The sequence below is a fragment of the Harpia harpyja genome, chromosome 3, assembly GCF_026419915.1.
Source record: "Harpia harpyja isolate bHarHar1 chromosome 3, bHarHar1 primary haplotype, whole genome shotgun sequence".
NCBI classification, from domain to species: domain Eukaryota; kingdom Metazoa; phylum Chordata; class Aves; order Accipitriformes; family Accipitridae; genus Harpia; species Harpia harpyja.
In genome coordinates, this window is record NC_068942.1 from 67,518,106 (window position 1) to 67,590,194 (window position 72,089).

Genomic DNA, 72,089 nt, shown 5'->3' on the forward strand with positions numbered 1-72,089 from the left:
TTAATTATTGGCTCATTTAAGCCCTCAATGGTTGGATCTCTGCTTCTGTGTATAGATACTTATCTCTTCCTATTTCAAATACTAAAGTATTGTTTTGCAGTCACAAGACTCTAGAGTTCACAAAAGTGGGGTGATCTGGGATAAATTAACTCAAACTATTATGACAAGAATTTGCAGGGTGTCAAAGACTGAGATCTGATGTTAACCACTGCATGTAGAAAAGCATGTGTGTGCAAAGGGGTGAGTTAAGGGCAGATGCACAGCCTAAACACTGTTTTCTTTCTTTCTTTTTTCCCCATCCCTCTTCTCTATTAAATCAGTGTCGAGAGACCACTTCTGTCTGACCTTAAATGATGAGAAATGTTCATCACCTTCATTTCTGTTTGCAATAATTACTAAACAGATGTTTATTGCTTTTTTTTGTAGTCACTAATATATATCTCATATAAGGAAAAAGACTGGAGAAATGTATTAACAAGTCCATGTAGTAGTTTGTTTCAGCCTGTGCCACTGGATGGCTCAATGTGTCATAAAAGAAATCTCTGTTAGCAGTATAAGTTAAATTCAGTTTGTGAGGAAACTGTTCCTCAAGGAGGATTTGAACATATTCTGCTATCAGTATGAGGATCAGAGCAGCCACGGTGGTCGTGTTACTGAGAACTGTGAAGTTTTCTCTGGCTACAATTCTGTAACACCACTTTCAAAGCCTCCTGTAAAAGGTGGAAGTAAATTCTTCTCTGTGGAGTGCAGAAATGGCTTTGGGCAGCTGAGTTTGCTTCTTGATACTAAGGAATCAAGAACAGTAGAGAAACACTAACTTTGTCATTGCCAACTCAAAATTTGCATGCTCATGGACTCGTTAAGAAACAGTTACATGTTGTTGTGGCTGCACCTTACCATTGGCTTAAACAGACCAGAACCAAGGTAGGTGTATGCTGGAGCATGTGCCGGTGTATGAAATTAAACCAGAAAGTAGGTAGATGCTTCAGAATAGTTCCCTGCTTAGAAAAGATCTAACCCTTTGCTGCTATTCAGTCTGCAATGATGATGCCAAAACTGACAGGGCTGTTGTCCGTACCCTGTTTTTCTGTAGGAATTGTACTGAGACAACAAAACTATTTGCAGTGGCTTACTTAAGTTGGCAACCATTGGTTTCTCACCAGTCTTGATAGCACTGGGTCAATAGTTCAAATTCAACCTATGATTAAAAAGGAAAACTATCCATGCTTCAGGTCCCTGAGCTGTCCAGTCCTATGTGCTTTGGACAGTAATGACGACAGTAAAAAGAAACCAAGCTTCACCCTCTCCTGCCCTCCCCCATGGACCCTGAAAAACATGATGCAGCTTGTTAATAATGCAACCCTTTATTTAAGATGTAGTTATGTATACCAGCCTGAAATTTCTACCTGCTCATTGAATGGTGATGTATCAAATAATCTGCATTATAAATATGCTTTGCTCTGTTTTGTGTTGATTACTGTGTTGGATTCTGAGTCATAAAGGTTACAAAACAGATACAATAGACTGTATTCTGCCACAGAGGTGGCATAGTTCAGCATGACTGAGTCACTGCTCTGAAGAGAGGTGGCACTGAAATTTTATACAGGGTATTGCAAGTCAAGCCTGAAGTGCATTGGCAGAGCTGCACAGTAGCAGGCAAAAAGCTGCTCTTCAGGACATACCTCATTTTACTCGTACAATTCACTTTTTTCCAGATACACATCTTCATCATATAACCTCCTAAACTACATATTGGGTGCAAGTGTCCCAGGATCATTTCATGCAGTGAAAAGGGAACAAGTAAAATTCTGAACCATTGCAAATGGTCAACTTGGCTGGTGCCAAGTGTAGCATGTGTGGCCATGCTAAACAAATTTGGCTGGGAACTTGAAGCTGGCAAGTGTCTTCTACCTGCTGTCTTGTCTGCTTCAGTTTCCCTCCTTCCTCAGCTGGAAAATGCTTACTTACCAGAGTGGTGGAAGACCTTTGGGCCAGATATGTCTTCCTTTTCCTCCTCCTCCTCCCCCTGCTTGTCCTTTCCTTTTCTAATCAGTGCTGATTTGAAAAGGCTTTCCAGTTGGCCAAGTCTTCTCTCCGGTAACTCCAGCTCAGTTCTCCTTGCCCTGTTCTGTCTGGACTCTGCCCTCTGTCTGCTTTACCTGCTTCCCAACAACTTTTGTGCCCAGAAACACCAGGTGCAATTCTTTTCTTCCTGCCACCAGACCAAACCCCTCAGCTGCCCACTCCTACCTGCTGTCATCTCTGTCACTCATCTGTTAAATCCCCAGGCTTCCTTTATTCCTAGGCAAATGTCCCTTCTGGTTCTTTCTTGGAACGTCTTCTATGGCTTTTGTGAGTGCTTCTGTCTGTATATTTTTCATGATGGTTTTGATTTTTTTTGGTGTTATTTCCTCTGTTAGTATACAGTAGGAAGCAAGACTATTTTAACGTTCTGACTATTGTGTTTATTAGTATCGTGAAGGTTTTTGCAGCTTCTTATTGATGTGAGATAGAAATTTGCAATGAATCAAAGTCGAATAAAACACTATTAGATCACATCTTTAATGATTCATATTCACTCCAGGCTCATGTTGCCTTGGTAAAAATGACCACATTACGGCAGACAGGTTGATTTTTATTATGCCATGTTGTTAATTTGAAAACAACTTCATCTAAAAATGGTGTTTTGCAAGGAACTTTTCAGATGCTTTATAATAACCTGCATCCCTTATCTTATGCTTGGCTTTCCATTGGGGGAAAAATAAACCAACAACCTTGAGGCTGTGAGTTAAATATGTCATTTTACTAAGAAGATTCTCCATACATCCTTGCTGTCTTTTATGCTTTCCATCTTTTGAGGTTTTGGTAACTAAAGATTATTATACCTAATAAATTAGGGTCTTGATAACTAATAAAAATTTAAATATTTCTACCCAAGTATAGCCTACCTGTCAGGTGAATTAATTGTTCACAACTTCTGGCTTGTTTGAAAGACCAGGTACAAATGTTCAGGATATCCCTGGGAAGGTACACACCTATACATACAAACTTCTTCCTTCCATGCACTTTTATCATTCTAGGATGATATAATAGATTTAATATTTCCAACAGAAGCTCTGGCAATCTAGAGATGTGACAAACATTTGCAGGAAAAGGTTATGTATCTTATTTGACCAATTGCATACAGAAATGACAAACTTCCATGCATCTGAATTCCTCTTTCGATTCTTTTTATAAGAGAAAATTTTCTTTCACCTCATTCTGAGCATTCCCAAACATAGCCTTTCCCTCTTTCATATGACACATAACGTGGTCACTAAACAATTGCATTTTGAGCTTAATCCATACTACAGCACAAAGATATCAGTACTGAAGTGGAGAAAAGTGTATCTTTAGCTGGTAATATAGGATGTATTTTCATTTTAGTTTTTTTTGCTTTCTGGAACAGGTGTGTGTGTGTTTGTTTTTTGGGGCCTGGGGTGTGTGTGCTGGTCCTCTGTGCTGAATACCATGCCATGGTGCCTTGATTAAGAATTAGAGGCAATGTAGCATCTGTGTTGAATAGGCACGCAGTGATGGCTGACTACAGGGAAGGAGCTTTATGTCCCACAACAAATGCTTGAATAACAGTCTATACGAGCAGGAGAGAAAGATGGTGTGTGCACTTTGAGCTAGTTCTGCTCTCTCTGCATGTGGGGTTGAGCAAACAGGACCGATGATTTCATGCATGAGCCAGGCAGACCTGTCCCTCTGCGTAGAAGGCTGTCTCATGCAAACAATATAAATCCAAGTAAACAGCAAACACTTAGGAAACATTTTCTACTTTAAAGAAATAACTTAATAAAAAGTGTAAAACACCTGATCAGGAAATCTAATCCTTTTTAAAAGTAGTTGTACCCTCTCGAGTTTTCTGAACTAGAAATGCAGGCAAAGCAGGCTTTATTTTGGGGCTCTGCAGATAAATTATGTATTAAAAATATGCTATTACTTTAATGATCATTCTCAAAAGACTCTTTGAAAATGAAGGAAAAGCAAAGTTTACATTGGTCAAGGAGATGGGACACAATTCTAACAAATATTCAAGAATAAGTTATACAAAATTCATGAAACTGGAAGATTTACACTTTTACCCATCAATTTTGGCCCAGCAGCCCAGCTCAGTTACTTTCATCAGGAGAGATGGAATGCTTTGTACTTATAGCCTTTCCAGCAGTCAATATAGTATTGACTGTATTCCAGCCAATGTAGCCAGTGTGGTGATGAGATACTGTAGTTTTCACAAGCTTTCATTAGGTTTGCTGTGAAATGCCATATTCTCATATTAGTCATCCTCCCTGCTTTATATCTTAGAAGATGCATTTCAAACTGTTTTTAAAGTACATTATTATTCAGCTGTTCACCAAAATAGACCAATATACATTATAATATGTTTACAAGGTGGCAGCCTTACAATTCAACAATTTAAAACTTACATTCCATTTGAGATAGCTACAAAATTGTTTCAAATGGCTGTGCTTACTTTTTGGAGCAAGTAGTTCTAAATGAAAAGGTTGATGGCTGCAATTTGATTATTAGCAGGTAAAAGAACACAGATAGAAATATTGCAGTCAGTATGTTGATATTCCATGGAGAATGAAAAATGTTTAGTGGACAGTTTAGAATATTGTCAGTATATGGTGTCATAAAAACTGCTGAACTTGCTTCTTTATTTATATCATTGAGGTAGGTTTAATACCATTTAAATATCTTCAAAGCCATGTCTTTACTGAAAAAATTAGCAGTTTCAACAATATATGGTAAATGCTAGCATGTTTAAATTGAATATGAGCTATAGGCAATTGGGGAGGGACAAGGCTTGGCATCTCCTGTCAAAAAGCAGCCAGCCTGCAGGGAATGCGGAACTCTTCGCCTCCACCATGAGATATGCCAGGTCACCTTTCATATGTGTGGATGGAGTTCAAGTCTGGGAAGGTAAGTAGGAGGTGGCGGCATGAAAGGAAAAGGAAGAAATTTAACCTATTCCCCAAGAACAAATCATAAAACAGAGAGTCCATCAGATTCTATACATCTCCTCTCAGTGCCCTGGTAAGTTCACTGTGGCAGAGGACAAAGCTGATTAATCATGTTTTCTTAGTTGCTACTACTACATTAATTAATTCAATGCTTTCAACAGATGTCTGCATGAAAATACAGCAACTCAACTAGAAAAAACAGATCTTATAAACAGAGGTCTTAGGAGCTGAGATAATACTCAAGTAAAACAGTATTTCTCTGAATAACAGGGCCACTACCAGCTATATGGAAAATAAGCAAATGAGACCCTGAGGACAGAATGAAGTTGGAGAGAAGGAGCACAGTTATAGTGCGTCTCCTCAGGTCAGGGGTGGAAAAGTGCTGGGATTGTGTGTGAAGTTACATGTGTGTTTCTGCAATTTCTTAAAAACCTTGCATATCTCTCCAGTGAAAAATGTGTTTGCAGTTTTCCTCACCTGCCATTGGATAGGAGGAAATGAATTATTAATTTGGTATTGGACAAGAGATTGTCTTAAGTTATCCAAACACATTTAGATCAAGTTATTCTAGTGGAATACCTGTCTAGAAATATCCAAACAAGTGGCTTTTAAAGCAAAGAGCACTGGTCACAGAAAAGATGCCTGAATTAATGACATTGCACACTGAAAATTCAGCACTGTCGGTGGTATCGCAAACATCCCCATCTTCACCTGCCTCCTCGTAGCAAGGAGGACACTCTCCTGCCTTCCGTCCATTCATCCTGAGCCCGTGCTGCTGCCACCACATGTGACAACTATTGCCAACTGTGACAGTTGTTTTTGTGAAGGGGGACATCTGTCTACATAAAATCAGGCTGGGGTCTGCAAACTCATTCACAGAGGCCATTAAATACTCATCAGATGGTAAAAATTACCTTCTCAGTTAAAAGACAAACAAGGGTCCCAAAAATGAGAGCCCATATCTGACTAACACTTACCTGAGCCAGGCTGAAGTTTGTATTGTATGTGTTCTGAGGAACCCCTGTAGTTGCTGACAGATGGGTCTACATCTGAAGAGCCTTCCACTTCTACATGCATCTTGAATGTTTGGAAGTGTTAACATAAAAAATACGCTCCCCACCATACACCAAAAAGCAGGAACGTGAAATTTTTGAAAAAGACACCAATATGTACTATGGATGTCTCATCATGAGCTGTTTGCAAACACTAATCAAACAGCCTACTAGTTTTGTGGCTTTCCATAGATGGGATTGTGTCAGAGGAGTTTCAACATGAGCCCAACTCTCTCCTTGGCATCCCATTTCTCTGCTGATTGTTTCTCTGAATCTTTTGCTGTAAGCCTAAAAGCAAAAAAGTTCTCCATACAGTTGGTTCCAATTAAGCAAATTAAAGCTATAGATTTTTAAACAAAAATAAAAATGGACATGGACAACATTTAAGCATTTAAAGCACGACAAGAATAAGTATATTATTCAGTGAATGGGCAGGCAGTTATATTAACTCTTGACATTCTACCTGATGTAACATATTTGCAGGGTAAATGCATTAGCAGTTCAGTGTTTCTTTAATTTTTGCACAGAAGCATCAATTTTTTTTTGTCAGATCACATTTTTTAACACAATATGAATCTTGCCATATCCATGTTCTAGACGGGCTGTAGGGATTCTGCTGTAATTATGTCAAAAAATGAAATATTTCAAAATCTGATTGACAGCTTGATTACAATAATGCATGTGATTAAATTCAGGGTGTGCTGGTGTAACGAAGGAGGGAATGTCAGTGGTAATTAACTGTATTTTTCTAAAATTTTGTTGAACATTTCTTGCTCTTAGGTTGGAGTATATTGAAACCAATGAGACACCTAGTGGTAGCATTTTTTTAGTGTCATTTGGGACTTGGAGAAAAACAGTTCTTATGCAAATCATATATTTTGTTACATGTCATGTAAATTTTATGTAGATTAGCATGGTAACACCAAAACTATGCAGTAGAGCAGCATGACGGGAAGGATTCCATGCTATGCCTGAGTACAGAAGAGCAGCAGTAAGTATTTTTTCTTCTCCAGACTGCTAGTTCTGGATAATAAAGCTTACCAGAAGACAGAAAAGTGTGGATTATAATGAAATGCAGTGGTTTATTTTTAATTTTCATTGTATGATAACTTCTCCCAAGGAAACAGTCAATGACTTCTGCCCCTTCTACTTCCTCAAAGAAAGTTCGTATGAGACAATTAATCCACCAAATACCTATTTATATGAACATGGATTAACCTTTGTTATGAAAAAGGATGCAATGTGTGTCGCTTTTCATTAGTTTTTTTTTTTCCTCTGAACAATAAGCTCCTCGGATAAAAACTGCTGTGTCCAATCTTATAAAAGATCTTAGGTATTTTAGGGTGTTGCTTGGAAATAAAAGAAAAATGTTACCTATATGATAAATTTTTAGTGTTCTTTCTCTCTGCAGTTCTGCTCCTTCTCCTCCAAGCGTTAGTCAAACTGCTGGATAAAATCAGAGATGGGAATCTGTTATTTCCTAGATTCAAATAATTCAACGTGCTTTGCCACACAATATAATAGACTCAAAACCCTGTTCCTTCACTGGTCTGCCAATATCTGCTAACCTTGATATTCTGCCTGCCCATCTCTTCCACATGTTTTACTGTCCTCTCAGATGTCTCCCTTATAACTAGAACAACCATTCCAGGCCAATACTCTTCCCCTGACCCAGATTTTATTCCCTTTTAAAAGCCCGTAACTGCTGACTTGTCAAAAACCAGGCTACCTGTATTCGTTCTATTTTTGGGAGTGAGGGGACAGGGTAGAACAACTAACAGAAAGCTTTGGAATTTATTTGGTATTTCCTGACTGTAATATCTTTCAACAAATATTATGTTTTTCTCTGTATCTGGGTAACACTCAGTAAACTTTGCTTGCTAGCAAGATAGAGATGGTAACAATACATAAATAAAATGCAATGTAATATAATAAAATGAAATTTAAATATATAAAGCTGACATCCTCATTTATTTTCTGTGAAAGGAAACCTCAAAGAGATTGCTAGAGAAAGTAACAAATACATGGTGATTCTTTATTTTTCCCACCACATAAATACAGTTTCAAAAAGTGGGAGAAAAGATGCTTTTTTTGCTATCTACAAGCCACAGAGTTAATGCTGCATTGTTTAAAAATCCACTCTGTAAAACCTACAACAGCCTGGTGACGTGTTTTAGCAGTGGGAAATATGAAACTGTAGATAGGGAGTAACTATATAAAGTCTTGCAAAGCATGGACCTCCGCCTGTTTGTATCAAAAAGGGGGGTTAAAAATATATGACCTCATTCTTCCTTGCATTTTGATAGAGCCTAATCACCTTAAGAAACCACTATTTGATCACTAGGTCTATTGCTAAGGGTAAGGTCATCTCATTCAAGAGATCTGCATCCTCTGAGGTACAAAGGATAGTAAATAAGTTTATAGATTCCTGGTTTCTTATTTAAATAGCGTGTAGTGAGAACACCACTACTATTTACCAGAGAAGTATTTGGAGGTATGCTAATGACCACAAGAAAACTTCAAACCTTCATAATGTGCTTTAATCACCAGCTGGAGATCAAAAGCCACCATGTGATTTTATACAGCATGGGCAGCTTCCAGAACTGCCTTACATGGAAAGAGATCAATGGTAAAATTGGTAGATACAGCAAAGCTTTTGCAATAAAAGCATTTTATGTATCTTGTTCAAAGCATTTAAGTGCCTTTTAGATCACTGATTGAACCATAGACATTATAAAGTGGAACCTTTTAATACCAAAATAAATTTGCAGAGTAAAATTCCATTATAGGAAAAAGCATTGTACTGCAACAGGACAGATAATAATTCTTTCACATGTAATGGGATATATGAAATGTTTGATGATAAACAGAAGTTCTTTGTATCGTTATAGTCAGATTCCATGTACTGTTGTTTGTGTGCGTGTGAATGTATCTACAGTGTAGGCTATACAGTGCTTCCCAGATAAAATGTATGCATACCTACAAATATAGCTTCTAACTAGGATGGGTGAAGACACTTCACATCCAAGACAGTCCAGTCATTTATTTTTAAGTAGAAAAAACTGCCTATGCATATGAGTTTGGACCTTGACCAAAGAAAACATACAAACCCTTTAGAAACTCATGAAAGTCCTTTAATTTGGATTAATTTAATGCACTTCAAACAAACTCTAGTCTTAGAAGCTTCAAGCTATTTAAAATGATTCCCTTTAACAGCTTCAAATCACATGTCTGTTAGCATCACAAAACTTCCAGAAAAAGTGAAACTTCCAATGGATCTGACTCTAGCTTTTCTTCCACAGCATTATCATTAATTCTCCTAATACTCCATCCCCTTTCCATTAAATTATTGGGTACTCTGCAGAGTTTGGACCTCTTCTTCCCCATATTCCGTTCCTTCATCTATTTAACTGCTTAACTTCGGGAATGAATACAGAGGATATTTTCAAAGAGCTGCAAGATCTACAAAGACCTTTCCTGCCTCAGCATCTAAATTTGCATTTAGTGTTTTGAACAGTACAATTAATAATGGTTTTGTAATTTATAATATAGAAAAAGGAGTCAAGAAATCCAGGTCTTTGACATTTATTACAAATTTCCTTCATCATGCCAAGCTAAACAAACTTCACTCATCATCTCTGTGTCTGATTCTTCATTTGTAAAAAGGGGAAAATATTTATTTGCTGAAGTGATTTTTTATTAAGTACTTTAAGAACTTGATCCTATTATGAAACAATATTGCACTTTCCTTTGGTGAAGAGAACTTAGGTGACAGCTTTATCTTGTGTAATTTTCTAGATAGAGGTGTAATAACCTTATTGAGCAAAAAAATTGTCTCATCAAATGGATTGAATATTCAAAATAACAGTTGATTCTCTCTGGTTTCTTATTCACCGCATTCTGAAGGAATTAATAAACAAAAATTCAAATTCCTATCTAATCAAATACAAAAATTAGTCTAACTTGTAAAGACACCTGGAAAGATCTTAAACATGTGGCAAAACCAATTTTGTTCCTAGCTACCCTTTAACAGCACTCAGACACAACATGATGTTGTACTGGTCTCCTGAAATACACACAAACTCTGAGGTTACTAGGCAGATCATCTTAAATAGTTTTAGAATGTATATTAATGGATGAACAACAACAACGCCAGAGTGCCATACTGCTATTTTTAGAGAATAGCGATTACCCTTTTAAAGTTTAATAAAAGTGCATTAGAGGAAAAACCCCACACCCTTCATTTAATGTATACACATCTTTCCACTGAGGAAAATAGTGTGAAATGTGAATGAGAGGAAAAAAAGAAAGTTTGTGGTAACCACATTTTTTCCCTAGTGTCAGTATACTCACACTGCAGGATAATACATAGATATGATGGGAAGCATAGTTCTTTGTACACTACAGTAGGTACACTGAGGGCGGTTGTTAGCACAAGGCTACTGAGCCAAGAACGCCTTCTTGGAACATGATCATACCACCGTTCCTTTTCAAACTGTTTTCGGCCTCCGACCACAAAGTTTTTAGCAAAACTTTTTTGGTCTAGCACCTCAAGAGGAGTGTAATTTGAGGCAAATGCCATGGTGATTTTTAGGACGAGTAATCTCTAGTCTCTACTCCCATCTGTGGTCCTCAAACCCCAGTCAGGACAGCCAAGTGCAGTGCATATGTACTCTTTTATCAAGCATTTGTGGTGACACAGTCGCCCTGTTCATTTTGGAATTTTCTGATGATTTTTTTTTTTAAACTTTTTTTTTTTTAATTTTTGCTTTTTTAAAGTGTGTAGTATGGCAAGGTGTTTGTGAAGTGTATAAGGACTTTTCTCATTTTGCAAAGTAGAAAAATAAAAAGACTGCAGGAAGGGAATACATACTGGAGTTCTGAGCCATTTAATTCTATAATTTTTGGAAATGTAGAAATGTGAAGAATACCACGTTCTTCAAAAATACCACTGCGTCATTTAAATCCAAACTTTTTAAATCTAAAGGTCACTTAATCTTTTTATAAAGAAATAAACAACAATCTTGTGAGGTTTTATGGCTATAATTTTCAAGAACAGAACTTAAGGGAAATGTTGTATTAAGTTTACATTTCTAGATTGTTGCTTGCTTACTTGCATCTGTATGTGGAAAAGCGTGTGTACATCTTTTGCTCCAATATTCCCTTCTGATATCTTGCAGACCTTTAGTCCATGAATCAAAGCCTGAAAAACACTATGCTAAAGCAGAAATGAGCCTAACTGAAGTATAACACACTATCTCACCACCTGAAGACATCTGGCATTTTCTTATTTGGTATTTTTACTGGAACTCTCATATTCATGCATTCCTGTGTTGCATTCTACCCAGCCTTGTGAGAAAGCACTGAACCCACTTAGGAGATTTGGGCTACATTTCTGACCTTGCCTAATACTCCCTGAAGACCTTAAGCAAATATTTTAATGAATCTATGCCTCAGTTTTCTTACTGTAGAATGAAACTGTGAGGCTAAATAATTTGGAACATTTCACTTTTTTCTTTTTTTCTTTCTTTTTTTTTTTTTTTGCTGAGGTAGGAGGATTCAAATGTTCTTTATGCTATTTTGAGTCTTTTGAGGAACATTCTTAATATTCTCCTAGTAATGAGGATGTAACTTGCATGCCTTCTGGAGCTGATGACTACACATAGCTCTCCCAAAAGAAGAGCCATTTGTGAAATGGCTATTCTCCATTTACTCTGGAGATTCACCAGTCTTCTGAAAGTTTTCAAGGTTAATCTAGGTTATTTTATGAGATGCTGGTTTAGAAGAATTCATACTGTAGTTTGATCACTATCTCTTCAGGCATACTTGTCAAGCTACATTCAAAATGTCATACTTCTTATCCCCATTGCTAAATTGAAAGCATGTAACTGTTTATATACTACAGTACAGTATATATTGCATATTTACTACTATTTAAAAGTAGCATTTGAACTCTTCTTAACAGCTGTATCTGTAGCGCACACAGAGATTGGATTGCCCATTTCATTTAAGATTAGAAATCTTTTAAGGAAAAGTTATAAAGTCCTTTCTCTGGAGACGAATCAAACACAATTATCAAATCTAAAATAATTCTTCAAGCATATTTGAAAGTTGTAGTCAGCACATTCCAGGAATGCTCTTACAGTGAAGGATGATAATGCGAAACCCATCCTATGCTTTTGATTGTTTGGTCAATACTTGCTTTTCTGAGATCTAGTCAAACAATTGACAGTATATAGGGAACATCTGAGAAAAGTTGTGGCCACTTTGGATTTGGTTAATACTTGAAGAATCTCCAGCGGTAGCGGTATTAAAGCAAATGCATCCAGACAGGCTAAACAAAAACCCAGCCCCTTACTGTATGGGAACATAATATATGAAAATCTCTGCTCTGATACTTTATAGGCAGAACCTTATGTTTTTGTTAATAAGAAGTAGGACAGGTATATTGAAACTGTACCTTTTGCTTAAAACACAACTAATTATTCTGGCTCAACAGATTAAAATCAGAGGCAGAATGAGGTCTGGGTTTCTCTCGTCATGCAAGAAAGATTTTTTGGCCAAAGTTTTAGATGGGATAGCAGAATTTACTTTATATCTCTATGGTCTCATTGTTAAGACTGGTTTCAGACTGACAGCCTGAAGATCAGCTTTTCACTAAAGGAACGAATGCAATATCTATTAAATTTTTCATTTGACTTTCTGTATCAGCATCTTAAAATGTTTTCATGATCCCAGTAATCCGATATTAAAGACGATGGTACTTCAAGTGAAATGCTATCATGTGTGGTAGTGTGCTCCACTTCTTTCAAATAATCCTTTGGTCTTTCCTGTGAGCAGTAATACCCTAGAACATTCAGAACAGTTCAGATTCTTGAACATCTGTAGGAGTACCTAGGATTTCTAGTATACATATCTATTATTCCTAAAGTAGCCCAAGTTTCCAAGCAAACCTTCTAAATAAGTACTGTCATGATGACCATACTATGGAATGATAGGTCTTTGTTTTAAGCTATTTAGTACCTCTAAAATTGCACCATGTGAAGATGGTGGCCATGACAACAAAATGCTTTTTTTAAAGGTTTGAAGCCTCCAGAAAATTAACAACACAAAACCATTGTCCTTTTTTTTTCCTGCCTCATCCCCCTAAATCTCCTGTTCTGGCATGTCTTTAATCTTCCATGCCTGTCTCCCACTTCACAGCTCCGCAGAAACAAGTGTGGGTGTGCCTGCATTTGTACCCGATGACAAAAAGATGTAGTGATACCGGATGACAAATGGATCAGACCTGCTAGGTGAACCAACGCTGTATAATTTGACTCGGACCTGAAAAAAAGGAGATTGGGATGGGGAGGAAAGACAATCAGAAGAGGAAAGAGTCAGAATCTATGCTGGCCCTTCAAAGGCACGGGTTCTCTTTCATAAAACTTTGCAATTTATTATTATTAACTTTGCAAAACATTCTTGTGCACTCAAAACAATTTAAGTATCACAGAACCTGTTAAAAAAAATTGGTCAGGACTAAATAAACACAGGCTTTGTCAAAGTGTAGATAAAAAGCTTCTTTGGAGTAGGGAGAAGGTCCATTGCACAGCTATGCAAGACTGTGGCAGGTAAAATCAGAAAGGGTCTGGCAGGTAAGTAGGAAAGTAGGTAAAATCATGAGGTATGTAATGGTACGTAATGAGGTAATGTGCAAGTGCAGGCCCTGGCGCTGGGGTGGCTGGAGGGGTCGGTTTTGGCCTGCGCATCAGTCATACATGGTGGAGAACTGCTGCATTACCTTGTCCCCCGGACACCTGGTGGCCTGTGTCTCGCCCTGTTTCCCAGACAGGGGTTATCGCCACACGGCATCAGCCTGATAAAGGCCTTTCCAAACTTACTTTGGCTTAAAACGCCGAGATTTCGTACAGCTGCCCTGTCACATACTTCAGCCCTTCGCCCACCGCGGGCGCGGTGCCTGCTGGGAAGTGTGGTCCGTGACCTCCGCGGGCGGCCGCCCGCGGAGGTCACGGACTACACTTCCCAGCAGGCACCGCGCCCCGAGGAGGGGCGAGGGCGGGCGGCCGTGGCGCGGCGGCCCAATGGGCGGGGGCGATAGTGGGAGGTGGGCGCCGGGGCGGGCGGGCCGCCTCAGGGCCCTTCGCAGTGCGGGAATTTTGGACGGGGCAGAAGGAGCGGCGGTCGGGCCTGGGCACGGAGGAGGTATTTGAAGCCAGCGTCTGCTTTTAGGGTGTAGTTTTTTTTTTTTTAGGAGGCGAGTTTTGGGGCGCTGTTTCCCTTTCCCTTCTGGCGGGTTGCGACCGGGTTTTCCCGCTTCCCTCGCTAAGGAGGCTGGTGGTACCGCCGGGGCCCGCTCGGGCCCTGTTCCTCCCTCTTGTCTGCTACCGGGGGTAGGGAAGGCACCTTCCCTGCGCCCCCCCAGCCCGTCCTAGCCCGCGGCGCCGGAGGGATCTCCGTGGGCCGGCAGGGATGGAGAGAATGGGGGCAGGTGGGTAAGAACTCCTTCAGTGTCACCTCTGGGGTCTGCTGCACACACCTCCCCCCCCTTCCCCCGCCTTCGTGGGCTGTTGGCTCTAAAGCTGCCTTTGGTGGCAGCGGCCTAAGTTGCTTTCCTTCGTGGTTATTTTTTTTAGCGCTAAGGCGGTGGAGGTGGAGGAAAAGCTATAGTTGGTGCCACTTGAGGTTTGTCACCTTTAGGAACATCCCAGTGTGGCTGACAAACAAGATACCATCTAGGCTGGGAGGCGTTCCTGAGTTTTGCTTTAAAGTAAATGCAATTTTTTTTTTTAAATATAAACCTACAAATCGCAATTAAAAGTCTGCAATTTTAGGATCAGAACGGGCCTGTTGTGTAAGAACTGGGCTAAGCTGGTTTCTTTCTGTCAGAGGTTGTGGTTTTTCTTCCTGTTTCTCGCCATTTGCCTTCCTTGTTTAGGAATTGAGTTGCAGGCAGGGTGAACCCTCTTTTCTTTGGTTTTCAATTTGTGCTTAAGGCTTTTATTAATTCATAGGGAATCCACGGGCCCTTTTTATCATTAGCAAAAATATAAAAGCTGTTGTGAAGCTTCCTGTAGCTATTATTGTGTCAAAAGACTTGTGCCTTCCTCTGTAGGAATAAGCTGTCCACTTAATTCTTGGGGATAATCCCCAAATGAGGTAGGATTCCTAATGAATTTCAGAGCTTTTGATTTTTATACAGTATGCCAAACTATCAGAAAGCCTTTAAGTTAAGTGTCTCACTGACATGCATAGGTACTTGTTGTTGGTTTGGTGGTGAGATGATTTGAGTGACAGATGATTTAGTACCTTATAAAGTTTACTGTATTCTTTATTGCAATAACTATCCGAATGATGCTCAGGATTTTCCGAAGAACCTTAAATACTGCTCATAAGAAGAAAATATATTCTTGAGAAGGCAATTTAAAATTAGTTAGCAACACAGTAATTTCTCTTGTAAATGACTGTTTCCTGGTTTTGAACAAGATGCATTCTGAAATTTTAAAAGGTGATCTTGGTGTGTGTTTAAAAAAAAAAAAGTGTTCAGTTTGCCGGGTATTGTGCTATTGCGATGAAATGCTTGTCATTAATTGTGGTCCACCAGTGTACGTTTATTCATTTTGTCTAAAAAGACGTTTTCGTATTTCTTGGGGAAAGAACCCTAGTGCCTCTTCTTCCATAAGTACCATTATTTGTCAGATGTCTTAATCACCAGGAAAGGAGACTATAGTGGTACTGAAAAATGTAACACAATGATAGACCAGATAAACCAGAATGTCCAACTTATGCAAGAAAGTCTTTGTTCACTATCTACCTTGCTTGGTATTATAAGTTACTGATACTTCAGGTACTTTTTTTTTTTTTTTTTCTTTTATGGTCCCTCCTATGAAAACGGTTGTACAGTATTCAGAAGTCTGAAGTGTCCTTTCCTTCCCACTCCTTGAGCGAAAACTTGGTTTTGTTTTTTGCTTGTCTTTATTTCCTTTTTTGCAGGCAGACTTAGATGTCTTGCTAGGACTGATGAATGGTATTAATGATGCGTAGATTTCAGGTCTTGCTGGGACTACCTATTCATGAAGAGGAGCACAGGTCACCAGCAAGCCTTCTCTGTGTTGAGAATGAAAATAGGTCCTACTGAGATAAACAACCATAAAAATAATAATTTCCAGGGAATAAAAGAGGAGGATCAGGAAGAAAACCATCTGACTTGCCACACAGCAGAAATACTTCCTTCAAAATAAATGTGATTTATATTAATTTTGGAGTTTTATTGAGAATGGATGCCAACAAAAATTGAGAAGTGGCTATTCATATTTATTCTAAGAGTTCAAGTATCGCTAGAGTAGCAACCATGGCAGACAACATTTCTAAAGATAACACCACTAATAGCACTATTGATGCAAAATTGTCTGCATATCTCAAGTACAGTGTATTCAGTTTCTTCCAAGATGTTTTATTAGGGAGAAGCAGGAGAAATAGCCTTTGTAGCACTAAGAGGCTTTTGGAGAGAGTTTAGACAAATAGACTTCTGTTATTCATGCTTGTTAGTAGCAAAATCTTTGTTTTGAGCATATTGTAGCCACATAAAATGCTGCTGTTTACAATCATGCACCTTGAAAATTGTTCTTGTCAGATACCTTATCTAAGTAGGGTCAGGTCTGTTTGATACTTGAATGATAGTACAGTACTTGACATCTGTGGCACTCTGTTTCCAAGGACTTCAGCATGGTTGCAGGCACTAATGAATTAAGCTTCACAATACCTGTGGGACAGAAAATATTTCCATTTACTGATGGGGAGAGGTAATTGAGATGCAGGAAAGTTAAAGGTGTGGGTTGTTTTTTTTTTTTGTGTGTGTGTGTGTGACTTTTTAAAGGTGATTTTAGGGAGAAGTAGATGACTTTATTCCAGTTGTGCAATGTACAGTAGGCAGCTCTACATCATGTTTGCTGGTTCATAAGTTTCCTGCCAAACTCCTCGTATTTGCTGTATCATGAGTTGAAAAGCACATAGAATGATAGAATTTGCACTAAAATGTCATTATTTCCCCCTGCCCTGCCCCCAGTTCTATATTTTCATGTAGAAAATTTTGCAGTCTCCAGGTGTTTTTGGTTTCAATCAATAGATGATCTGTGAATGGATTTATCCAAATAAATGTGAAAGCATGTGCAGCCATTGCTTAAATATTTCCATGGATAACAGCTTTTTTGCAAAAGAGTGAGTGCTTAGTATTGTGCATGCTGCCCATTGAAAGCGATCAGTGTTTGGCACCTATGGCCTACTGATAGTTTGACCAACTTGTAAGTAGGCACAGTGCCATCTTAACAGATGGATATGAATATAGACAGCCAAGAAACCATGTATGTGTATCTAGTGTATTTGTTAAGGGCAGGGTTCCCAGCTGGGGATGTTCAAACTTATGTCCATTTTGAATTTTTGCTTTTATGGATAAAAGGAAGTTGTCATTAATTTTTTTTTTTTAACTAAATACCTTCAGGCATACAATTATTGACCATGTTAAACAAAAAAAGGAAAAAAAAAATAAAAGGGAAACATCAGCTCCTTTAGTACTCTTGAGGAGCTATTTTAAGTAAACTTAATTCCCTTTTAAGTGAGGTTACTATCAAGAGACTCACTGCAAATGTCAAAAATGTGAAGCGTATCAATAGTTTTATTTCACTGGCTTGCTAGCTTTATTGAAAAAGAGGCTGCAAATTTTTCTTTTACTGGACAGCAGTCTGTCCAGCATTCAAGCACCTAAGTCCATCTGTTCAAGTCTTGCTGGAATTACTTGTAGTAACTCAGAGGTCAAGGGATGCAGTCCTTCAAGCCCTCTTCATGTCTCTCATATTGCTCTTAGCTTGAGGACAGTATGCTCATTTTGTATACATTTTTGTACCCTTTAGATGACAGTGAGCGTGATCTTCTCCCACATCTGAGTCATTAGGCAACGGTGCCGAATTTTGTGCTTTCTTTTTCTCCTTATCTGAGTTAGTCTTGGGGATCCAGACTTCTGGTTTATTTTCCTGTTACCACTTCTAATGGTTTCAGTCTGTCCTTTGCTTTAATCCTTTTCCTGATCTGGGTGTCCTGAGAAGCTGCTTAAAGGTCTGCTGTGATCTTTTTGGCCTGCTCTTGTAAGCAATATCAACATGTAGCCATTCCTACCACTCTCTGTTCCTTCTGGCGCTTTGACATGATTACGTTCCCATTGGTATGGTCTCAGCTGAGCTAGCTGGAATTGCATTTGGTGCTTGGAAGTCTCATTTTTCTCCTGTAGAAAATCTGGAGGAATAACCTTCCTCTAAGACAGTACAGTATGTATCACCTTGAATATTAAAAAAAAAAAAAAAAAAAAAGAAGAGGTGTAGAGTGAGGAGTTTCTTGAAGACAGGGTATGGATAACGCTGGAGGTAAAGTTGGTCTTAAAATTTAAGTGTAAAATGTCAAAGCTGTATCTTGATTACAAGGAAGAATGTTACTGTGTAGAAGTGGAAATATGGGAAAGTAATGCAAAATTAAAACATCCTGTTTTGTGATAATGAGGAAGCTTGTGCAATGTAGGTATTGATAAATACCAATCTCTTCCTGTGATATGGGTATTTCATAATACAGTTTTGTTGAAGTTATTTGTTTAACCACAGTAGGTATTCAGATGTGGTTCTATGACACAGAGATACTTCTCAGTTTAATAGGGACCCTGAAAAAGCAGAACTTTTCTTTGGCATGGAATCATACACCTTCTCTTCTGCGTTTATTCCTATATTGAATGACTGTAGTGTCTGCAGACTGCTTGCTGCCAGAGTCCAGGTTCTTTTAGAACTTCCACATATGGAGGGCATAATATTTAACATCAAATTTACTTATTTGAAGGTAGTTGATGCTATACGGGATTTCTGATTTAGGAGAGTGGTACAAAATATACTGAAAACAACACAAATGTAAGTTACACTTGGCAAAATACAGCAATTGCAAGATACAGGTCAGTCACAATACTGATGTGATTCCCACTACCAATCTCTATAATATACTCTCTGTCACAATGCTGGCATCCCCAGCCACCAGGAAGGAATACCTGGATTGAAACCAGCTCAAGCCCATTGCTATTGCTCTCTTCAAAATTCTTTTGCCAGTTGTTTAGTTTGTATACCCTTATGGTGGGCTGAGCCTCGTATTCACTCCCCCCACGCTGGCCTGGCTAACCTGGGGAGATGTTTATGCCACCATTTGATCCGCTCAATGGATTTTGAGCTCTACACAACTGTTGTTTAGCTGTTTATCTAAAACAAAGGCCACCCACCGGTCCCCTTTGTGTTGAGCTAAAGTTAGGTCCTTTGCATTATCGCCAGAGCTCTTTGGGCACTTCGCCATTGCCCACCTTCACGGAGTCTTCCATCCATTGTCGAGCTTTAGTCAGTCATGTTCCACCTCTAGGGGTTTGGTCAGTCAGAGCTGTAGATTTGAGTATTAGTGATCAGAATAACATTTTCGGGAAACTTGACACTTATTCTTGCATTTAGTAAGTAGAGAAATGGGTATGGGCTGCTCTCTTCAGATGTTAGTTGGGTGACAAGACATTATTTGGGGAAGAAAATTTTCTGAAGATACTACCCAGTCAGAAAAGAGGCTTGTAGAGGGGGAGTGTTGTTGGAACAGCTGTCGCAGTTATGCGGTTTTCTATTTGGGAAATTAAAAGAAGTCCTAGAGGAACATTAGAATTAAAAGAGGAAAACTGATGTTAAGTAACTGCATTTGGCTTAGGTTTGTTGTATTGAGTAGCTAGACTAATGGGAAAAAGATATTTTGCTATCCAGAAACTTCCTGAATTGTGTATTAATATTCCTTTCTGCTTCCCAAAGCAAAATAAAATAATAATAATAAAATCCCAACAGTCAGAACAGTATCTTTTAGAAAATAACTGTGGCTCTGTTTGTATGACTTTTATCTTCTTAAGTTAGAGGGAAGGATCGGTTCTTTGTAAAACAAATCATGAAGGCCTTTCATGTAAAGAGATCTAGTGCACTCTTTGCCATATTACGGCTGCATATTCAGTAAGTTCTTTTACTGAATCAAAATCTGGCTCTGCTAAAAACTCAAAACATTTGTTTGCTCAAAATGAGGCCTATTCTGCAGAAAGATGCATGTGTTTGGTTCCAGTGGGCCATTATGTTATTTCTGGAAATACTGCTTATCTGAGACCTGAGGTTGGGAAGAGGCAACAGTAATATTTCTACATTTATGATCTCAAAATAGGTAGTTATGTTCTAGTTTGTTGATGATCTACTAAATGCTGCCCTGTGAACAATAAGCAGGCTTTCATTTTTGTTGCTTGCAGTTATATAGGAGAAAAAATAATTAACTGTTTGAATGGCTTAATTTTTTTTGGTATGTTTTACTGCTAGGAGGAATGCCTCATATTATTACTGAAGACTTGGACTGTATGACACTTCTTCAATACGCAAGTTTCATTCCAGGAAAACTGATGAGCTTCATTTCATTAGTTTACTTTTTTTCTAAGTTTAGACCTACGATTGGTTGTGATTGATTAAGTACGATAGATTCTGAGATTTTTCTAGCGTGTATTCTACAAGGTCTTCTAATAGGTTTCTCTTGTGAAGATTTGTGCTGTCAAATTTTCTTGTGATGCCTGGAAAAATTAGTTGTTTTTCACTTAGAATTCATGCCAATGTAACTACTTACTGTATATCTTTTAAAGTATCTTTGGAGTAACAAATTAAAACTTAAACAATCCATACTTTTTCATGCTACTAACAGATTTCTACATAAAATAAGTCTGATCAGCATGTAACCTGTGCTTTTTATTTATTTTTCCTTCCCTCCTCTCCCTCCAGGGACGATGCCATATAAGAAGACAACTGCTGGAAAAAGAGCCCCTGCAAAAAGGAAACTTGCTGAAGTGTTTGCTCTGGGGGAGGTTCTAGCAGATACATCAAGAAAAGAATGGAAATTAGGTGTCCCTGTAGGGCAAGGAGGCTTTGGACGTCTATACCTTGGTAAGCATAGTTATCTTTGATAATGCTTTAAAATGAAAAATTGACACAAAGTTAGAAACACAGAGTGTCTTCAAGTGATCTTTTTTCACTAGAACCTTAGCTTGGTTCATGGTGTTGGAAAAAACTGACAAGAGTGGACAAATGGTCATTATAAGCACTGTGTTTGTATGAGATTCCAGTGGTAGTTCATTCATTTTTTTTTAAACCAAAATCTTTACTACTTTTTAACAGTGAAAGGATAGTTTAGTATTTATTTAAATTTGAATTTTGGTCTGGCTGAAAGAAGGGATTTTTGCATGAGCGTCCTTATATCACAAATTCTGAACTGAAACTGTCAAAGCATATTCTATGGAGGCTACTGATCACCCAGTATTTTGTCTGGCTTTGAATTTGGTGCTGCTTTTGACTTTTTCATTGCCTTGCGAACTTCTGACATAAGTCCTATGCTTTTTTTTTTTGTAACCAATGCTTAAAACATTGAAATCTTGGACTTTAAAGCATTAGCACAGATCTTGTTTTGCAATGCTGTTTATTGAATTAAAGGAAAACTTCTTTTAGTGGATATTGTTCCATACTTAGCATTTCTGTTATCTGAACAGGTAAGAGAGGTCTTTTTCCAAACAATTTTGAAGGGATGAAAGTTAATGTGATCATGACAATAAGGTTTTCTTTTGCGATGCATTTGTGGTCTTCCTCCTCTTGGTGAAAAAGTTGCACTGAATTCATACTGAGTTGAAAAAAGTATTAATAATGTGTCCTGCTTTCAAAATGAACAGACTGCAGCATAAGTGGATTAGGAAGAAAAACAGGACCAGTGGGTGGCTTCTTGCCAAAGCAGCTCTCTACTACTTACTCAGCCTTGCTCAATGAGCTACTAAATTTACTGAGACTGGAGTTTGAGCTCACTCAAATTGTGTAGTTCTTCGTGATAAGAATTCCTACATTCTTCAAGCCAAAGCTTGCTCTCTGTTTGCTTCCCCCTTGTTTGCACAAAGCTGTGTCCCTGACTCTTCCTGTACTTCGTGCTCGCCTAACTTGATGTCCTTCATACCTGTATCTCCTGTCACAAATACCAACAGCTTAGTAGCAACAAAAAGTCACTTTTGGATATGTGACATGGCAAAATAGTAGAGAGAATGTGTTTTCCATATTTATGTCCGCAACTATGTATGTTCATCACAGTCCTAGAAAATTAAAGAAATGCTATTGACTAGGAAAAAGTTATTGAATAATAAAAAAGAACTTTATTTAGTGAACTGCCTGTTCTCCTCAAGCAGAAGGGAGAATGCAAGACCACATCCATATAGAGTAGTCTTGCCATATAGAGCAGGTCTCTTACCAAAGTCTAAGGTACTGATATATGTTCACATCAGTACTTAGTTGCTTTGTTGTTTGTTCGTCCATGCTGCATAGCAAATAAATGTATGTTTTGTGACAGTTTCCTCTCCTACTACTAATAAATGCTTCGTTTTTAACAGCTGATGTTAATTCTTCAAAGTCGGTTGGCAGTGATGCACCTTATGTTGCAAAAGTGGTAAGAGAGCATTTGAATCTTTACTTCACAACTTGAAAATGTTTTTACTAGAATAACGTGTAATTTAAAACATCTTCTGACTGGAAATAATATAATTGCATAGTGCTGTTTAAAATGAAAGTAAGTGTGGTGATATAGAGGAACGCTGCTGAGAATTGGGATTCCTCTGTATAAGGGTGGATAATGGAACATCAGCAGAGTTGAAAAAGGTTCATGAAATGGATCAGATCTGTTTCATTTGCTGCTTCCTGTAAACAGCCCAAATATCACAAAATTAATGAAATCTGGCTAGCTTTTGGAGAATTTCTGTGATTCAGCAGTGAGTCTGTGTGAACTGTTGCTCGCCACTGGATGTTGGTAAGCTGACAGATGGCTTGGGAGTAGAAACAGCAAAACTTTGATTCCCGAGGTCCCCACAGATATAAAGTCCTTTAAATGTTTTATCATAAAACACATACGTATTCTAATTTCTATTGAATTAAAATGGCATTGAGACATAATTTCTTTAACCTAATGATTAGAGAGAAGAAAAAGCATTGTTGATAGCTCTTTTTTAGCCCATTGTAGCAAATCAGCAAATTGTTTTTATTAGTTGAAATTTTCTTATGTTTTTAATCATAAAATAAAAAAGATTTATTTAACTTGATTTGGCTGTAATGTTCTCTTCCTAAGGTATAAAGTATTTTTTCTTAAATTCTGCTAGATTATTTTTTATAGAACCTACTATTATATGTGATTCCTTGGTAAAGTCTTAGTAAAAAACCTGGGAATACAGGAATAGCCATAGTATATCCAGACCATTCATTGTCTTGGTGATACTTGTGGTCCTGTGACAAAAGCAAATACCAGAAAACCGCACAAGAACTTCACAATCTAAAAAATCAGTTCTTCAGCACACTTCACAACTGCAATGTTTTAATCTTTTATTTATTAAACTATATGGTGATACTGAAATGCTTTAGCGCAATAGCTGGCCACTTATGTAAGTATGTTAATACTTTTAACATTGTGCCTGAAACTAAAAGATCAGGTTAATTTAGACTAAAATTCAGTTTAGTTAGTATGTGCTTTTAATCTTGATATTTATATCTGCTGACTACAGGGAAATTCTAGAGTACTGGTTTTGATACTGTTCAGACATCCCAAGGTACTGTTGGTGATGACCCTCTTTCTGAAATGTCACTTGCTGAAAAAAGCGCTGCTTATGATGCAAATGTCAAACTACTGCACTTTCAACATCTGCTTACTGCTGCTGCCTTAGGTGTTTGTGGGCAGGAATTCCACACAGACCAGGAGCCCCAGCCTGCAGCTCTTGCATGGTGGCAGCTTGCTTTTGTATGTCCAGCCTGTGCCATCAAGGGCAGGTGGTGTCCATTATGCAGGAGCTGTGGCCTGTTCTAGAGGCAGACAGCAGACATTCAAGTTACCAGCAGTGGCTTGCCTACGAGAGACATTGGCTCCTAATTACTGGCTCTTGCTGAGTTTGGACTAATCAGGAAGCAGAGTGCCATTTAACTTTCATGGAAGAATCCAGGTTGACTTGCTTGGAAAATCATTAGATATGCATTATTTTATGCTGTGCATAATTGCTATCCTCCTCTTTCCCTGAGTTTGAAACCTGTCCATCTGCTTCTCTTCTCTTCCACTTTGGGCTCTCAATGTAGGAAGAGTTGTCATAACTTTTGCGTTGCTTTTATGCTAGATTCACTTTGTTGCAGCAATTCGTAAATACCCCCATTGCTAATCTCCCAGATGACTACTCACTTTTAATTTGTCTTTTATAATTTTGTCTTTATGGCAATAAAGAGTAGCCCCAGTCTTTGTGCTGCCCTAACAAATGACCCATAACATATTATGCCTCTACAGTCTAGTATAATGCAACTACGAGTAAGGGCCTATTTTCTGATGCCTGGGTGATTCCTAGTTGATCCATCAGCTGAAGCAAAGTGGTTAACAGCTTTGAACAATTATTAGTGTTTAACAAAATATGTGCTTCTATAGTAATGTTCTTCAAATTGAGCTATTAAAGCAGAATGGAAATTGGCTTAGTCTTTGACATATCCTCATAGTATTGATGTCTGAGCAGTACGAAATGAATCACAGTTTTTATTAAAAAAAGAAATGCTTTTTAACATGTGGACCTTTTAGATGTCATTGTTCAGGAGTGGATACAGAGTTTAACAACACTTCATTAAACTGCTGACTGAAAAAGATCAGAATTCCTAAAATACTACTTGAAGAAATTTGTTGGGTTTCAACACATACTCCAAGATCTCTTTCATCATGATATCTTTTCTAATTAGACTTTAATTTCAGTTTTGCAAATCATGTGTTTAGGATGACCCTGAGCATAAAGCTACAGAAATTTGTGTTTGAAGTCTTTCTGGTTTTAGCATAAGGTGACTAGTATGGCAAATATTGGACATTATTACATGAGCTTTTTTGACATAGTGTATGCATTTATTTATCTGCATGTAGAATTAATGGTATTGTGGGGAAACAGCTTCACAGTCAACATGAGGATCTCTTTTGTGGTTAAATCGTTTATCGATCCCCTCAAATATGAAAAGATACTGGATTTTCAGCATTTACTCTGACTAGAGAAAGAGACATCTTTTTTTTTTTCTTTTTTTTTTTTCTGCCCCCCCCCCCCCCCCCCGCACTGAGACATACTTTTTGTGGAATAATTTATTTAAAGATAAATATTTTAAAAATTTTTAACACCTACATTTTTTTGCTATATTTTAGTAAGAAAATAACATTCTTCAAATCCTTGTAAATTGAATCAAAATAATATCTATAATTTATATTCTGATTAAGTTAGAGCATTTTATTGGATTATGCTACACAGAAACAAGTGAATAGGTCAAGTAACGTTTGTCTGAGATAACTACAGTGTAAAAGTTCAGCTATTTAATCCTTCTCCTCCGTCTATATAATCTCTATATCACTAATTCGTTGTCCATAGTGGATAAACAAACTAACTGAAAGTAGATATGCATGTACCAAAGTGTATGTGCATTTATCAGTTGGTCTAGTTGTGCGGGTTTTTTTTTCAGGTTCATGGCTTAAGTCTGAACATTGGTCCCACAAGGAGGGGCTGGAAAACTTGTCTTGGCTCCATTGTTTATCAGGGCAATGCTCTGGAGAAAGTGAGGTGGATGGAGATAGGCTATAGCTCTGTAATTGAGAGTCCAGGCCTAGGAGTGGTGCCTAAGCTGATATCTGCTCTCATTCTGACCAGTCTTCCTACTCTGCCTCTAAGCCAATACATCAGATACACACTAAAGCCCGTGTACATCAGTGTGTTTGATCTCTTTACATAGCTTCGTTAATGTTGGACAGCAGTAAACCTGTATTAGCTGAGTGGTGCAGTCTGGCCATTAGCAATTTTCTGGTTCACTATATCGGCATTTAAAAGTTACAATTAAAACCATTTGAGATTGACATTGTGTATCTTGGAACTTTTGCTAATATCACGTGATTGTATTCTTTCTGGGTTTCTTTGCCAGTAATCGCATACTTTTTTTTTTTTTTTTGTTAGATTTTTCTAAGGGTGTAGGATATTCCAAAACGGGTATTTTCACTGAGATAGGATGAATTTGGACATATATGAGTAACTAGACTAAAATAAATTGCTTAAGCTTATCTCAAAATCAATCCCTTAAAAATTGCAAGGTTGAAATAACTTTTTTTTCTTTTCTGCACTAAATTCTGGAAATGTAGAGTCAAGGTACTTGCCCATTTGCAGTTCTTGCAGTATTTCAAAGCTATGGTGTTTTCAAACCAATTTCTCTTTTGCACTTTACTTATAATATGTGGTTACCATAGACTTGTCCCTAGAAAATGAAACTGAAATACCTTATGTTAGCTTAAATACAAGGTAGACTCTGAAGTCAAAATAGGTGTAGTTCTTATAATTTAGTTTAAGAGAAATTGTAAAATCCTCTGTAATTTTTACCTTGATCAACTAATGTATGAAGGGAACAAAATACCTTATCTTCAGCAAGAATTTAAATTTTGTTAAGATTTTTCCATGAAATCATTTCAGGTGTTATTTTAGGCTCATTAATGGCTATTGCAACTGATGTGATCCAGCTTTAATCTGGAAAATCTGAGATAATGAATGTTGTTCAGTGTTCTCTGCTAAACTTTTGCTGCCAATTATTTGTAATATTTCCATACATTTCAGATAATTTGTTATTCTTCAATCTCTTGTTATGGGAAAGGATTCTTTGATACCCTTCATGTTAAGCAATTTATAGTAAAAATAACTTTTTAGAGCCAACCTTCTTTTATAAAAAGACCATATTGTATTGAATTTATCAGCACTGGGTAGAGCATTTGAGGGAGAGCATGCTTTTATAGGGTGGATGTTAATGTTTTGTGAGCTTTTAATAATTATTAGACACTAACACAGCAGTTTTTAACTAATTTTAAATTGTCTTAAAGGAACCCAGCCAGAATGGACCTCTTTTTACTGAGTTAAAGTTCTACATGCGAGCTGCTAAGCCAGACGAAAGTAAGCAGTCTATTAAAATGTTTTTAATGAACTACAAGCACTTAGGAAAATAGAGCCTACAGGAGTAAGGTTTAACTTTAAGAAAATCTTTTTAGTAATTTTCAAAATTATTTTAAAATTATTTAAATCTAATTCAGACATATAGTAAAATTAGGGGTTTTTGGCAAGATGTTCTTTACAGTTGTGTTGATGGTATTGTCTAAATTGAAACTTTAGTTGCATCTCTGTCCCTACAATGGATGCATCATTAATTTGCAGTATACTTTGCATACAAGTTTCCATGAAATAAGCAGCTCACATGTATGCAGAAACTGTAAGTGATGTGAGTACTCCCTTTTTATGTAAGTCTCTACTGATGTGAATTCATGAACTTACCTTTATTTGTGTTTTCAGTTCAGAAGTGGACTAAGTCCCATAAACTGAAATATTTAGGTGTACCAAGATATTGGGGTTCTGGCTTGCATGAAAAAAATGGAAACAGGTGAATATATCTTTCGTTGGCATATACTGGGATTTATTTCATCCACAACCACTATCCCTTTTAACCTAATTTCTTTTAAGATGTATTTTCCACCTATCTTCATGTTGTTAATTTCTGCTACAAAATTTCATGTTTATAACAGGGTGTTTTTAAGGAATAGATGAATAGATACATTTTATTTGTACTCTGTTTGTTATTTGTATTTGTGTCTATTATGTTCTTAGTGGTTTGGTTTCCATTTGTCTTGAACATTGCTGTAATACAGTGATGCTATATATATATATGTGGTTTAGAAGCTTTTCATAGTTGAATTAAAATAAAGTAGACTTCTAATGTATGTGTCTTTGAATAATACGACTACCTTCAAAGTTTTTCTTGTGGTGTGGTGTACACTTAGGGAGTATTTTCACTCACACATATAAAGGACTCGGTGCTCTATTTTATTATCCCTAGGGTTAGGGTTTTTTTACTTAATCTGTGAGCTAGAATAATTGCTAGTCTCATGTTAAATTTTTCCTAAGTCTAGGCATAGTTTCTAATATTGTTCCATGTCATGAATTGTTTTTGTTACTTGCTCTTGAATGTTATGCCTGTCTTAGATAAACAGTCCTTGTTTCCTAGTGGGTGTTCTCTATACAGCTATGCTGCAAAGGAGTTTTAGTAGTTCTCTGGCAGCTTATAGTAGGTCAGGCTTCTTTGTGTGGACCACTACCTAGGGCAGTTGGTACGTATGCCCTAGTATGTCAGAAATACCATTGTTTCAATAGGTCCTCAACTTTAAAACTAATCTAATGTAAAAAACCCACTAATTTTGAGAGGCAAAAGTAAATATAATAAAATTATATTTTTTTCCAAAAAACCCGTTTCTTTCCATTCAGTGTTCAATGCATGAGATTCTTTAATATAGCTACTATGGGCTCTTACAGTAACAGAACCAGTTTGGCTATAGCAATGAATATCAGAACACCTTTGGCAAGTGTGAGATTTTTGGTTTTAATAATAGGTTAAAAAAAAGGTTGTAATTGATTTCAAGAAACTAACTTTTTTAAAGTAACCATGTTAAGTCAGTCATTTATAAATTAAAGAATGTATTTCTGTAAGCGATTGGTGCTTGGTTTTACCTATGGTGAATTACAAAACAAATATCTTCCTCTGTGGGTACTGGTTATTGTATTGCATAACTAGCCAGGAATAAAGAACAGTTCTTTTGATGGACCAACTTTTGACTAGCTGATGTAAAAAAGTTAAGAATTAATGTACAACATTAAAAATAAGTTAAGTATTTCCCACATACTTCTGTTCTGTGTACCTGCAGTTTATCTTTTGAGAGAGATGTTTTCAATCAGTAATTTGTACAATTAACACATAGGTAAAATACTTTGCTAAGTACAATTCAGTGACTTTACTGTTGTTTTTTCCTTGAATTTAGTTATCGATTTATGATAATGGACAGATTTGGCAGAGATCTTCAGAAGATGTATGAAGAGAATGCAAAGCGATTTTCCCGTAAAACTGTACTACAATTAGGTTTAAGAATAGTAAGTTAAAAAAAATATATTATATTTTTACAATTTGGCTTCCCTGTGTAAGTCTTTTGGTTAAATCACACTTTTGGGCTGAGTACAGGTCCTCTGCTGGGCAGAGCTGGGTACTGCATTTATATGACTGTATTTTATTTTGTTAGCTTGATATTCTGGAATACATCCATGAGCACGAATATGTGCATGGAGACATCAAGGCCTCAAACCTTCTTCTGAGTTACAAGAACCCTAATCAGGTATTTCTGATGCATTTTATTCCTCATGTTTTAAACCTTCTATTTGACAACACATGGAAGTGCTTTGAACCTGTGAAATCTAGCAGAAGCTCATTTTTAAGAATGTATATGGTAATATTATTTCTGCTTGACATTTATATCTAGTTAATATTCTACGAATTTTTTTATGCATTTTGCTGGACAGTTATCAAATTGACTATTTGCCCTAAATAATATTCTAGAGAAATTCTCAAGATTAAAAAAAAATTGACTCTCAAATAGGTATTTGGAGGTGGAAGCTTAAAATTATATAGCACACTGGTAAATTATGTTTGCCTGTCTGCATTGTTACCTCATTCCTTTGTTCAAGAAATCCATCAGATAAGCGTTCTGTTACTTGGAAAAATCGGTCTTTAAAGTGTTGATTGTTCCACTTGATTTACCGAAGTCTTTCATTTTTCTGCTATTTTAACTCTCTTTACTGTTCAAAAAATGCATATTAGAGTTTCAGAATTATGTATGTCTTCTTGCCCAAATGTTTTAGCTCATGAAAGAAGTAAAATAATCTCAGTTCTCTTCAAGTAGCTGTGGTGTTAGTGAGAAATAATACTATGTAGCAGTGTTCAAATGGGATAGCTGACTTTAAAAGAGGGTAGGACAGTAAGTGTAGGACAGTAAGTGTATTTAACTCTATGAACACTATGGAGTTGTGTGTTGGGTTTTTTTTGTTGTTTTTTTATTTCATCTTACTGGTAATAACTGACTATTTTACTGCACTTGGCCTCAGCATCAGCAAGAAACTACTTCCAGATCAGACTGCTGTACAGAAACTAACAAAATTTATCTGACACGTTGTTCTCAAATCATATGTAGTAATCTCAATAAAGCACTGGGGAAAGGATCATTTAAAGTCAAAAACCTCACCTTTTTAATACTTTTTAAGAGTGGTTGGGAGTTACACTTATTATTTGTGCATTTTTTGTATTTATAGTTCTTTAATCTTAGAATTTTTTTTTAAAATTACTAGGTGTACTTGGTGGATTATGGACTTGCGTTCCGATACTGTCCTGAAGGAGTTCACAAAGTATATAAAGAAGATCCTAAAAGGTGTCATGATGGAACTATTGAATATACCAGTATTGATGCACACAACGGTGTGGGTAAGGATGTAAAACTTTGTTTTTGGCAATAGGCATTTGTGCATCCTTTATATGAACACAAAAGACTTCATTTGCTGCATTGAGTTTTGTAAACAACCAGGTTTCTTAATCTATAAAAAAAATTTATTCTACTCTATGGACTATGCTGGCATTTTTGTTTTTTTCCATTTTATATCTTTTACTTTGATATTAATTTACTGTATTTTAATGTAACTTTGTTAAATAGATTTCTTCAATTTATAAAGACTGTTAAGATGTTTAGCGTATAGCTTTTTTTTAACTGAGTACAAATGGAATACTGCTTATGAGATCTTGATAGAAAAACAGGCCCTGTTTTCAGGAGATAAATACTTTCTGTTATCAATGTGAACATTGCTCCTTCATATTTGGCAAAGATGCACAATATTCTTTATCTTGTTTATGGCTTAATATTTAGAAGATTTTGTTAAAGAAACTTCATTTAATTATGAAATATTATTTCATAATTATGCCTTTAGTCACCGAATATCAAAAGGCAAGAAGTGAGAAAAGGTTGAACATGAAAAGGACAGGTCTATGTCTGATTAAACATTGAGGATTTGTAGTGAACACCAATTTTATTTTCTTCATTCTTAAATTTTGCTTTATTATCCATAAAAGTGTCCTGCAAAAATATAAATTGTTCAAAATTATTATTTAATTCAGGACGAACTGTTGCACCTATGCTTAAAACTGAACATGAACAAAGATGACTTGATTTGCCCAGTTAAACTTCTAGTGTAGTCTGTGGTCAATGTACACGTGGGTGGTTTTTTTGGTGTGGTTTTGTGTTGTTTTGGGGTTTTTTTGGTTGGGTGTTTTTTTGTTTTTTTTTTTGGTTTTTTTTTTTTTTTTTTTTTTTGCAAGGCTTAGGGATCTGATCTATTATTTTCCTCCATTCAGTTTTCAGGCTACATAAAATATTTCAGCATCGTGGAATTTTTTTTTTTTCAGGAGCTGGGGTTTTAGCACTATTACCTTTTTACAGAAGAAGGAAAGTAAAAACTGTTTTGAACAAAGTCAATCACTTCACTAACTTGCTCTATTTTTTCCACAATTGGAGTACTTAAAAAGCTTCCCAGATTGGGATAACTGCAGCATGTCATATCTTTGAGTAGAAGAAAGAGATTGATAAAGGACTTGAAAATGAAGTTACCCTTCCAGATGTAGGAAGAATATTTTTTCCTTCCTTGCTTTCAGGCTAAAATAAAGAAATAAGTAACAGATACAGCAGTGTTGCATTGTGAGCATTAGCCTTCTATTGTCTTAAAATATTTACAAATTTTAACTGTTGTTAAACTGTGTGCTTTATTAGCTGCTCTTACGGTTCTTTTTTATGTGTGCGTATATATCTAGCACCATCAAGACGTGGTGATCTGGAGATCTTGGGTTACTGTATGATTCATTGGCTTAGTGGCCATCTACCATGGGAGGATAATTTGAAAGATCCAAATTTTGTCAGAGACTCAAAAATCAGGTGAGAAACCACTTGTTTTCTTTCTCTTTTGAAATCGAAAATAGGAATGAAAACGTCTTAATGTAGAAATGCTTTGTCCTTTCAGTATGTTCCCTTTTGGTGAGTGGGCTATTGTTTTGTCTACCCCTGTTTCCTTTCATTGTCTCATGTATCCTTGGCTTGTAATTAAACTTTACTTGTACTGTTCTACTCTGTCTTCTTTTGCATATGTGAGATGCTTGTTTATCCACCGCAGTACTGTTGCTTTAGAGTACCGCCATAGTTAAGCCAAAAAGCACTCTTACCAGTATACAGGTAATCATTAGTCCTGCTTTACAGAAAGAGAACTGAAGCATGGAGTACGAGTAGCCTTTATAACACCATGCTCTGAAGTCAGTGGCAGAGATGAGATCTAAAGGTGGATCTTAAATGTCTTTGAGCATCATTCCAGGTAGAGGAATATGGCATTTTTAAATTTTTTTTTTTTTGTCCCTCTCCCTCACTGTTACATTCCTTTGTCTTCCCCCCACCTCCGCTCAACCTTCTCTTGTCAGATATTTAACGTGAAGAAAGCTCTCCCAGCACAGCAGTTTCTGTCTCATTAACAAGTATTTGTTATCTGGCTTCCTTATTTCTACTTTTAACACTCTGGCCTCCATTAATGTTAGCGAAGCTCCGTCCCCACTTCCCCCCAGTTTTTACTTTGTCAGGGGATCTGCTCTGAATAATATCAGCTAGAAAAAGAGTCCTCTAGCAGGAAGAGGTGAGAGCACGGGTATGTGAGGGTTTAAAACGGAGTTGTTCTTTTTCTTCAGTCTTCTACTTGCTTGGTTTTATAGGAATCAAAAACTGTTGAACAAAAACTTAGCATATTTGAGATAGCCTGTCTGGCATTTGTCAGGTTCTCATAGGCACTGCACTCCTAACAATGGCTGTACTAAGTCATACCACAGGTTTATCTAGTAGCGTTTCCTGTCTCTGATAGTGGCCCAAGCTAGGTACATAGGAAGTCTATCAGAACGGGCATGATTCAGACTTTGAAGGAAACAATAGTTTTGAATAATTTTGTTTTTCAGATGTAGAGATAATGTTTCAGTTTTGATGGACAAATGCTTTCCTGGGAAAAATAAACCAGGTAAGAGGAACTATTTTAAATTAAAATACTTTGGTTTGTACCATGTGGTAAGCATTCTCTAATAATTTGTTTTAATGTCCTTTTTCTTTGAAAAAAAAAAAAAATCCATCAGTCTGGGTGCCATCACCAAATTGTAGACAACTTTAGACAATGGGTGGAAGCTCTGAATTTTGTATTTACACGGGGTACACTGAGTGTGTACAAGGGAACGCTGTGCTACTCTGTATTCAAATAAAAACAGATCAATTCAGTTGCTGCAAAAGGTGAGGAGCTGTCAGACTGTCAGCAGCTTTTTTCCCCGAGAGGTGTGTCTCGGGCATTGTACTCCAATCTGTTGCTTCTTGAAGTCCTCCTTGTTTACTTAAGTTTGTATCTATTTTTCTTCTTTCTTTTATCAGCAACAACAAAGTGGCATGAATTAGATTGTTCATTAGGAGAAGTTTAGACTCTTCCTTTTGGCTGCAGTTATACGAACTGCAGACACTGTTGCTTCTAAAGACAGTACTAAGTATTTGCAAACATGAAACGTGTAAGTTGATTTTTCACAACTGAATTCTAGGGATTCAAAATATAAAGTAATGCAAACTTGAAGTCTAGATTGTTTCTATTTGGTGTTGGCGAATTGAGCAGATTGGTTTTTCTTAACCTGACTCTATTAGAAATAACACTTTCTTGGGATCTAAAACTTAAATATTTAGTTATTTCCAGCTACTTCTGGTGATCAGAAGAGTGTTTTCTCTGTCAAGTGTGACTTCTCTCATTTTTCAGTGGTCAAATGTTTCACATATTTTTTTAATATATGTTTCAGTCTTGAACTGACGAAGTTCTGGGATAACGTTGAGTTTCCTTTACAACATTTTAAAATATAGACATAAGAAATATGTAAACAAGCACTTATTGGTGAAGATTGGCCTATTAAATTTTTTACGACTGACTGTTTTCTTCATTGCGATGAATGTGTAAAAAACAGTGATGCTGTCATCACTGGGTAATGAACCTTGGGATAATTTTTTTCTAAAATGTGTTGTAGTAAAGTCATAATTATGAGTTTATAAATAACCATTTAAAAAATAGCGTAAGTAGTGCATGCATAATTTCTGACTCTTTTATGATAAAAGTGAATGATTGAAATGTTTTCAAATAGAAATTAATTGGAGGTACCATTTCTTTAGATGAAATAGCCAAATATATGGAAAAGGTAAAGCTCCTGAGCTATGAAGAGAAACCTGTTTATCAGCATTTCCGAGAAATACTTCTGCAAGGTCTTAAGGCCATTGGGCAAAAAGATGATGGAGTACTTGACTTTGGCTTGTCAGAAAATGGAGACTTGAAAACAAATCCCGTGCAAAAGGTTTTTATTCTAAAAATTTATGTCAGCTTTTATGGCATTTTTTTGAGTTAAGTAAGAGTTAAAGTGGTATTGGAAGTAGGTGTCATAACTGCATCCAGTAGGAAATAAGCAAATATTGAAATGTTTGTTTGATAAAGTTCTACTCTTACGCATTATTTCTCTAATTTAACTTCACTAATTGTTACTAAAACTTAATACAGAATGATATTTATAGGTGTGCTTTCATAGTAGATAATATCTTGGATAACAGAATGTGTGTATATAGTTGTAATGACATTTGAACAGATGAACATTCAGTTAATTTACTTATTTTCTTTAAATTGGAAAAACTCCAGATGGGTCAAAATACATGTAAGGTAAAATAAGTTTAGTTTTTGTTTCATATTAGTTCCCTTTCTGTGGCTAGTTCAAAGCTTGGCATAAAGATGTATACTTAAAACTAAGTATTTGATTCTGGAATTCACATATTGAATTCACTGTGATCTAATATGTTATTTATGAGTCTTAATTATAGTGGTAGGCTAGGGGTATTTTATTCCTTGTATTTAAGAAGCCTTGAACTCTAGATTTGGACTCCCATTTGAATACAGCGTAAGAACTTTTTAAGCCTTAGGGAAATTGTATGTTAAAATGGTTTATAATAACAATTAAAAAAGGACAAATAATGGAACAATAAATCATAGAATCACAGAATGGTTTGGGTTGGAAGGGACCTTTAAAGTTCATCTAGTCCAACCCCCCTGCAATGAGCAGGGACATCTTCAGGTTGCTCAGAGCCCCGTCCAATCTGACCTTGAATGTTTCCAGGGTCGGGGCATCTACCACATTTCTGGGCAACCTGTGCCAGTGTTTCACCACCCTCATCATAAAAAATTTCTTCCTTATGTCTGTCTAAATCTACCCTCTTTTAGTTTAAAACCATTACCCCTTGTTCCTATCACAACAGGCCTATTATTATTATTATTATTATTATCCCACACTTCAAAATGCATTTATTACTTGTTTATTTGCATTTGTTAATAACAAGTGGGCAATTTATGAACCAGGCAACTGAGAATTATAATACAGAATAATAGCACAAGAATTCTGCCTGTTTAGTGACATGATCAGCAGTGTGTTAAAGATGGACAAAAAGCACAAAAGAAAAAAAGCTGTAGGATTTTAAAGTCTTGTGAGTATATATGTCCAGCTTTTCTTCTTTTTGCCCAGCAAAAAGTACTTTGGTTAAAATCATACAGCCGTCATCTTTATACTAATATTTTCTGTTGAACTGAGTGTAAAGAACTGTCCAAACGAAGAGTTCATTGGCATAAATTCTTCTGTTCCCCCTGTGGATCAACATGGTTTGAGATGTGTGTTTTGGGGGGGAAAAAATAATGTGTTTAATGGTTGGCTGGTTTCTTTGCTGAGTAAGTTGGCCTGCTGCAGAGCCAACATCTGTGACCTTTAATGTCCTTGTCCAGCAGAGATGGCTGGTGCACATTTCCAATGGAATAAAAATTCAAAAATCTTATTTCTTTAGCCAATATCAGTTAAGACCATTCCCAAAGGGTGGGATAATACTTTTTCCATAGGTTCTTACCTACTAGCATCAATTAGGAGTTAGCTTTTACATTGGGTTTTAGTGGGGATTTGGGTGTTATGTGGGGCTCTTTTTTTGGTTTTGTTGTGTGTGTGTTTTGTTTTGTTTTTGTTTTTGTTTTTTTTTAAGTTTGAGGAAGCATATGCATGGTCATCTTGCTCAGTTGTCACAAATATGTTCAGGCACTTACATAAAATAATGTGTTACTGGCCCATTTGAGTAAGTGTTTTCAGCTGACCACTTCATATTGCAGTGGACTTCATGCTAGCTACTTCACGCCAGCTACTGCTAGAGTGTCCAGACAGAATAAGATTGATTGCTTGAAATCAGGTTGGCATAGCCTGCTTGCTTTTGACCAAATACCAGGACAGTTGACTCTTCCTTCTATGTTGGATTTTCTAGGCCTTGTAACAGCTGTGGTGTAGGCTAGGGTAGAAGAACAGATTGTGTCAGTCTACCTTTCAAGGGCATATTTTGCACTTTTGTTCAAGAATGAATGGAAGGAGGGTCTTCAGCAGGATGTCCTCCTTCCCAGAATATATGTTTGGGAACTCATGCTACTAGGTTTTTCTTCCGGGGGTATCAGACATTATTATCATTATCATCATTATGAGAGGCTAGGAGAACAGGAAGACAATTTGTGCTAGTTGAGAATAGCTGGACACTTAGATACACAGAGGAAGAAAGGAAGAACACAGAATGCCAATTAAAATTATATGTATTTTCAGTTGTGACAGGAAGTTCAGCTTGATGACTGAGTGTTTTAAAGATAAGCTCCAAATTCCAAAGTCTGTTAGAAACTGCTTTCCATAAAGTTAATTTACCACTGATCAGTAGCATCTTGCCTCTGAAAGCCAGTATCTTCTAGCATGTGCTGAATTTCTTTTGGCATGCTTAATGTCTAATTTGGAAAAGAAAAATGCAGTCTGACATCCACCCTTGAGAAAATGGTGACCTCTAATATAAAGTATTTATGGCATTTTGGCTGTACTGATCTTTTAATCACAACAGGTCTTAAGACACCTACTCTTCAATTCCTTTGGAGCAATCTACCATAATACTTTCTTAAAACAGTGTTGTTTGGTGTTCTGAAGTTAAGCTATTTCATAGCTAGGAGACGATATTTCTAACTTCTGTGTAAATAAATTCCTGAAATGTAGGATTCTCCTGTGCTTTCAGCTTGTATAGCTAGTTGAGCCATGATGTGCATTATATGTTGCATATAAGCACGGTTGTTCTGGAATCTAAGTTGTTCTCCAGTATTGGTGTCTGGCTAAAACTCACAGATGTCTGCTATATTAAAAGTTAACATTTTATTTTCTATATCATGACTGAAGTTTCCCCAGATGTATAAGTAAATGAAACACAGTCCACAGTTCTGCTGGAGGTTGGTTTTGTTTTGTTTTTCCTGTATAGTAAATGCATGTTAGTTTGTGTGTGTGATATTTTATAACAGTTATAGGAAACCAAGAAGCTAACAGTACCATGTGTTGAAGGAAGTATCTGGAGCTCTTAACTAAATTATTTAGGGCAAGGACCACATCATACTTTTGTTTAGTGCTGAAGAGTTGCTGGGAAATATTGGAAGTAAACTAAACTGGAAAAATAGGGATCTTAGTGATTTGTGGTTCCTTCTAATGTTCAGCTTCAGTTGTGCAGGTGTTGCTTTTGTCAGATGAATGCTGCCTGATTTCTACTGCTATGTAATTCACCTGCATCAAGATTAAGAAACCACTTTTTATTAAATAAGCTTGGAAACAAGATAAATGCATTTTGCTTTTGTGTAGTGTGTATTGGATATCTGTTTTTCTGATGAGTGTTTAAAATGTTTTCTAGTACAATTGGGAGGAATGCATTATCTCTCATATAAAAGCAGTACAGCGCTGAAATAGTCCTCCTTAATTTTGGTCAGAATGAACAAAAGTGTCTGTGTTTATTCCTGCCTAATGCATCACAAATCTGCTGACATGCTAACCTTGGAGTCTTGGCTGGCGGTAATCAGGCCTGTGCACCGGCAGGAAAGATGTACCTAATGTACTCCATCAGTGCAGTTTGCATATGGAAGTTCTCACAGGGGAGCTGCCCTGTGCCAGCTGAGGGTTACCTGCCCACTGCAGTTATTGTATGTAATTATCGAACCAATCTGTTCAGCCCAGCAGGGTTTAGATGGTAATCATGAAGCAACACTTTGGAAAGGAAAGATGTAATGCACTCTCCCTTTCTCTCATGAGCTATGTGAAGTTGTAGCCACTTTTAAAGCTGTATTAGTAAAGCTCTAGTCTCACACAATTAAAAAAAAAAAAAAAAAAAGGAAAAGATAAACTCTTCCAGTGTTCATCAAAGTTACCTTCTAGGTCTGATACAGGTACAAGTCAACTCATACTTTGCAAAAATTACATGGCTTTAAAAAAAATAATCTTTCCATAACCACCTTAAGAATACTTTGCAATAGTAAGATTAATTGTAATACACAGATAATAACAGTTCTATCCATTTAGAGGTTTTAAGATAATGTACCTTGAATAGACTTCATGTTTCCCAAGTACCTCTCTTTGGAACAGAACCCATAGTTGCTATTAGAAAAAATAATAATGTACTGTCAGTGGGTATTAGCTACTTTTAAGCTGTGCAAAGAAAGCCTTAAGAAGCAAGGATCCAGATAAACTTGAATTTAATGAGGTGTAATTGCTTTTTTTAAAAGCAATTAACATCAACTTTGGGTAAAATGTTATTCTGTGTTCTTTTAAGATTTTTCAGATTGCTCCTTTTGTAACAGTTATTCAGTGTAAATAAAAAAACCTGGTTTTGATCATAAAAACTTGTGTTTTCATACATTAAAATTTCAACTCCTAATGAGAACTGCAGATAGGGGAACTGAACTTTTAAATTGTCTATTGCCTAGTATTAGTATTCTTGCATTAATATATGAATAGATTTTCTCTGCAACTGGAGATGTTTTATAATACATGAAGAAATAATACTTAAAATTGGGGGATACCTCTGAGGATAAGGTACTTGTGAGGATAAGGTACTTGCTACTTTGTGTGGTCTTTTCTGCTCTTGAGTTCAGTTGCTTTTTTTTTTTTTTTCCTTTTAAAGAAAAAAAGAAAGGCAGCAGCTACAGCCAATGAGAGCACTGAAGCAGAAATGGAAGATACAGGAAGTCCAGAAAAAAAGAAACCTACTTCTTCTAGTAAGTCAAAAGAATGCTCTCACAGTCACGTGTACTGGTGTGGTAGGTTAACCCTGGCTAAAGGCCAAACTCCCACCCAGCCACTCACTCCCCTCCTCAGTGGGACAAAAGGAGAAAATAGGATGAGAAAACGGATGGGTTGATACAAAGATGCGGAGACTGTTTACCACTTACTGTTTTGCGCAAAACAGACTCAACTTGGGGAAAATAAATTTAATTTATTGCCAATTAAAATAAATTTGGGTAGTGACAAAGACAAACATTAAAACACCACCTTTCCTTCCCCTTTTCCCAAGCTCAACTTAACTTCTTCACTCTAGACTCTACCTCATGCCCTGAGCAGTGCAGGGGGCATGGAGAGGAAGTGTGTTACGGTCAGTACATAACATTTTCTCTCTGCTGCTCCTTCCTCCTCACATTTTTATCCTGCTCGAGTGTGGGCTCTCTCTTTTGGGCTGCAGTCCTTCAGGGGAAAAAACTGTGGTCCAGTTCCTTCAGGAAGTATCCATCTCCTCCAGTGTGGGCTTTCCCATGAATTGCAGGGATATCTGTTCCATCCTGGGTGCTTCACGAGCTACAGGGAATATCTGCTCTGATGCTGTGGAGCACCAACTCCTTCTCTGACCCTGGTGTTCCCTCTGCTGTTTTTCACTCTCCTCCCTGCACCGCCACCCCCCGCCTGCCTGTCCAGTGGTTTTTGCCCTTTCTTAAATGTTTTCACAGACGTGTCACAAACAAGTTGGGCTCAACTTTGACCTACAGTGGGTTTGTTTTGGAGCCAGCTGGAAAGGACTGTGTCAGGCACAGGACAGAGCCTGGCCTCTTCCCACAGAGGCCACCCCTGTAGCTGACCCCAGCTTACCAAAACCCTGCCACATGGCCACATATATCCAATACAACTGTTTACCTTTTAGCAATTCAAGTGCTTTTGATTGTAAATAATTTCTTTTTAGATTAATAAAATTGAAATATTTAAACCGTCTGTGTAAGAAAGGTATACTCTCCAATTACATGCTGCCTAAAGCTGGTAGAAATGCTAGGTGATAAAAAGTGGTTGTTGCACTCCGTTCTTTTGCTGTCATTCATTCTCTCCTCCATTCTCATTTTTGCCCTCCCGTCTTGTCCAACTCATTGTCAGAATATGCTGACTCCCCAGGACTTCTTCATCACAGTGTGTTAAAGCCAGGGGCTAGCAGCAGCAGCTTCTAAAAGCAAGTTTAAATAAAGTTGAAGAAAGGATCAGCTATAAAGATATAAAATGCTAAAGCTACTTTTCAGATAGTTTAGCATAGTTTCAGTGTTGTCTGGAAAAAGTCATGGACAGATAAAGTAGGATTATTGTAAGTCCAAGATCAGGAATCTTCAGTAGATCTGTATAGGGTAAGCTTATGGTGAGGATCCAGTCAAACTGTTTTCTGGATCTAACCTTCTAACACCTTCGTGTAGATGAGAACTGAATTCAAGTAATTACAAAGATGTTTTTCCTAAGGAATTTTTGATTCAGACTTTTAAGTAAAAGAGCAGAAGCTTTCTGTGGTCAAGTAGTCTAAAAATAATAAAGCAGTAGCACTGGAGTTTACCCCCAGACAAATCCGCTTGTTTAAAAAAGGTTTGATGAAGGAGTGTGGCAGGATGGTAAATCTAATATTTCCAAGACAGTAATATTATTGGTAAGTTATGGATTTACCCTAGTATATTTACTCAAACAGTATGGTACAAAGTACAAGTAATTAAGCTAATGTTGTTCCAGAAGGTGACACTGCTCTGTTCATTTTCAGCTGTTCACATTACAGAATTCTGATCATTAAAATCAGTGATTATTTCTCTTACTTGAATGCCTTTTGAATTCTTGACTTCAATTTATTATGAATTTTCTAGTTTGTCATTGGCTGAAAAAGTGTTAATTAGATTGTTTTTCCTTGAAAGAAAGTAGAATTACTTGATATGATGCTGACATTTATTCATAGTTTTAGCATTTTAGATTTTATTTAAGACCTTATAACAAAATATTTAATACAGCTGATTATTTTCTGGTTGTGATTTGATGATACACATGAGCACAATATACTTTCATTTTATATTCCATATTATATTTCTTTTTTTCTGGGATTGTAGATTGAAATTCTCATAGATAGACATGAAAAAGAACTTGAGGAATTGCAATCCAATTTGCATCACCAAAAAGCATCACCTTTTTGTAAATGCTAAGTTTTTTCAGACTAAGTAAAGCTATTTAGGAGGCTATATATATTTTCAGCATCCAGTGGTTAAAATGAGTGGTGGAGCTTCAATTTAAACCTCCTCTTGCCAATTCAATGGAGTTACAGGTGAAATGGTTCTAATTTCACCTTTTTATACAACCCAATTTAATGAATACCAAGTGGGGGGAGTATATCAAATGATTTCAGGTGAAAAGTGATACATGTACTTACTCATTTTGTTCTCTCCAAATTTGGAATTAAAAACTTTACCACTTATTACATGATTCATAAATCTGTGTTGAAGGAAAGGGCAACTGTTTCATAATCTTATGATTTTGATGCTTTTGATAAATTGAAAATAGCTGGTTATTATAGAAATACTTAAAACTGTTTCAAAATCTGACTAGTTTTATGTTACCATGGAATTGTTTCTCTGTTACAGGATTAGTCCTGTGGCTAAAAAAATACCCTAAAGTTCACTGTCCAATAAAATTGATAATTTCTTGATACATCTTAATTGTAGAAATTGAAGTTTAGTCATACAGGAACATTTAAAAAGTTTTTGAAATGCTATTTCATTGGTTTCTAAAAGGGGATAAATATGGCCAGATAGGGGTTACTCTTCAGGTGTTCAAACAACATCTCGTGAGTATTTGGACTTAAAACAGTGGCAAGAAGACCTATGCAGCCTCTTGCTGTTCAGCTAATCAGCATTAATCACATCTGACTATGCAGTTTGTCTAATCCACTCCAAAAGATTAGTCGGCCCAAAAAGATCCTGATCAGCTGTGCAGCAGTTTCAGTACACCAGGGTGCTCAGTGGCTGCAGGGACTGTGCCAGTAATGAAATCTGCTACTGCTGAGGCTGGGGAGCCCCCAGGCTTGGTGGAAGGGGAAGGAAGAATGGCACTGAGAAAGGACAGGCATCTTGAAATTCTTGCTTTTTCTGTCTGCTCCCTCTGGTTGTTCTCAGCGTAAGAGTGGGCACTTCAGATGAGTTCATTAAAGGCCATCTCTTTCAATCATGTCAGCCATCGGTGTTTCTGGAGCTGTCAAGCAAGAGTGTTAGACTCTTTTATAGAAACAGAATTTCAGAAAGCCCTCAAGAAACAAGCTTTGTTGTACTTCTGAAATAAGATGCACAAAACTTTGTGGAACTCTTAAATTCTGTTTAAATTAGCATGTTATCAGTTTCCTCTTTTTTTCCTGTGGTAACTGGAACCCATACGCTTTCCTGAAAGCTGGAACTTTAAGAGGTATCCCTTTTAAGGTAATATGGATGACGTTGAAGTATTATATTGGTCAATGTCTCTCCACCAGGAAAAATGCTGTCAGAAGAGATGATTTCTATTTAAACGAAAAGTATTTTTCACACTCTTACAGCTCCATTTTCAGTATTACCTGCCTTTATGTATGATAGTAAAATATACAGGCTTATAAGTGATCATACTGTTAAAGCAGAATACCAAATTTTGGTATACACTGTATGTATCCACCCACAGTTCTGCAGGGGTGTACTGCGTAATATTAATAGGACTAATATGCTTATTTTCAATCAGTTTATATGGAATAGGCAGCTAGTATAAGGAACTTCAATGAAAATGACATAAATTCTGGAAAAATAAGTGTTTCATGAGAATTTATAAATAATCCTAGGTTCAAAGCTACCAATAGAGATAAAACCTCTACCACTGGCAGGTTTTTTTAATTTGGGGGTTGATGAAGTTTGGGTTATAGAAATACAGATTTTTTTAGAATAGATTTTTTTTATACCAGCCTTTTTAATTTTCTGTTGTGAATTTTTTTAAACAATTTGGGGTTTATTAATTGGGACAGTGTAGAGAAAAATACTACAGTAGACATGACAATGGAAGTACTGTATTTTTTTAAAGTATTTTTTTAATAGTCAATACTGCTTGGGGTAGGAATTGTGCATATCTGTATTGCTGGATAACATCTAGCATCGTAAGGCCTTAACTGGGGTCTTTGGTTACTCTTGCAGTATAAATAACAAACTATGTGAACAGCTCCGATACGAAAACAGTCATACTGATGCATTGGTTAGAAGGCATTCCAAAATGGAGGTTTAACAGTATTTCTCAATTAATAGGTACTTAGCTTTATGTTTATTTACATTGCATGGCTTTGCATAAATAATTATCTGGGTTATTGTCTTAGAAATATTTTTTTTTCCTTTATTCAAGATTTATTACTTAATGTTGGATTAAATGTACACGTAGGCTCATTTTCTTATTTAGAGAATTATTGGCCTTGTCATCAAGCTATAGGAGAAAGCAAATCATACGAGTTTTTTTGAGCTTGTTTATGGCACCACTTGTTACTTGTCTTTCTACTCTGCACCAATGCCCACATTGTAGGTAGATTTTTACCTCTTAATTTTATACCCTAACACAAACATTTTCAGCAAAACCTGTACTTTATGATAGTTCCAATTGTCTGTTACTCATCTGTTCCTTCTTGTGAAGGATTTGGTATTGACTAGTATCTGTAACAGGCTCCAGGAGTAAGTGGATGTTAGTCTCAAAACAGTGTATCTGTCTCTGTGACTAGTCACCAAAAGATCTGTCCCTTTCTGTGCCATTCTTAGCCTTCCCTTACCTGTCTCAGGAATGTTGCAAGTTAAATGCTCTAGTATGAGAGTTATGTGAGTTGGTTTTAGAAGTTAAAAGCATGTGCTGCTATGTTGTACCTAGAAATTAACAGGAATATTCAGGTTTTAGAGCAGAGAAATACTGCTCTCAGTTGTCAGAAATAGACAAACTTGCTTCTGTATTTTGCATTAAGTATACTCAAAACGCGATATGAAGTGATCTGTCTTTTTATGGCATGTCCCAAAATTGTTTGAGGATCTTCAAAAGCTATTTAAATTAGAAGAGGTGTGCTAGGAGGTGATTTTTAAGTATAAAGATCCTTAAATATTATGGGTAGGAAGGTTAAAATAAATTAGATCTAAACTGAATATATCTTTGTGGTTCTTCCTGAATAATGGTTTTCCTTGACAATTTGCAAGTGAGAAATTCACTGAGAAGCACCTTGAACATGTGCTACTTATAATAATAAAGAGGCAAAATTAATGTCTGAGATGTAAAGCATGGGAATGTTCCTATTTACTCCTGTGTCTGCTTGGAACACAGTTTTCTACTTAGTCTTCCTTTATATTTTAAGCTTATTTCTGTACAATCTCTTCTGACAACTTCTAGCACTTAAAGCACATTTAAGATGTAAATACATTTAAGTTCCTCGCTACACTTCATGGGACTTTCTTGTGTTTGCTGCTAATAAAAAGGATTAAATTAAAACAAAACAAAACAAAAAACCACTCTGAGGAAAATTTTCCATGGGGTAAGGTTTTGTATAATGACTTTACATGTAGAACTAAATCATTTAAGAATAACAAGTGATGTCTGCTTTTTTGTTGTTTTTCTGTGACCTGAAGATGTATTGCAGTATGCTGAACAAGTGTTGGAATTCAAACTTGGATATAAAATTTGCAAGTGAAATTTTTCTACAGGAAAGAAAGAAAAATTGTACTGCAATGACTTAGTTTTTTACAGGGAACTAATCTTTTTCAAGATTGCAAGTAATATATTTGAATGAAACTTTGTTCCTCCTGCAAATCACTGTGTGGTGGAGAGGAGGGCTATTTTTAAACACATGCTGCATGTGACTACTGATCTATATGTGTATGTACAATTGTGTTTAGGAAAGTCTTCAGTAAAGAAATGCTTACAAATAGAAGTAAATCAGTTTCAGTTTTATCTGGAACAATTTTTTATTAAAATTTTTAAAAGGACACTCATAGATTCAATGTTATCTTTAGGAAATACACAGGCATCAAATAATACATTCTTCTGTCCTGATGTTTTTCCATATTATTATATGGGAAGGTATCAGCTTAATTTGTTGCAGGAAACAGAGGACTTGGAAGAAGGAGTACCTAAAGCCAAACCCCATCCCATAACTATACAAACTTACTTTCTTCTCTCTCATCCCCACCCTGCAATCATATATTTCCTGGAATTCAAGTCCATATTTGCATTCTTCTGGTCTCTCTGTTCTTTTTTTGGAATCATATTTCTGAATTTTTGTAGAGAAGAACTGCTGAGAAAAGAGAACAAGCCAACTAACCAAAACTACTATTTGCCGCCCTTGCAGTTGCTTCAACAGCCTTCAAAGTACTGAAAAATTTGTGTTTGAGAAGTGTTACACTACAAGGTTTTATCAGCCATGCAGGGTTGCCTGGCTGAGTTGGGAAACTACATACTCTTCCTTATTTCATCTTCTTAAAAGAAAAGTAGCTCTTCCTTGGCACCATATTCAAACTGCCCAAACTGATTTGAGAACGGTGGACTAGTGTAATGCTTAAATCTTATTAGATGCTGCACAACCTGGCTTCACTTCCCATTTGATGTTTGCAGCTGAATGCTGAGTGTAGTCTTTCAGCTTCCAATGCTATTTGTTTTTCTTCTTATTCCTTCCATATGTAAATAGCAATTGTATGGGTTCCATTCTCTTGTTTTCCCTTTTCAGTTTGCTGATTGTAGAACCCTTTTAAGGGGCAGTTGATGGAAAAAGGTCTCCTAGGGAGCAATCCAGCAAAATGACTTGGTTATTTGATATGATCAAAGACCGCTGAAATATGACCGAAGCACATTTTGCAAGACAAAAGCGATACTGGGGTCAGCGGAAGAATTTTGAAGAACTGACAGTGTTAAATTTGTCTCCTTTGGAAATTACAAGTCCACAATTAGTTACTTAAATTAGTAACAAAACACAGTCTTGGATTAATTTATTGCACTGAGTTCTGATATAGTGGCATATGCAAGGTTGCATCTAGTTGACTAGGGAGACTTGTGTTAGGTTAGCAGTCCTCTCATTCCTACTTCATCACTTCTCAGGTTAACTGTGGCAATTCAATCTATGTGGCATGAAGTTGCCACTATTAAAGAAATGTCAGTTCTGTCATAAGACTGTCCTGCTGTGGCACACTGGGTGTCTATAGAGAAATGATAATTAAGCTCCATCTATGTGGATACTAGTCTGAGAACATCTCTTCCAGAAACCACTTGAGAACTCTTCACCACATGGTCCAACATTCCAGATTTATTGACCTTTGTTTCTTAGAGAGAAACATATAGCAAAGTGTGTGTGTGAGATTATGCACACGTGTGCACACCCATTGGATTTTTTTTTTTTTAAGAAAGGAAACCTTGCAGTGTCTGATCAACGTACTTGATGGCATGTGCTTCTTTTGAGGGTGAAAGATGTTAGCAGTGTTTAATGATGATTACTACAAGTTTAGTTGAAGAGCTTGTGTAGACTAGAATTGCTGGAACTCTTCGGCCATTATAGAGACTGGCACGTACTCAGTCTTTGTCCGGTGTAAATTCAGCATATGCAAGTGATGCAGTTACTAACCTCCCGCGTGCCTGCTGCTAGATGTTTTTCACTTACTTGATGTTTGCCTGGAGTCTAAAATCTGTATGTGCTTCTGTTTTAAAATATTCTAGCCTATGATGTAACCTATAAGTCACCATTCACACCTAAGTCGTACCTGATTTCATCTGCTCGGTAGCTGTGTTTTCATGCTCAGAATCTCTCGCTGTCCTCATTTCCATCAAAGCAGGCAATTAAGTGGGAAACTTAGGTCTCTGGTGTCTGCTTATTTTTACCAAAGGAACCTCTGTCATTTTATAGAAACTTTCATTTTTTGACTTGAGTACAGTTTTATTTCTCTTACTCATAAGACTTGTGTGTTTCTAAAATGGTGTATGTAGAATCGGAAAACAAGATGAGAAGGGACATCAAGAGGTGATCTGCTTTATACACCAGCCGAAGGACAGGCTTATCTATCTACATCTTTGTTAATCTTGATACATACCAATATTTTCTCTTAAAACCTCTATGATTAAGATTCTAAAATATCCCTGGTCAACACCACTTGTAATACTTAACTATCCTTACTACTGAAAAGGGTTTGATAAGGCAGAGTATTTTCTTTTGATATTTTTAGTACCTAATATGAATTTCCCTTAAGCTTATTAGTTGTCCTATCCACTGTGGACGTGAAAATTGCTCTCATTTTATGCAGCAATCTTTTGCACATTTGATGAGTACAAAAGGCTCCACCACATCTCTCTCCCATTTTTTTTCCTTTTTCAGATAAATTAGTTAAATTAAATTCCTTTTTTGTGTGTGTGTGTTAAAGCGCTAGAAACCATGATCACCACTCCTGATTTTTTTTTTTTCCTCCATTTTTCTCAGAATTTTCTTGAAAGAGTACTGCTGGGTTTCTTTTGTAAAGTTGCTTTATAATACTGTTTACACGGAGAGGATCAGATATCACAGTCAACTTGTCTAATAATGCCTCTGGAGCCTGTGGGACTCTTTATGCCTCTGCTGAACTTTGTTCCAGTCTCAAAACAAGCTGTGCAGTGACACCATCTGGTTTATTTTTGCCTATATAATTCTTCCTCATTTAAATTGCTGTTTCAACCTAATTCAGTTTAATCTGCTTTATAAAAACCCTCTCCTTTTCTTGTAATAGCTTTGTTTGTGTCCTTATTTGGTGCTGCCCACACAGGACTGTTTTCAGAAACAGAACTGACATTTCTCCCACAAGAAAAGTTTGTGGGGAGGGGACAATATACGTTATCAGGCTCACTAATTTTGAAAATGCAGACAAGCTTTTCGGTATAGAAGACCTTCAGTTCTGAAATAGCTGCAAACTTTGAAGCTAAACATGAGTTGAGAGCAGTCATTCTGAGTTTAACATAATTAATCAGATAGTTTAAGAGAGTATTTCTGCTGCTTAAGTTTGAAATTATGAATAAAAGAACCACGACAAGGATTTTTTTCCTTTTTGTTATGGTTCACTTAGAGATTCTCCATGATCACGGTTTATTTAGAAAAGCCTTGAAAAGAACTCATTAATGCAATAAAGATAAAGGAAAAATCAGAGACAGGGTAGCTCTCTTCTCCTTTTTGGTGTTCCAGCATGAGCAACTAGAAATGGGTAAGCTCTTACTGAACTAGGAATTAGTAAGCTTTAATTGCTTGTATTGTCTATGACTACCATGAAATATTACACTCCTGAAATACAGCTATGAAAATCTGATAACTCATTTCTTTTTTCTCTATAAACAAACACCTGTAGTATTTTCCTACCGAAGGTCATCATTTTCATATCGACAGTCTTTCTGATAATAGAACATGAATTTGACCTATCTTTGCAGCATTTGATTATACAGTCTATGATTGGATGAGAAGAAAAATCAGTTACCTCAGTCAAAACTGGTGAAGATTAATGAAAGGGAGAAAGATCAGGTTATTGTTTGTTCTTGAAGAGAAAACTTTGGTCATTCTCTGCTTTCTGTTGCAATACAGAGTCTCAGGAGGGATGGAGAGAGGAAAACCGGTACGGTTCATGCAGTTGATAGGATAACTTGGCCTACATGCCAGTAAGACTACTCAATTTGAAAACTCAGAAGACATGTCTGTTGCTAGAATTCACAATTATAGCAGCTGAAATATTGTGTGACTTTGAAAATTATAAACTAATTCTTGAAGATAAACCAGAATTTAGCTGGGAATAGGAATGATTTACATAGTTGCTACTTTAGTTTATGATACCTGCTTGTATAGCTTTTAGGGACCAGTACTTGTAAGGGTACCAGAATGGATTTGGTTTTTAGATAGCAGTTGGGAGATGGTGGTGGTGTTTTGCTGGAACAGATCTGTCATTGATAAAGCTGCTCTGCTCAATGAGAGACTTTCACCAGAGCTGTCCATTGTTTTGGGGGGTTTTTAAGTGATTTATTAATCAACGTTGTGTTGTCTGACAAAATTTATTTATAGTTTTATGTTGAATGCTCAAGTGCTTTTGGACAAAAAAGGAACAAGAATATTTTTTGAATCTCCATTTCATTTTCAAGAATGGAAAAGTACTTCAAAGTTAATTTTGGTATTTTTAATTTCAAATCAACATTTTAAGAGCAAATTAAATTATGTAAAATCAAACAAACACGAAAGCAAAACTGTTTGCAATAGATCATTGCTTTTCTTGGTGTGGTTTTGGGTTTGGGTAGACTGAAAACTATTTTTGTTTGTTTTGCATTGTTCTTTGCCTCCTTCCTTTCCCCCAAATTTACTCATTGAGCTTGAATGATCTGACTCATACTGCTCAAATGCTGTTGTCTTATGCAAGCAGCTTCTTTCTTAAGGTCTTCCATGAAACTCAATTTTACCTTTTTTTTCTTTGTCAGTAATGCAGATTAAGAAGTTGACAGGAACGATAGAGTTATATATAGTTTTACAAGCAAGAACTTAAATAGTTAGGCAAACTGACTTCAAGGAGGAAGTCAGGATTTAAAAAAAAAAAAAAAAATTAAAAAAAAACCCCAAACCATGACTAGGAGATGAAAAACATTTAATTGTTACTGCATTTGTGAAAACAGTAGCAATTTTTGTTATATGTAATATTTTTTCTCAAAGTGACTATAGTTGAATGTGATTCATGGAAGTGAGCTGTGGTATGGGGTTTTTTTCCCTTCTCCTTGCTAGTGAGCAGGAAAGAATGAAAGTGCAGGGAGTTTTTTATTATTGTATTTAAGTATGGTCTCTTTGAACAACCTGCCTGGCAGGTTTGTTAGGAATCTTATTTAGATGGCACTGTTCGTTACCTTTGTTAATAAAATATTGTCAAATAATAGCTTGAAATCTGTAGGTAAAGTTGCACTGATAGCTGAGCTGATTTAACAGCTTGACATTGCTAAAAAAAAATTTTCCTCTTTTCTACCTGTGTGCCTTCCACCCCCCCCTTGTATAAGCTCCATTCAGAACACTCTAAGATGCTGTAACTCACTGAACTATGAGAATACTAAACCAAAAAAAAGTTCTTTGCCAGGTTACGGAGCTGCATCAGCTTAGCTATAAGGTCCAAAGAGCACCAAACATGGCTTAATACTGGGCAGGATCATAGAACTGAAAGTTGGTGCATGGGAAGGAAGGAGGGGTTTAGCTTCTGAAGAGGATCTGATTCTTCCATCTTTTGGTGGAGCTGAGCTATTAAATTGGCTCAACTATATGTAATGCTACTGTTCGAGAAGTTGAATTGTACGTGTTTTTCAGGAGAAAATTGGTGCCCAGAAATTGTGGTAATTCTTCTGAGTCTGTCATGTGTCCCCCTGTCCCCCCCGTCAAGACTAAATGAATGATTTGAGTTGATCTATCCTCTTAAAGACTACAAGTATTTTCTTGTGATCCATTTATGTTATTTTTTTTTAATAGAAAGTCTTGTCTTTTTTTTTGTTTTAATTGCAGATGCGGTAGCTACCAGAACCCGGAAGATGACCTCACCAAAACCCAAGAAAGTCACAGCAACCAGAAAGAGAGTCCAGAAGTAAATAGTAGATGGAGCAAATTAAGTTGCTCTTTGGCTTATCTCTGGGGTTTTTTCAGTTACTGTAGCACTGGAATCTTTTTCTTTCCTTTTTTAAATGATGAATCCTGTAAAAACATGGACTGCTGTTTGTACCTGTTTTTGAAGAATAAAAGTTTTATTAAAATATTTGCATAATTTATGTACACTTAAATACTAATGCAAAATTTTGCCAACTTTGAAGTGAGGATGCATTTTTATTCTTTATATACACAAATTCATATCTTAAAGGTGAACTGAAAGAAAGTGCTTTTTTCTGCTTTATAATGTAGAAATAAAGCCTTTATTTAGTTTCATTATGGGTATTTTATAAGGAACAGCAGTGTTGCATCTGACTTCTAATTTTGAGTAAAGCCTTATTGGAAGTCACTTAGATGTACACTGAGATGAAGTCCAAAATGGTAGAGACATCTTTTAAATATTTCTCAAGTGTTTGAATTAAAAAAAGAGAACATAGGACAAAAATCACATCCTTCCATTCTAGTTTGTTATATAATGTGTTTAAACAATTCTTTGGAGGACAGGTAGCAAATTTTAGGTTGGGTTGCTTTTTTTTTTTGCATAGTATTTGTGTTTGTATCGCTTTTCCAATTATTCAGAGTTTCTCTCAAAACAAGGAGACCAGAATTTCAGACATAGGGCCCAGGGCCAAGAAAAGAACCAACCAAAACCCGATGCCCCCCCCCTCAGTATTTCTTTTTATGTTAGTGAAAAGGCTACAAAAGTTATAGTTTTGAAGAATAACTTTGTGAAGTATCTAGTTCCAGTGAAAGCTTGACTCACGTGCTTCTCATAACAAAATAATGGTTTACCTTTTTTTAGTAGTTGAGAAGCACATAATCTTTCTTAAAAGTACTTTCTTGCTTGGCTTTGAGTCGTCTTGTCAGAGTTGCAATTCAAAAAATGCAGTGTTTAATTTACCGCTACTTTTCACTTAGATACTGCAAAATTACATCTAATTTGGACATGAACATTATTCTTATCAAGGAGACTGCTTTACGAAGTTTGGCAAACCAAAAGGAATTGTTATGAGCCAATGGGTGGTGTATTTGTGTGGATGTCCAGTGCTCTGCTTGCTTGATTGTGTAATGTCTGAGTAGCTACTCACTGAAATAAATAAGTTGTAGCATAAAATGTTGAATGAATGATGAGGTTATGTTTTGAAAACAAGGGAATCCATTGTTTTGAAATAAAACTGGAATAACATATTTAAAAAGTCTAGTGCCTTCTCATTTCTGTTCTGACTGCTATACAGACTCATTTTCCTGGTTATTAGCAAAGTGTGGCTGATGACTTTAAGCATAGCATTTTCTTTGTTTCAGATGTAAAAATAGGACTGCTGAAGCCTCTCTCATATTTAAAACTCCTCAAATCCAACTATCATTTTAATGACTTCATTTAATCATTTTGTTCAAACAGTATGTTACCCTATTCTGAAGAACCGTTGTCGGGAAAGCATATTGTATTCTCTTTCTTGTCTTGCATACTCAAAGTCATTCTTTTGTACTTCAGTTGTTTGACATTTTACTTTTTTTAGTAACTTATTTACTGGTAAACTTCCTTTCTTTACTTTCCAAGTTTTCAAGGAGCGTGTTTTCTTTTTATGCTTCCAAAGCCAAATGCAACAAACACAGACGTTTCCATATATTTGAAAAGAGTGGTTTGAGGTGCAGATTTCATATGCCACCCCTACCTCTTCCCACCCCCAAAATGTCCTGGAAAAAGTTTGTACTGGTGGCAAATGTTCTGGGGAAAAAAAAAAAAAAAAAGGCACTTTCCATTCTAGGTGAATGTTGTTTCAGGGCTTGTCTCTGCTCACAAGAGACTCTGCAAAACTACAGTCTTCACAGGGAAGAATGTCTCTGGCTCACTGTAAACTTCAATGATGTTTAAAGTGTAGGGTAGTCAGGATGAGCCAAGTGGAAGGCTGTGATAGTACCTGCAGTACTACTGTATGTATTGCATACAGTATGTGCTTGCACACATGTGTTTTTGCTGTTCTGCAAAACCGTGATGGGGAAATACACCACTTTATAAGAGGCGGAGGGTTTAGTAGGTTTTTGTTGACATCCCCATTTGAAAGTAAAGCCTCTAACACAAAAGAAGCAAGCTGCCTTTAGACTGCATTTACTGCTCTTGATGACTCCAGTTGTGTGTAAATATTAGAAAACAGCAGGGTCCTGCATTCCAAGAATCACTTGAGCAGTGCCATGAAGACAAGTGTCCTTACTGGTATTGTAGTCATACTCCCAAGCTCTCCTGCTGTTTCTAATCTGTGCGCACAGCCGTGAAAAAACTGGACTGACATTTACAGGCACAGCAGGGAGACACTTGAGTAGGGAATGTTAAAGACTCTGCTACCTATGTTTCAAAGTGGCCACCATACATGATAAATCTTCACAGGAGAACTAGTCGGCACTTCAGCTGATGGTGTAATGAGGATATTGATAATGAAGCACAGAATGCTTCTTTTAGTGCTTGAACATTTTGCAGACAGATTGTTTATATTTTTTCCCCTAATCTAAAATATCTGGAGAGAGAATCAAATTCAGGATGGGTATAAGATATTTTTTAGATGGTGCTGATTTGATAATTTTTACAGGAATATTTCCCAATAAGTTAATATAAAGTAATAACATAATTCCCGATGCGTGTTGCAGCTAGCATTAAGAAGGGGGTCAGTTGCTTTCCTGAGTAGTTTGACAGACTTTACTCACTGTTTTGTCCCAGTGAGCTGCCAGATTTGGGATGCCATAATACCAGTAATGCAATTAGGTTTTCTGCACGTTGTCTGGTTGACTTCTCAGTTAAGAGTTTCTTTCCCTTTGGGAATAAGACTAGACAGACTGTCATTTGCTATTACTAATTCTGCTTAGCATTATCACTGGAGCTTTTTTGTAATTAGCTATCTTACTTGGCTCTTAAATTTTAATAGCCAATTGAAGCTACATTTTAGCCAAGTTCCATATCTAAATTGCATTCAGTCCATTAACAAAGTTGGTTAAAAGGCTATTAAAACAAAAGCCAATATATGGTGGTTAGCACTTACATGTTTGCAGCAGTAGCAGTACCAGCCTCCAATGAATATTCTCAAGAAATGGCACTTCCTTCTAGCAAAGGAAGTGCACAAAGAATGACCAAAGTTTGTTTTGGGAACAAAGGCTGATTATACAGAATACTTGTAGAAAAAAAATAAAATTGGAGTGTGTCTTTTCTGGAAGAAGGTGGGAGAGTTGGGGGGAGATGCAGAAAGGGGCAATTAATGGTTCTGCTCTGATTTGACAGGTTCTGGAAAAGCCAAATAAACGAAGTGATGTTTTTCTCCATTTCAGCTGATCAAAATTATTAGCAAAACCATCTGAAGCACCTTCTGGTGGAATTGTCATCTTGCTGAGTTTAGTTTGTAAAACATCCTGCCAGACATTAAAAAAACTGTAAGCATGCCAGCACATAGGCTCAGAGCACCGCTTCTCTAATTGATAGACCCTATAATTCTCTTTTTTACTGAAGACCATGGCTGGATACCTCAGCCTCCCGAGTAATTTAACGTAGCATCAGTCTGAATTTTTTATCCCTAGTAGCACTTGTTTAAATTAGATTTTTCTCCTCTTTTCTTTCTTAAGGTGTAGACAGGAGATTAACAGCCTTTGTATCATCCTGTGACAAATAATGGCTTTCTCAGACTTTTCTGCTTTAAAAAAAAAAACAAAAACTTTACTGTTGTGAAGACATCAGATATTAATACTGCTACAGTTTTAATAGAGAGTCTACCAGTTGCTGCTGAGTTGTTTAAAGGATGGTTTGCAGTGCCCTGTATGGGTGATGATAGGTAAGTATCAGTAGCTTCATTGTAGGAGGTGTGAGGCAAACCCCAGATTATGTCTGGATAACCAGTATATATATATGCCTTTACCAGCATATATAATGGGATATCTAAATTAGAGTTTCCATAGTGCACCAGTTCCATTGTTAAACCAGACGTAGAGCTGGTGCTCATTGAACATGAGTCAGATCCCATCGCTTGTAAGATGCACTGCAACATCAAACTGATTGGAAAAGCTCTGTGGCAGTAAGTGCCATTCCTTCACCTGTCATGCTGTTTTGGGGTGCTGGGCTCTTTGCAATGATGCAGTATTCAACGGGAGAAGGAGTAGGTTTTATCTGTGTGAGGATTGATTTTCATGATGTCCTTCCTCATAGGCAGGGAGAAAGCAGGTGTGGTGGGATCAACTTTGGAAATTCCTAGAGTCTTAGTCAGGACCTCATGCATAGCTTTATGCAACTGCATGCTAACTCAAGTGCATTTTGGTTTTCTCCCCTGATATTTTCAAGGTTAAGCAGCTGAAGATTTAGAAAGGTGATTCCATGAATTCTTTGCTTCATTTTAGGCCTTCTTTATCTCTCTGGATGATAACTCTATAGCAACAGTTTGGATTTTTTGTGTTTGTTTTTTTTTTTTTCTCCTGAAGGGATATACAGAAAAGGAAATATACTGTTTCTGTGAACTGAGTTTTGCCTGGATGCAGAGTAATCCAGACAGCTTAGAAAAATGCAGCAGCTCTAATGGGATGCTACAGACTAGTTTTCTCTACACTGACTTGCCATGTTTTTAAACATGAAGTCACTAGCAGTATTGCACTTGTACTTCTTTCTAGTTGTCTGTGTTTCATCTTACCCCAACCAAAAGCTGTCTTCTTTCAGACTGGAGCATATCCTGCCCGTGTAGGCTTCCATGCCAGATTTTAATGCCCTTGCATTTAGGTCTGCTGCTTACAAATACCCGAAGTATTTTCAAATGGACCTCAAGTTCCACAACTGCCTAAGCTGCTGACAAGTGAATCCTGACAGCTTTTTCTTCACCATTGTGAATGCTGCAACAAGCCACAACTGAGGTTTTGCATTTTCCCAGGGATACCCCAAAGGATGAAAGAGTTGTGGAGTAACTGTCATTTGATGGGAGAAAGATTGCCTCCTGTATTTCTACTTCTTGTCTTGGAAGGTCAGCTTTCCAGCCCTGCAAACCTTAGCTGCTGTGATGGGTTTTCATAAGTATACTCAGAAGAAAAGTGATGAGAACACGAGACAGCTGTGAAGTACAGTAGAAGTGAAAAGAAAATACACATTTTTATGAACTTTCCTGAACTAATTCCTTTTGCCAGACCACTCCAGAAAGGAAGAAGCTGGCACAGTGGTAATCTGCATCTGCAGCTTCTGAGAGAAGAAAAATGCTTCCTTGGCAAATGGAGCAAGAAACCTAGAAAATTAAGGATTAATATGTTCATTTATACAGAAGCAGTAAGAACACAATAACATGAAATACAACCAAGGAGGATGCATTTAGAAGACAAAAGAGCCCTGGAAAGGAAGGTACTTAGCTTTGTTCAGAATGCAAACTATAACATGCAGTTCTGGGAATTGGTGAATCGCACAGCTGAATGTTAAAAGAAATTACTTCATACCACAAGAAATACATGATCTGTGCCTTGAAAACCTGAAGGTACTTTCCTTTTCCTTTCTGCCAGGAGAGGAGTGGAACACTGGATCTACTTGAAAGTAAGTAACCCTCCAGCTAATTTTGTCTATCTGCTGCTAAACCTGAATAAAAATAGTTTTACTAATAAACTGAAAACAGATATATCTATAAAAAATAAAAATGCCTTTATTCTTACATTCTCACTGATCTGTCATTATGGAGCTGTTTCCTTTAGAATGGTGAGGGTGGATCTGCACTAGCAAATGTGCAATCCCTGACTCGCTTCTAATAATGCTTGGCAATAGCCATAGCGGAAGGTATACGGTAAACAGCACCATATTTAGAAGACAATATGGTGCTGAAAATACCTGGACATTGTCTAACAACTAGTTCCTTGTGTCACTGACAGAGCTGATCATCAGTAATTTATAGGCTTTGGGGTTTTTTTAATCAGTGTTGTCAAACCTGGAAGAAGGTAGAATTTAAAACTCATCTCTTATCCAGACCAGGTGTCACCTGATATACCACTTTAGAAACTCGCAACATTTTTTGCCTCCGTTATCGTCATATGTTGGCTGGTTCCATGTGTGGCAGTGAGTTATCTCACTGATTGCTTGTTTCCCTTCTGCAAGTCAAAGTCCTCCTAAAAACAGTTTTGAAATTCGTCACCCATTTCTGGTATCAGTGCAGCACAAGGTTTTCTCTAAATCTGACCGGAATACTTTTTTCTCTGCATGGAAACTGTTCTGTTTTGGGGGTAAATTCCAGTTGTTTATATGGAAAGCCTGACTTTTCTGAGGTCATAGTGCCCGAAATATCATTTGAAGCCTGTAAGACCTGCAGGTATCCAGTGTCTGAAAATCAAGAAAGATAATGATATTTTTGGCTGTTTAGCACACTGCTGAATTATCTGTTAAGAGTAGTGATAGAAGCAGAATTGCAAGAGAGGCCCTAACAAGGAATGAGTAATTCATAAGTGAAATTGCACACTGCAACACAGTAACTGTTAAGCTAACCCACAGAATTTATGCTTGAACTTGACATTCCTTGATTAACTAAGGGTACTGTGACCGAGGTAATGATGAACCGCAGGAGTGAGAAACAAATGTATTGAAATGTGTTTGTGTTTTTGCTGTTCTTCACAGTTTTTGCACGTTGGCTTTGTTTTAAGCTCTTGAAAGAGGTGGTTGTCTTCTTACCCATCTGCATAGCACCTGGTATAGTAGAATGTGAGGTGTTGAGTGCCTATGGTAAAATTAATTTTCTTTTATTAGTTATTCTGCTTACTTCATGTCAATCTGCTTCTTCCTTCTGCCTTCCAAGGGAATTTTTGGGTTATTCCAACAAGTAGTTTAGCTTTATTAGACTAATTATTTAGCCTCATTAGGCTAAATATTAGCCTTATTGAAATTTATGTTGCCCTGAAGAGCACTGAAAATGAGGGGAGCCATAGCAGACCTGAGGCATTGGCAAGCATTGGAGCAGGCCAGGACACAACAGACCATTGTGCTTACAACTGAGGAAATGGGATTGCTGTTCTGGACAGGCTCTCTGCTTCTTGCCTAGGGTTGAAGATTCAAGGCGTGGGCCTTTCCTACAACAGTGGTTGCGTTGCTGCTTCCTTTTCATCATCTCTGCCTGGCAAAAGCAAGACAGAGCCATCCACCTTGGGTCTTTCCTTCATCTGTCTCTTTCAGTCCTATTCAATCTGATTTCTTCCCCCTTTAAGTGCAGACAACATTAATTGCTATTTGATGCACTGTTCTAATTGGAGCCATGCTTGCAGTGTTCAAAGCGCTGGGACCAGAAGTATGAGTCCTGCACGGGTACTGGGGCACTCACTAGATCACTGTGGGTCAGCTAGCTTTCACAGCTTGGCAGGGGCTGTGATATTACAGAGAGTCTTCAAATGGACACAAATAGTGGAGAAGGGTTTGCTCTCCGCTCTCCCCTAAATTGTCCTTTTATTCCTCTTTTCCACTGTAGCATCTCCTCAGATCTTTACAGGATCTACAGACATTGTTCTTCCCCTTCCATCCATTTTCCCTCTACTTCTCTGCTACAGACACATCTGATTACTCATCAGAGAAGCCTACAGTTCACTGTGTTTCCACATTATGGTTTTGCCTTTGACAATCCTATCAGTTTTTCTGAAGGAACATCAAACTGGGAATGAAAAATTGTACTGAAGAAGTGATTTATTCTGGAAAACAGTTTTATCCAGATGTATGGTGTTCAACCACCAGTGTATTCCTTTACTTTGTAGCCATGATAGTTTTCTGTGTATAGGTATTGTCTTGGTATGGTTTTTCAGGAGTGTTTGAGTTTCTTAATGTATTAATGGTCCCTAAGGGAGAGACAGCATAGATTATAAGCCCCTAATTATTTTATGAGTTCTCAAGTATCTAGATTGGAAGATGGAAAAAGATTTTTGTATATCATATCACATTCCACTGGGAGCTTGTTTACTGTGGAAACCTGCCTGAATGCATGGATAGCCCATGTAGGTCAGCAGCAAGCAATGGAGAGTGTCCAACTTCTTGAAACTGCAAGTTTTATTTCTAACTGCAACACTTCTTTAGAGAAGTGCCGGGGGATGTTATGTGCCCAACAGTTGATCAGTCTAGTGGAACATCAGCCAAACAGGGATCTGAATCTCTCACAGCAAAGGGACTTGCATCATTCTCTGTCTTCAGAATGACTGCCTGTTCATAAAGTGGAGCTTTAACTGAGAAACAACATTCATTAAATAGACTGTTCATAAAGAAAAAAATGAATGTCTACAAAGATATTTCCATTCTTTTGTTGCCTTTGTCACAACCTGAAGAAGATATCTTTGTCTGAACTGGTAAATTTCAAACTCTGCCCTAATAGGTGCATTCCAGTTATGGGCAAGAACACACCTGCTGTTGTATCACAAGTGGTGACATGTTTCTACTATATGATCTGCTGGCAAGTTATTTAAGCCATCAGCCCACAAAAGACTATCAGACTTGTGTACCTACATACCTTATAGCAGAATTTACGGGCATTGCCAGGTACTTATGTTTGTACCAGCTATGGTGCAGAGGTGATCTGTTCTTCCCCAGTTCCTGGTGACGTCCCAATGTCTGAAGAAGACGTTAATCAAAAGAAAGGGTAGGGAACATCTGGTGGGTGGATGGCAAAGAGGGATTTCAGGATATCTGCTCCGCAGACACTTGTCTCCCGGAAGTCACAACTCCCAACAAACAATTCCATGTACACTTGCTAATCATCACCTCTGCCTTTGATACTAGTCTACTGCCGAATTTACTGTCACCAGCACTGTCATAGGATGCACCAGAAAGTTTTTCAATCCTGTCATAAGTTCTTCCAGGTCTTATTACAGGATCTGGATTTCTTGCTTCATGTTTCTCTGGAGTAACTAATGAAACATACGTGATCACTGCCAAATTTTCTGCATTAGATTTTAGTGGTAGATTAATCCTGATAATTAATGAAGCATTATCAAATGTAGTAAGGGAGACTTTTCTAACCTTTCCAACAGGAAGGTTGGAAAGAATTAGTGAATTTCTGAGTGGAGCACTTCTCTCCAGAAGTCTGTTGTTTTTTTTTTTTCTTTGTGGAGCATCAGCCCAGTCTAAGCACTGAAACAAGGTGGGGGAATAAAACTTCGATATATCTTTGATCATTCAGACTCTGCAGAAACTCAGGGCAGATCATTGCTGCTTTTTTCTGTTTTCAGAACAAAGTTTTTGAGATCAGTCAAGTTCAGCAATTACTATTTTGGAAATTTAAACAGATCACTAAAATACATTCATCTTTTTGCTTCCTCCTCATCAAAGTATTTGATGACCATTTGATGGTTGGAGGACATCACAGTCAGAAACCCTTTACCTCTTGCTGCTGTATCCTTTGCAAAAAAGAAGCTGAGTTCAAGACCTGCCCCAGAATTCATGCCTACTTTCTACCTCCTTTTGAGAGGTTGAGGGGTGTTAAGAGTTGTATATAGCTTACAGAGGGCATACACATAAGTGATACCAAATGGAATTGAACTATTTCTGAAACGTCTAAGAGTACTTCTGATGCGGAGCACAGTTCTTTTAAGAATTAGGGCATGCTATTCCTCTATAGTTCTTTGCTGTGGCAAAAATGGACAAGTCAGTGGATTAATTATGTAAAACTTTTATTTCGTTTTGCTTCACATTAATGATGAGGATAGCATGCATAGAAATTTATTTTTACGTTCAGGATTTCTTACGGTTGGCCTATTCTACCAAAGTTAAGATTCAGTCCATTCTCCATCTGACTTTGTGTCCTTATCAACAATCCTGACATTTTATTGTTGAGATATAAATATGAAAGGGAAGACTCTACAAGCTCAAACTCAGAAAAAGAGCTTTTTATCAAGGCTTCCCCCCCTCTCCGCCCTTAGGCTGTTCTGTCCTCCCTACCCTACAAAACATAAGCAAGCACTAGAAGAGAAGAGTTAATCAACAGCAAACCAAATGATATAAAGAGAGACATTATTTTTCACCTGTCCTTTTTAGAAGGGTAATTGAAAGAGACAGAAGTCAACTAAATTTAGTACACTAAACAATGTACAGTACTGTGAGTTCCTCAACCTAATGGATCAAATATAGTTCTTTAAATCCTTCCCAGTGCAAATCCAAGGAGAGAGAGTAAAAAGAGGCTTTATTTTCAGAGTTGTTATTCAGTTAACTGTAAAATAATTTCCAAAGATAAAAAGATGTCCTTAATGCTTTACACAGTGTGGATTCAGGTTGCAATTTTTTTGTTCTGCAAAAAGTTTTCATCACCAGAATCTCTTTCCTTCCTTGTTCAGTCATTTAAAACACACATTCAGACCTGTCAAGTCTTATACTTGGAGAATGAGACTCAGTTGGTTGATTCCTGTCTCGCACGTTTCTATAGATAGGCTGGATATTAGTCAGAGAGTAGATTCACATTACAGCTAATCGGTACATGGGGTCAGTAGCACAGTCCCGTTTCCTTTTGCTGCCCCCTTTGCTGTGCCAGTATTGTTGCTCATTCAAGCCTGTGGTGAGCTAGCTAAACCTGCTGAGTGTACAATCCTTTTGCTAAAACAGGGGTTGGGGTTTTTTGTTTGTTTTCAGAAGGAAATTTTAAAGCCCCTTTTTATCTAAGAAATAATTCTTTTTCCCTGGCCCATCATATTTTAATGTCATCTGTTACTAGGCTGGATGTCAATTGTTCAGGCACTGGCCAGAAGTAGTTGTTGGGCAAGTCTGAATACCTATCCTGTCCTAAGAATCCTACACTCCTTTCTCAGAAATTCCCTTCTGCCTTCAAACAGTGGAGAATTAGCCAAGTATCTGATCAAGCTGCATCATTGTGCCTCATCACTGATGTTTTCCTATTGAGAAATACATATAAGTTGCAGGTGAAAGTCAATTACGGAAAGAAAACTTCTGCAGGCCAAAAGAAGAAATGAAAAACCTACAATTACCTCCATTTTCTGGCATTGCTTCTATTAGTGGAGCCTTACCATCCTCAAGCGTTTTCACTCTCATCCTGGCACTTGCGCCACATTTTGCTGCTCTTCTTGTCACCAATTAAGCAGGTCATAGGGTTAAATCTAGAATGTCCATGTCAAGCTATTAACTTTGTAATCAGAAGAAGTGTTGGGTTGGAATATGAAGAACTGATTTAGAATAATTTCCAGGGCTGTCAAGATGCACTTGCTAGCCCTATGACCCCAAAAGACATGCAGTGGAAGCTGAAGGATTGGAAGGGACAAGTTGGAACCAGTTTTCTCCTAGGCCACCCTGTATGGGTTCTTGTATTATAATAAAGCTAAGCTTATACAACAGGTGGATTTGATTTTTCATTAATTTGATTACCAGTAAGTCTATGATGTGCTCATGACATTATCTTTCACTGTGATGTTGAAAGGAAAAAAAATACACATCCTTTCATGCAAAAGCAGTGGTCCCCAGGAAAGTCTTTTTGTGTTGGAAGGATAATGAGAACCTTAAAAATTTTAGGCCTTCACCTGAAATGTGCAAGTCGGAAGCTTTGTGTATTGTAATTATGACGGGGAGGCATTCTTCCCACAAGTATACTACCTGTTTGAGAAAAAGAGAAATTACAGAGAATGTGGAGTGTAAAATCAGTCTTGAAGTTTTAAATAGTATTGACTAGGGACTCTAAAATGGGCTGCTTGATAAAGTAGAAAGAGACAATAGAGAATTTTCTACATGCTGGCTTTGCAGAAACATGTTCTATATTTGATTGTTTTATTGAGTGCAGCAACAGAGTATACAAAACATTTGGGATCAATAATAATTTCGTACCTCTTTCTTCCAAAGGTCCCAAGCTGTTCTACAAACATTGAGCCTTACAGCCTCAGTAGGAGGAGCTCATATCTAGGAACTAGGTACCCTCTTCCTTTTAAAGACAGGGAAACAGGGAACCAGAAACATTGTTCATCTTGCTCAGCATCCCATGCTAAGTCAGGTGCTAAATTGCATATAAAATCCCCAGCCAGCACATGTCACTTCACCTCCTGGTCCTACATAAAAGTCCTGAAAAGCATTTGTTCTTGATTCACTGTCCAGCTAAATTATTTAGGTACGATGTTAATGTCCTATGGAGGCCTTGTGGAGCAAATCAGCCTCAGTCAATTCAGTCAAATCTAAGGAGCTATCTATAGCAGAAGTTATACAGGTTCTTCTCTAAAGTCCTTTATCTGCCACAAATGAAGAGTAGAGTGGGTATGTCCTGGATTATTTCTCTTGGTCAGTTGCTTTTCAATACCAGGGGTTGCACTGAACTCATCATCTGGCCTCTCCTGGGCTGGGAATTACATTAATCACCTTAAGATGGCAAATGTATGTGCTGCACCAACCAAGCATTCATGTGATTGCCCATTTCCCAAAGCCCTTCAACAGTTAAAATATAATTACCTGGGCAGACATGAGATGGTTGACTGACTAGGTTGTGTCGTCACCTTAATTATAATGCTAGGACTCTGCTGATGTTATGGAGGGCAGAAGTTAGCACATTTCTGCCTCTTTATTTGAGGGAAACTTCCTAATGGTTACAGCAGGGTGCTAGGAGTCAGCATGCTGCTGGGTTCAACGTCTGTCTCTGTTGCTGAAAGTGGATTCGTTTTGGAGCCTTTCTTACCTCTCTTTAAGAAATGGGGGAAATTCATAGCCTGCTTCTGAGAAGTTCTTTGCACTTTATAGGCAAAAAACCCTATTGAAAAGCAAATTCCGATTGCTTAATTATTTGCAACAATTAGTGCAATCTCTCCCATTACGTTCCTGAAACTTTCCACGTCGTACAAGTAGGGACATTAACCTGGTATGTATTTTCTTTGCATTTTGAGGATCTGATCTTTTCAGTGATAGCTATTATTTTATAGGAAGCTGCTAGCACATCATTAGTAAAAGACCTGGTACATTTACCTTTTGAAATAATTATTTACAATTTGTCAGTTTTTCTAGTAATTCTATGATTGCAACTAGTTCATCAGTTTGCGGGAAGATTTCTAAATATATATTCATAGACGGTGTTTTCTCAAAAAGGGAAGTGACAATGCTCAGCATAATGTATAAAAGCAGTAAAAGTCTTCCATTTTTTATACAAGTTTGGTTTAAATTGAAGGTGTTTTGTAATGCTAGTAAAAACAGCTGTGCTTCGCTTTCTGAGGATAGTGAGGGGAGACAAAACTGGTGCCTACATCTTCTGAAATTTCACGGGGGAAATTAGATTGTCAGGAAATGGTTTGAAACAGATACTCAGGTATTGTAAGGAATGCAAACTACGGTGTCCAGCATTCCTAGATCCATCAGTGCTGAATACAGCCTCTCTGAGAAGACATCCCATGCTCTTTTTTATTAAATGTAATTAGCTCATTACAGAAATGTGTTCTGTCTTTATCTCCTCACTGCTTACTATAGCAGCACGGAAAGAAGTTGACCCTTCATGTTACCTTGTGTTTTAATAGCTTTATATGCAAAATCTCCACTGCTTGTTGGATTGCCTGCTTGAAGCCAGCTACGGCCTGCTGTCAAAAGCTATTTATTAGGTTTCAAGAGCATGTCATAGTGGGGTGGTAAAACCAGTAGAGCCACAATATTACTGTATGTGGTAGCCCATACAGGGGCTAGTGTACAATCATGCAAGGTAGGGTTTTTTCAGAAATGGACTTCTAAGATCCAATTGCCAGGTACTCACAGAGTGGCGTGTATCACTGTGCAGGGCTTTGCTCCAGGACAGAGCAAGGGTGGGAGCAGGAGAACTCACTGAGGAGGAGCCCAGGGAAGTTTGGGGGTATGATCTGGGACCAAAGCCTGAGACTAAAGATAAATTCTGCATCCAAGAGTAGACGGGCACTTGCTGATGCTCCCTTCTCCCACTCCCCAGCGGGGTCTGCCACGATTCAGGCACAGCTAGGCCAGGGTTAAGTCATGCAAAGGGCCCTTCCGCCTGGAAGAGAAAGGCTGTGGCCATGGAACATGAGGCATGCTGGAGGCTGGAGGGTGGGCCAGGCCCACCTGTAGCGCAGGCTTGTCGTCATCTGCAAAGCAGTGTGGGCTGCAGAGGGGCCAGGGGGGTGTGAGGCCTGGGGTGGTACTGGGAGATGACAACCTGTGTGTCCATTCAGACAGCTGTGGGGCTCTGCAGGTGCCTGGGGGGAGTGTACTGCCTGGGATCTGGTGATTTAAGTGATTACAGTGAGGCTCAGTCAGGAATTTGTTGTTGCGGGAAAACTTTGGTTTTTACACACAGAAGAAATCCTCTTCATTTGGGTTACAGCTTCTACTTAGCTCCACATGCAAGTCCATAAAGGTGCTTGAAACTTCCCAGTATTTTGATACTCAGCTCAGGCCCCATAAACACACACTAGACCTACATCACAGCTCTGGCTGAGAGGCTGCCAAAGCTTTTAAAAGTTTATAAAGTTATAAACATATATAAACTATATATGTACACTGGAAACAATCCAGATGCAAGAAGCATCTGAGAAGGCACATGGTAAACATGAAGTCAGTTACTTTTTTATTACATAAAAGCTACGGGTTTGCCTCAGAACTGCAGAGCTCTGACCACAGTGAGTTTGGAAAGTGGGCTGGCGTGGCTTAGGGCAGACCTATTTCTGTGCTGGAGAAGTGATTTCACAGGTATTTGGGGGATTTGAGGGAGAGGTAGAAGAGTATTCCCTGTTAGCTAGAAATGGCTCCATGTATCTGAGCGCGTTATGCAACCCACTTCACTAAGTGCACAAAATATGCAATTATCATCCATGGCACCAACTGGATCTGAACAGAGTCTATGGATTGCCATTTTCTCCTGCTATGCTACATCTCTTCAACTGATAATTTCTTTTCCCTTATACAATTATATTCTGCAGCTGCTTGTAAACCCATGAGGTGTACCCAGTTCAAGCCTCCTTCTCCACAAAGAGCATTCACAGAAATGTAGTTGTGGGCCTTTGTCCCCATAAAGTCATTTCAGACGTGGGTGCCCCTGTTGTTGCTGAACTACTTGCTGACCTTTCAGTCTTCCGTGCCACATTTCAGACAAGTGGTGTCTTTATTTGATAAAGCTTCACACGTATTCAAGACTTAAAGCCAGGTCCCACCAATAAACAACAGGCCTCAACTGACTAGAGTGGAGACTTGAGGTGTAGTGGAAAGATGTTTTAGTAAGCTGAGAAAACCCCAAAGGGGACCATCAGGGCTGAGTGGTTGTACTGAATGGAGTCCACGTAAAGCTGTAGAGATATGCCATGAGCAGGGTCTGCAAAGACAACTACACAGCCACTTGCAGCCACTTCATGGCAACAAAGAAGAGGATCTTTGCTAGTAAATAGGTAAGAAAGGAGCTAGAAACTGTTTTCAAAAGAAAAATAATCTTTAAGCAAGAGAGGTCTTGCTCTTCTGTCAGAAGGAAGAAGACTCAGTACTGGGTTGGCCTAAGGACTCAGGCTGGGTTGCAGTCCCCCTGGATGGTGCAGTAAGGGAGCACACGACTGTAGTCAGGAGCTTCTTACAGACCTGTACTTGTCATGATTTGAAGGTTTGTTTTTAAAAGAGTATTTGTGCTCTCAGTTAAACTTCTCAGCTTCTTGCTTCTCTGTTGCATTACCTCTGAAACAGTTAACAGGGGAACTAGCTACACAGCCCAGAGACTTCAGAGGGAAACAGGACCAGCAGGCTGGGAAGGGCTGTGGCCCAGTACAAGGGCCTGGACAGAATATTGGGCCCTACCAGCTGGATCAGTTGTCTGAGAATATGTTTCATGGGCCCTGAGCCAGAAAGAGAAACCGATTGATCATCATGTACCCCGTCCTTTTGCCTTTTCGGTGGGGTTAGGGGCCTGTTGAAGCATTTGAGACAGTGGAGTGTCAGTGCAGAAGTGAGTGGGCTGAGTGACATGCCATAGGAGGGCAGCATTGCTCAGACACAAAGCCGGACGCCCTTCAGCCTTGTCCTGCACACACCCTTGGAAGGGCTCCTTCTTCTCTGAGGACCTCTGCACACTCCCTGTCTCATGGGGCCCACCACCCCTGCCATCGGCTCAGGACACTCTGTGGGAGGGCCAGGCTCATGAGGGGAACTGGTCCTTTGGCAAACTGCTGTTCTTGAACTAGTTCATTTTTTGGTTTTTTTTTTTTTTCCTTTTGTCTTTGAGTGTCTTCAAAAGATAATTACAAGGAGTTGGGGCCATTTGCTCAAGTTACTTTTAATCCCAGTGGTGGTTGTAATGAAGTGTGTACTGCACATCCATTTTACTAAAGTAAAAGTAGGACACACTTGACTTGCTTTCCCTCTGCAGATGAGAAAGGACAGATCGTTAAGAAAACAGGTTCGTTACCTTATTGGAGCCTTCAAACAGATTCCCCAGCCTGACTCCTTTGGAAGAGCTGCAGACTGGGTCTTTGAAACCTACCGAGACCTTTGGTAAAGGGCTTTAAAATGCTTCCTTTCTCCCCAGTTTGGTGCTGATCCCAGCATCATTGCAGATTTTAGCTCAAAGCAGACAGGCTCCTTTGGTTACCTCCAAGAGAACACCAGTAAAAGCATGCTAGTGAATGGGAGAAATGTGCATTACAGGAAACGAGGTAGAAACACCCCTTACCAATGAACAAACACGTTCTGAAGATTTCCACTTTGTAATGGTGGCAGGTGCCATTCCCTCATGGTTCAGGCAGGGATTGGGGATTTGGGCATTTAGGTGCTACCTGGCCTGCCTCATGCTGAGTGCCCAAGGTACGGGTAGAGGACAGATGTTTTCATGTTCCAATGCTCCTTTCCCAGTTCTTGACTGCACAGAAGTTGCAGCACATATGCAGATACATGTTCATTTATTATTTCCTGAAAAATTGGCTCCTTGGAGCTGCTCTCCATGGAAGCACTGTCCTGCGGTCTCTCACAGAGGAACCGACGACAGGGATTTAAATAAAGCCCTTCCCGTGTGTCAGAAGAGTACATAACTCCCCAGCCAGAGTGCATTTTGAAGCTGAGATTACATTGGAGCTTTCAAGCTAGATATATTTTATATAAAGTAATTATGCAGTCTTGTGTTTAAGATATCCACTCAAGTTTCAGTCTTTGATCTAGGAAATGCTTATTTCCCAAAGTGGAACAGTGTCAATAGGAGAGATTCATACCTCAAATAGCTTTATTGCTTCAGGGCTGGGGTGCTGTCCTGGGAGACTGAAAACAGGGTTGTTCCATTCCAACTGATCTACCTAAGCACTGCAATTTGTGAATAAAAGTCAGAGGTGAAAACAGGGAAAGCTGGTATCAGCAGTTTTGTAACAATTTAGACTTGCATTTTCTCTGCTTTTTTTTTTTTAAAAAAAAAAGGAAGTTACCAAAATTATTTGTTTCAATCCAAATAAAATGCAGGGGGTTTATCTTTGTCACAGAAAATGCAAAAATATATTTGGTCTGAATCAATTTGATTGTTTTCCCTTTCTTCTTTTATTTTGATTCATCTGGTAAATAATATTCTCAAATATGATTAGAGGGTTCTATGCAGAGATTCATTGAGCAGAAACCTGTTCATACTTTTACAAAACTTTGGTCACTGGACTTGGCATTGTCTGTCAAAGCTTTGATTGATATGACAACATTATGATGCATTTTTGTGCATGGTGACTGATCCAACATCCTTTTCTAGGAGGGAAGGGAATTACGTTGCTTTTTTTCATATCTACAGAGGGATACAGACACCAGGAAGGGATAGGGATAAGTTCCTAATATTCGTTAATCATTTGCCTTTGCATTTTCCTGCCATCCTTCATTTCTTCCCTCAAGTTTCTTAATGTCAGGACTCACTAGGTTGAAAGTATTAGGTTAAAAGACTGGGGACTGAAGCTCTTGCTTATAGGATCAGGGGCATCATCTTAACGTGAAAGCACCCCACTATTGATAAAGTTTTGTTTCACTGTTCTGCAATTCAAGAGAACTTTGAAGTTCACATATGTAAATGAACCAGAGTAAAATCTGAATGACCACTAAAAATAAACCCATTTGCTATTTATTATTTTATAGCATAGCTGAATATGCTGGTTACTTCAGAAATGTGAAAAGAGAAGACCTCATCCTTAGTTGTCTCTGCAGAGCATTTGCAGACAAAGGAGTCAGCATGAACTGGTACTATATTTTTTATAATCATACTACTACTCGACTACATGTTCATAGTAAGGAAAATATACTCTCCTTTAGGAATTACTGGGTTCAGTCCTTTGCCTTATGTTAAACAGATAGTAGCTCAGACTAAATGATTTTAGTGGTCCTTAATCCGTTAAAAAATGTTAACTGAATCTACTACTCTGAGTTTAAAAAAATGCCATCGCTGTATTAAAGCATTGGGGTGTTTCACAAAAAAACTTTTGAACTCCTGATTATAACAAAAAGCTCATTCAGAAAACAGCAAAATAGTTAATTTTGCAGTGAGAGTAAAACACATACTCTGAATTCCCCAAAGGAGGTTTTCCTGTGGTAAACTCAGCCAGGTGACATCTCAGGAGGAACAGTAAGCAGAAAGTGATTCCTGTGATGTTTAGACTTGTGGTTTGCTGCTTTGCAAAGTGCCATGTAAACTGACTGACAAAAATGTTTATTTTCAATTAGGTGTCACTGATGAAGCATCTGTACTTCTCTGAGAGCTTGCAGTGCACTCCAATGCTGCATTGTTATGTTCTGCCATCATTATTTCAGAAGTCAGTGCTGATTTCTTCTCCTCATTCCCCTATGGCAGCCTTAAATGCCTTTAATTTGCCATGATGCAAGATAGGTATCAGTCTATTTTATTTCCTTTCTCATTGTATCTCAACTTGAACTGAGCTTTTGGTGGGCTCACCCCATGCTTCCCTTAGTATCACATTTAAGGCGTCCAGATGGGGTGACAGAATGGAATAAGACACCAGCCCTCCATCTGTTAAAAAAAGAAAAAAAAAAAAGACATGAAATACAGGGTTTTATTGTTCTTTAAGTAAGAACAGATACAGTCTGTATGTCAAGGCCAAACTATATGCTATTAAATCTATCCTTTGAAGTCTTCCATTGGGCTGACCAAGGACAGATGGTAAACTGTTATCATTTGATAAGGGATTAGGTCAAGTCGAAGTTCAAGTTTGAAGGTAACAGTGAGAGTCTCAGTTCAGCTGTCAAATGTATTAGTTTATATAATGAATAGCACATAGTCAGCGTCTTTGCTACTGTTCTGCTAGTTTAAAAATTGGGAGATTTATTTAGCCACAGATCTCCACACTCTTTAGAAGTTTAAAATGGCAACATGTATGTGTTCTAACTTAGTAGCTGAATATCAATACAATCTTTATTCTTTTGGAGAAGAATAGAGTTTAGGTCTAAGATGTACCAGCCTAAGATATAATTCTTTTTTTTTGTATCTGGCTCATACATTTTCATCATTCACCTTTGTGTTTCTATTTTCTTTGCATATATACCAAACCCATAATATTCTCATTGGAGGAACCGATTACTAGTATCAGATGTAGGGAAGGCTGTAGCAGCATTTCATTTCTTACACTTTATTTTCACACCCAAGTAATGAATGAAGACCATTGACCATGAAGCTGAAATGCTGCATACATGTCAGGCTGTCTATTCTTTAAATTTGGCAGAGGAAACGAACTTGCCTTAAAAAAATCTAACCAAACATGTTTAGAAACAGCTTTTGCAGAACTGGCTGATGTTTGCCATATGACACATGCAATGGACATTAGACATAATTTGGAAGCAAGCAAAGCAGTTAAGTGTATGCCAGTTGAAAAGCTGAGACAAAATGAACTTTCAAGATCTAGTCATAATCTTACACAACAGTCCTGTGGCAGCCTCATGGTTTAATAACGTGCACTGCTTATATGAGTTAAGGACTGATGGGATGAGCCTTTGCTGGCAAAGTTAGAGCTAAAGATGCTCAAAATAACTTCCTAGAGAACAGCTCTTCTTTATAGCTCTATCTCTCTTTTTTTTTTTTCATAAACTCCTTTAGAAGAAATTCAGTGAAAAGAAAACTTACCTCTGTTAGGTGTTTTGAGGCAGAAAAGAAGAGCAGTAGTCATGAACCCTGACAGTGTGAGGTGCTGTACAGTCACAGAAGAAAAAAGTGCTATTGCAGCATAGGGATTATGTTTCAGGTATATGAGTCAAGAAATTAAAACAATCTAAGGTTTTCCTGATACTGTTCACTGTATTATGGGTACACATTGACTTCTCTTCTCCATATGACATTTGTTCTTTTAAGTACTTATTACATATGTTAATGTGTCATGTGAATAAGTAAATATTGCCAGAAAACCAGGACTTTTGAAGTTGTGACACTTAGTGGTTCATCACTTGACATTCAACAGCTCTTTTTAATTTTTACAGTTGGGATGATGTGTAGCTGACTGTAGCGTTATACTGTGTTAGTAACACATCCAAACTAAAAAAAGAGACAACCCTAGAACTGTTTCTGGTTTACTCTCAGCTCAGAGCGGTTTCTGTCTAAAGGCTCAGGACTCATTTCCCGTTTGAACAGATTTTTAAGCTTGGCTAGAGGTGGTGGGAACGTCACTTCGTACCACTTTTCCTGTCCCCTAGACTTGGTCTGGCTGAAACCACTGTTGTAAAAAGGCTGCGGGCTTCCTCTTGTCACAAGGAATGCCATAGCTCCCTGAGTATTGCTGAACTTTGTGGCTCAAATGCGGCACTGTCTAGTCTGCTGCGTCCTTTGCTATGCTCCTTTCTCCCCTTGCTGCCTGCTTCACAGTGCTGAGCTAGCAAACACTAGGCAGAGTGACGGGTGAGATCTGGCAGGCAGACAGGTACTGCACAGGTGATGGACAAGGCGTAACATGGCCCTGCATGCCTGCTTCTTCTTTAGGGATCCACAATGCACTGCATTGTATTTGACCAGTCTCCTCCCTTGTACAACACAAATTTTTTCTCCTGGAAATCTCAGCTATGCAGACTGGCCTTTTCCTTACCCACCCCTCCCAGATAGCTGTATCCATGTCTGAGAATGGGGATAGAGTGAATGCAGCAGTATCACTTGGAGAAATATTCCGTGGAGAAGAGGCTTTAGGAACTTGTTGAGCATTTCTGTGAGCTTTTTCTCACCTCAGTATAAGCTTTATACAATTACCATAGACTGTAAACGTGGAAAACTATGACATCAGGTGGAAAGAGGCTAGG

General features: G+C 37.6%; 1 protein-coding gene across 1 annotated transcript; it reads left to right on the top strand.

Annotated features, from left to right (window-relative positions):
- Positions 1-14,148: 14,148 nt before the first annotated feature.
- Positions 14,149-52,508, top strand: VRK1 (VRK serine/threonine kinase 1). Its single transcript, XM_052783112.1, is given in 15 exon segments — positions 14,149-14,184; positions 14,187-14,246; positions 14,248-14,269; positions 20,917-21,078; positions 22,557-22,612; positions 27,065-27,134; positions 27,528-27,615; positions 29,045-29,153; positions 29,300-29,392; positions 30,399-30,531; positions 31,906-32,026; positions 33,082-33,140; positions 34,313-34,491; positions 39,173-39,266; positions 50,810-52,508. Coding segments are annotated over 15 exon segments (1,365 nt in total). The 3' UTR covers positions 50,893-52,508.
- The last annotated feature ends 19,581 nt before the right edge of the window (positions 52,509-72,089 follow it).